This window comes from Dermacentor silvarum, chromosome 5, assembly GCF_013339745.2.
Source record: "Dermacentor silvarum isolate Dsil-2018 chromosome 5, BIME_Dsil_1.4, whole genome shotgun sequence".
NCBI classification, from domain to species: Eukaryota; Metazoa; Arthropoda; class Arachnida; order Ixodida; family Ixodidae; genus Dermacentor; species Dermacentor silvarum.
Genome location: NC_051158.1, coordinates 98395657 through 98467745, shown reverse-complemented (window position 1 = coordinate 98467745; position 72089 = coordinate 98395657).

Genomic DNA, 72089 nt, shown 5'->3' with positions numbered 1-72089 from the left:
AAGGCTGTACATAGTGCCTTATCACTGTCATTATTTTTCACAAAGGCTGTACACAGTGCGTTAACACTGTCATTATTTTTCACAAAGGCTGTACACAGTGCGCTATGACTCACAAGCTATGATAATAAAGGGGCAGCGTCCGCAACCCCATCAACAGCTGCAGTTTTGGACAATCTTATGAAAAGTTTTGATGGGCGTGGTGAGGAGGTTGACGAGAAGCTAATATACGAAAGGCATGAAAATGTGAACCATGCCCACTTCATACTGTGTTCCTTACCCGCTTGAATATATTTCAACACGCGCTTTTGCTATCATTATATTACTTGAGCTGGAGAGATAAAGTGCACATAGTGACCGACGACCCACACTAACGTGCAGAGTTCGCCCGCATATGGTACAAAAATACAGAGAGGCTACCAAGCATAATTTCTTTTTAAGGTCATACTCTTCATAGTGGGTAAACAAAAGAATGGACATAACGAAGGAGTGGTTAGTCCCGTTGAACTTGATAGAGGGCCATAATGAGGTCTGATGTAACGAAGTAATGACTATAACAAAGCTATTGTAGGATTCGGTTCAACTTGAATGCTTTTGTGTAAAGCAGCCGCTAATTGCTAAGCTTTGAACTTGTCAAGCTGTATACCTGAAATTGAAGACTGGAACCTAACCCTATCTAAGTTTCGGTTCACAAAACGCACATGCCAACATAAACGAACCCGGCAAAACATTTTCAGAAACTTCTCGCGACACCCAGCAGAGCAGAAATGAAAATCGCCAACACTTGAGAGATGGTGATACAAAACATCAGACACTTTCAGGTGATATGCAGTGGCCTCAATAATGGCAAGAAAGTGACATTCAAGTTGTTGTACGTATTCAAAAAGCTGCTTCCGATGGCACAGTTAGATTTCCGAAAAGTTTGCTGGGGACGTGGTATGCTTTGAGCATTGTGAAATACTGATGGGTCCCCTTTAGTGTCTCGCTGTCGTCTATCAATATCTGTGGGCAACTGCAAGTATCACGTGCATTCCGAAGAAAGTATTTGATGAGAAAACCAGCTACATAATATGTAGCGGAGTCATCAATAATATGGGAGTGAATGTTGGTCGCAAGTTCAGAGAGATCGTCTAGAGCGGGAAAGTCGTCAGGCTGTGGCTGTGCACACTCCTCATTATCCACAAGAGACGCACTAGCGAGGGAGAATGGCGAGAGCTCCTGAAGGAGGTCACATTCATCATCCTCGACATTTCCGTATTCTGACAGTTTGAAGAGTTTTCTTATGCAGATGTGCTTCAGGCCACAAATAAATTGTGCTACATTGGGGTTGGTGTTGCAACCTTGCTTTTGCCTTATGTGGCCAAATATGTTCTCCAGAGGATCCTGTTGAAGTCTGCGTGTTAGCAGGTATTCAAAATTGTAATTTTTGGAGAGGTCGTCCCACAGTTGACAAATAGCCTGAATTGTGATTTGCCAACCAACGACGGTTTGTGGTTGACGTCTGCCATCAAACGTCCATGATGCAATCCAGGGAGGCTGGCCTCGAAGGAAGTCAATCAGCTCTGAATCCTCTTTCACGATTGCATGCCGGAGCTTTTGAGAAGTTTTCTTTTTACTCGAGCTGTTCAAGGCATCGAAAATCCTGTCCATACGATCACAAAATTGTGCTGTAGTGATGGCCGAGGCAGGCAGCACTTTCGCATACACCAATGCCGTGATAGCAATCGAAACTGATGCACTGAGGACCTGCGTTGCTCTGCTGACCTTCATATTAGAAAAAGGTTTCTGATGAATGTGCCTTTCAGTCAACTTTGGAGCCAATCGCAACCGCAACTCATGTGAGGATTGGTAAAGGCTTACAATGTGGGACCAGTCAACGATGTCATCCCCAATATATAACTTGTGTGCTTGCACATTATTGCGCGTTGTTTTAATTAAATGTGGAACATCAAAAATGAAATATACCCGCTCACCATTAACTTCAAAAAAAGGCTTTGCTACAGTCACTCTTAGTTGGTTAGCGAGACTTACATTTGAACTGCCCTGGTCACAAATGACTGCTTTCACTGCAATGTTAATGCTCCTAAGCTCCACAATGAGTGACACCAGCAGGTTATGCATAACAGATGATGGTGTTGATGTGTGCCCTATAGTAAAAGCAACCGGTTGAACCCACTTTTTCGAAACACCAACAAGAAGAACTACCATTGCTCGATCAGAAATGGTTGAAGTGCGATCAGTGCCATCATCTGTAAAACCCTGGACAATGTCCCGTGCAGCATCATAACACAAATTCTTTTTGAGTGCTATTTCATCGAAAACTAAAGCACACACTCGGTCCCGTTCATTCCAAGCTTGAGTATTTGTTGCAATGGAAGAAATGATTCCTGGAATTGTGCCTGGAGTCATCTTTACATTGGCTAGCCACCTCCTTAATGAACGCCGGGAGGGCAAAGAAAAATATGGAGCCAGAAATCGGTATGCTCGCGGACCACGGAAGTTTAAGTGAAGAGCAAATTTCTTGAACCACACGGGAAACCGCTTGCCCTTGCCTTTGGGCCTCAAGCGAACATGTGCAGAAAGAAGTTTAAAAACCTCCTCGGTGACGTGCGGTCGGATAATGCCAAGGGCCTTTGAAGTCGATGACGGTGCTCGGTGAGGCTGCCTCAGCAGTCTTTTGATAGTTTTCCGCTGTGCTGCTACTTTGGCTTGCAGACGTCGAATGGTTTGCTTGTATTTCTTTGATGGAGACCTTGCAGCTGGCACACAGGAAAGCACTGCAATGAACAAAAATTGATTTAAAAGCGAACAACAACTAATCCCGTACGAGCGCTTTCTTCGCTTCTTTTTTACCCAAGGTGCCCAACTTTCTGTGGTGCAAAGTTTTCGATTCCACAAATTGAAAAAAAAAACATTAACAATGGCACCCTAATAATGAAAATCACTGAGAGCCCACCATGACATTTTATTGGTGCTAGTTTGCTCAGAATGTCCTAAACGTGAAATTGCACACTGAAAACAGCTGCAATAACAGCATAATCACCATTTGCTGTAGGGCACTCAGGCGTGGAGCTGTTGGAGGACACATCTTCTGGAGAGTCTTGTGAAGCTTGTTCAGTACCTCGGACACTGCTGTCGGAACAATCTTGCGAGCAGCCTGCGGAAGTCTCTATATCAATAGTCTGTTGAAGTGAACATAAGTGTTGAAGCAAACAGTAAACTCACCAGTCACACATGTTCCCTTTGTGACAACTGAGCGACTGCCCAAGGTTTCCTCCAGCAAGACGCAGTCAGCAGGAACTCCTTCACCAGCTACATGGGAGCTGCCACCTGTAGAGGTTTGGTCAACAGTCAACTCAGTTCGAAAAAAAAGACAAGTCGACACTGTACACACCCTGCTCCTCGGGGCACTTCAATGTGTGGGAGCCGCTTTTCGAAGCCTCTGCCGCAGACCCTAAAGAAATGAAACAACAACAATTTGTCAGTAAGAGGATTAAAATAACAAAAACTGAAGCACATCCACACCTTGCAGTGCGGCTTCTGCAGTCATGTCCCAGTCACTACTGGAAGCGATGCTCAGAGAACCTGCATATATGTGTAGTTGGTACAAGTTGCAAAGCTTGTAGCACAGGGAAATTTAAACCGCCCTTTCAAACGCATGAATTGGTAGGTGGAAGAAAAGAGAATGCATCAACAGAGAAACAAGCAATTTGTGGTTTGTGGAATTATCGACAGTGCCAGCTTTCTTTGATACGAGGTATATGTGTACATGTGCATGAATGCTTCAAGTTAACGTTAAATAGCCCTTCAATGTATTTCAAAACACGTTGCACAGGTCAATAGCATAAAAGAATGACAGGAATGTAAAGCTGTTAGGAAGGTAATAGCCCACAATTCACAAAATTTAAGACTTTCGAAGTGTTACTTCTACAGCGAGGTTTCTCCATCGGCTACAAATATCTTCCAGGTTAACTGTCACCACTGATTCAAAAGAAGTGGCTGCTATCGCAGATAATTGAGTTTCTGTCAATCACTTACATGGTGCAATTGGTTGCACACTGGGAACAGCCATTCTTGTAAGCCTTCTGTGCCCAGGGTCCATGAAACTTTCAGCAGTAAAATAGTCGCTGCAAACCCTGTACGTTGCGTACAATAGGCTGGCCGGCTTATTCAGGAGATCATCTCGTCCGGCATACTGCATCCATGCTGTCATCCTGCATCGGCAATGAACTATCAGCTGAAGGCGAAGTGCTCGAACAGTGATTTTGTTATTGTTAGCCTCACTGAGCAAGCACGAAAAGTAACCTTGAAGACATGCAAACCATACAAAAGCTTTAGCGCACCTGCCGTCCCGTGGTATGCGAAAGAAACTCGTCCCTGGCTTCTTCTGGGTTCTGCCATTGTTCAAGCACCACGAAACACAGCAGTAGCTGCCGTAGCTTGGACCGCCAGACGGCATGGCATCAGCGCGGTCTGAAAATGTCAGTAAATGCACACCAGGATTTATTCGTGGTCCGAGGCTTCGGGAAACGCGTCGTGAAGCATGCGAGGCCCAGCGACCGCTCCTCAACAGGGAGTTTTCGAGTTTTCGAATAGCGAAAGCAAAGCTTGCGGGCGTAGCGTTGCGGGCTTCACTTAAGGGGAGCCCGCGAGCGTACGACGCGTTCGCCGCTACGCCGCAAGCTTTTCGTACGCTATTCGAAAACTCCCTAATGTTTCGCACCGAGCTCAGCGCACAGCACGCGTCGCCTCGGCTTGACGCCGTGCCCCAGTTTATAGCTAGGGCGAAATCTTGTACGCGTTCTTGTACGCGTTCCACGATGGGACGGAGGCGTTCCGTTCCATCGAGCCGAACGCGATTCTGCATACGTTGCACAATGTTCACGTCTTGCCGCCGCATACAGCCGCAAACTGTTTTTTTAGCAAACCTCGCCGTCCTCACAAGCTCCAGAAAAAGATTACAACTGCGCGAATAAGACACCACGTAAGAAACACAGAAACGCCCACCCACACGAAGCGCAACGCGTGTGGGCGTGTTTATGTTTCTTACATGGCGTCTTATTCGCGCAGTTGTAACCTTTTTCTGATTCAATGACCCAACTAGCCCAACAACATGTAATTCAACAAGCTTCGCTTGAAAACGTACCTCACCTGCTGTCTCACACACGAAAACACCGAAGCAGCCGACGTTGACGAAACCTTCCCGCTGTCATGCCTATGGTCATGCCTGGGCTTGTCGCATGCTGGTATGGCGAGTACTCGGCGCGAAATCGTAGATGCTGCTTATGGCAGTGCGGCTGAACAAAAATAACCACGTAAGGTGCGTTGAATAAATTGTTTTTATGTATAAATAACATGTCAAATATAGGCGCATAATTATTATTTTGTAAAAAACATTCTGTTTAATTGATGATAACTTTTTGTTTTTCGCACTTGCGTCCTCTGGCGTTTGGTGAGAGCACTAGTTTGTTACGTGGTCGTGACGTACTTCCTGAGGCCAGATTTCGCGGAGTGTCCTCTCTTAACTTTTTTTTCTTTTTTTTTCTTTCTCTATGCTATAACCTTTAGGGCAGTATGCCCACAACTGTACGGAGGTCTAGTTGTCACCGTTCGTCTTTCTCTTTTTTTTGCGACATAGCCATTTCATGAAACCCACGTGTCACTCTCTTAGTAGAAACCGCCTGAAACGATTACGAGCCAGCCGAGAAGAGCCCTCAAGATGAATTTTTGTGCGTTCAATATTCGCTTTTCGTACGCCTGGTGATGCATCGACAAAGAAGTTGTTCGTGGGCTCTCTAGGCGCAATCAAACATCTTCGATGTGGAGCATCGTTATCGTTAGTAAATCGCAGCGCGCGCATTCACTGAGCCGAGAGAAACTCTAATGAGTTTTGAAATATAACAGAACATTTCTTATACGTTCTCCAATCCACACAGATGTTCCATCCTCTGCCGTAATCCTAACTCCCATTTTTCCAAAAAGTGAATCACTGGTGGGCAACTTCCCATGACACTTTCATACAGCATTTGCAGCATGGAATCCCCTTAGAAGGTGAGCCTGCTTCCTTATTTCACAAGGTTCACTAAAGGTGGCGCTATAATTTTTCGAGGTCGGGTGCAGCTTGAGAACCGGTCGCGCTCGTCGATAGCTTGCACAACCGATTGTCACCTAGTTCCAGAAGCACCACTCGAATAATCACTGGACTAGAAGCACTACAAAGCATTATAAGCTGCTTTCTTGTTTTTAACCCCTTCGGACGTTAATAACGATGACATCGATAGATGCGTCGAATTTCGGCAACTTCATTCCAATTCTCTGGACACTCTATTTCAAGAAAGACAAGGTGATAGGATGTTGCTTTGCACGCTTTCTAGCCAGACCACATAATTAGACAGCATCCAAATCCTTATTTATTGTGCAGTCAGTCATGTTGCGCTTTCGCATAAAATTAATTGATTCACCATTTCGAAGTACACGAAAAAGTTAATTACTGGCTGTAAGCGATATGAGAAAGGAGAAATTATTCTTTCGCCGTTGCTGCTGGAAGTATTCTATTTGGTCGCGATGCTATCGGGCTCAATACATGAAATAAAATTCTGGGGTTTTATATGCCAAAGCAACGACATGATCATGAAGCATGCCGTTGTGGAGGACTCCAGATTAATTTAGACCACCTGGGGTTCGTTAACGTGAACCAAATGAACGGTGCACGGGGGATATTGCATTTCGCCTCCATAGAAATACGGGCGCCGTGGGAGGGATCTGATCCCACGCCCTCTGATTTTACAGCACAACACAATGACCACTAGGCCCCCAGGGCGGTTGCCTCAATAAATACATTCACTGTCGCAGACGTCAGGCTTTCCTGGGATGTAGTTCTGAATGTGAAGCAAGAGCCGGCCGGGACCATCGGCTCGTTGCTAGATTCAGTGATGGGTTTCTCGGCGCACGCCATCGTATCGCATCGTGGAGCCCACCTTTGGGCGAGTTATCCCGGGGAGACTTGGGGTGGCCCCGAACCGAAGGCTCGTCAAAGTTGTAGCAGCATCACGTAAGCCGCCATTGTAGTATAAGAAATCTCTCCACTTCAGATGCTATAAAAGATCGCTTTACCAATCAAGATATTGGCTGTTGATGCAGGGTGATGGATTTTCAAACTTTTTCCGTTAGTCTTCTTAAAAAATTTTTTTGCAGTATTGAGTAATTTTGTGAGACATGTCAGCTCCAAAATGAAAATTCTTCGTTCAGTAGGCAGAATACGCAATTTTCAGAAAAGTTCAACACATTTTAACCAAATTGGTTCAGGCATTTCCTTAATGAGAGCATTTTGCTTTCGCGTGTACTTAAATATCGAAATTGGAGTTTGCCGTTTGGTAACACTTTCTTTATGGCCTGCTCAACGTTCTCCCCAGAAAATTTGGAGAAGTGGACATTGGAGTACCAGAGGGGAGGGAGGGGGTCACCGACACACACTGAATATTGACAACACAACAGACGTTCGAGCGCACTCACACAACGCAACAATGCAAGCGACTTATATCTGCAAGTGCAGCTCACGAGTGCTATTCTGAACAGTTGCCGAATCTCAAGGTCGCCTTATCTGATTGGTTGAGAGCGCCGGAGGAGAAAGAAAATACCGGGAGGGGACTTTCTTTCGTCTTTATTTTTGCGATAGCAATTATATGGACACTCCAGGAGTATTTCTGCTGCCGTCGTCGTCATCTCCGAGAGGTTTGTTGCTGCTGCGCTGCCCACAGTGTATCAAATGTATTTTGACAAACATTGCGTTACTCCCTACTAACCTACTTCTTTCGGGCGACATTGAGACAAACCCAGGACCTTCTGAGATGTAGCTGCTATCAGAGCTACTAGACGGCCAAAAGAAGGTCCAAGGAACCACTGAAGGAATTGCCGTTACACAGAATGAAATCAAAGAGCAAATATCGACACTAAGCAATAGAATAGATTATATTGAACAACAGTTATCCAGTTTGGGCTCACTGCCGAAACAAGTGAGTGAAAAAAAAAACATTTACAGAGTTTGACAGTCAATTATGAATTCTTACGAATAAGGTGGATGAATTAGAAAACTGAAGCTGTCGCAGTAACCTCATTGTCTATGGTTTACAAGAGTCGGGAAAGGAGACGTTTGACGAACTCGAGAAGAAGAAGATAAAGGACGACTTAATAACAAAGAAGATAGGTATAACGCCTACAGGTATTGAAAGACTTCATAGGCTTGGCCGTAAATCCACTGGGAAATCTAGGCCGGTTATTATAAAAATTCTTGACTATCGGGAAAAGACGTCCATTTTACATGCATCGCACACACTAAAAGGCTCGTCGTTGTCTTTATCCGAAGACTTTTCAAAGCGCGTTCGTGAGGTGCGTAAACTTTTGTGGGACAGTGCAGCGGAAGAAAAAGCAAACGGCGCTAAAGTAAAGCTGGTCTTCGATAAAGTTAGCATAGATGGTGTTCTGTATGCCTGGGATGCAGAGAAAAGAGAGCGTACCAGATTGACCAAAAGGAAAAATAAGTGACATAAACAACATGAGACTACGTCCTTCATAGTCCTGAACGTTAACTGCAGAAGTGTAATTAATAAGGCAACCGAGCTTGAGGGGCTTCTTCTTTGTAACAATTGTGACATTGCTGTACTGACTGAAACTTGGTTACATGATAGAATTTTCGACAGCGAATTCGTTCCTGCTGGGTACCATGCACTCCGGAAAGATCGCATTGGTAGAGGTGGTGGCGTCTGTATTATCTACAAAAATCATTACGAGTTTTTACGATGCCTGATGTGTCAAATGTGGAGTGCATTTTTAGTAAAGCTTATTGTGGTCGAATCAGGTACATCATAGGCGTGATGTACAGGCCCCCTTCCTCTTCCCTGTCAGTTTTCGATGATTTAAAAGTTTACATGAACACGTATATTAAACCTGGCGATCAGATAATTTTTGCTGGCGATTTCAACTTCCCTAATAGTGACTGCTCCGCAATGTACCTCGTTAACCATTCCGACAAAACAGGCGATGCTTTGTTGGATATAGCATTTGCATCTGATTTATCTCAAGTTGTTGGCGAGTACACTAGGATACACGACAGTTCTAAATCTATACTAGACCCTTTCTTCGTGAGTGGATCTATTAGTAATAAATCAATATGCGAAATTGTCACGGGAATCTCCGATCACCAGGCCGTACTCCTTACCTTATATGATACTGCTATCGACAAAAATCGTAAACATTCGTGTTTTCCTAACTTCTCACGTGCCGATGACACATCAATAATAGATGTCTTATCCTTTCATTTCGATAGTTTTTCAATGTCAACAGCAAATGTACACGATTTGTGGACATCATTCAAGGATCTCGTATTGATGTGCATTGACCGTTTTGTGCCAACCATTATTAAAAAGGTAAAATGTGAGAATCCCTGGATTTCTCGTACTTCAATACAAATGCGCAGAAAATCAAAACGATTGAAAAAGAAAAAGCAAACAGTTAGCCGTCCTAGGTGTCTGCAAGAAAACATTTCTGTTCTTACCGTTCAATTAAAAACTCAAATATCACTCGATAAAGAAAAACAATATTTTGGCAACTTGTTGCCTAACTTCATTTCAACTTCACCAGAGAAATTCTGGCGCACAATCTCTCCGGTATCCAGAGATAGCCATGCGTTTGAAGTCAACGGCACTCTAACCCATGACGAAAAAGAAATATCATCTGCTTTTAAGGAATACTTCAAATGTGTTTTGACTAATGATAATGGCACACTGCCAGCTCTCGAAACATGTTTACCTCCGATGCCTGATCTTGTCATCAGCGAGCAAGGTATCATTAAAATGCTTTTGAATCTAGATACCGAGAAGTCCCCCGGACCCGATAGAATACCAAATGCATTCCTAACTAGGTATGCCGAGTAGGTATCCAAGTACTTGTTTATATTATTTTCAAGATCTCTAAACGAAGGACAGGTTCCGAACGACTGGAGGACGGCCAGAGTTCAACCAGTTCATAAAAACCGTAAGAAACAGTGCATCGGTAATTACAGGCCAATCTCACTAACATCGACAGCTTGCAAAATTATGGACGACATAATACATACCCACATCTCTGATTTTCTTGTAAAACATGATTTTATTACAAATCTTCAGCACGGATTCCGGAAAGGTTATTCTACTTGCACTCAATTAGTCCAAACTGTACATGACTTTGCTAACTTTATTATTAACGGAAACCAAATAGATGCCATTTTTATGGATTTCGCAAAAGCATTTGATAAGGTTTCTCACAAAAAGCTGCTTTCCTAAGTTAATAGCATAATAAAAAATGACAAGATTACTAATTGGATTTCAACATACTTGAATAACCGTCAACAATATGTCACTTTTCGTAATCATTTATCTCAGTCTCTTTCTGTTGACTCTGGAGTCCCTCAGGGTTCTGTGCTTGGGCCACTTCTCTTCATCATTTATGTAAACGACATCGTAAAAGACATTCCAGTTCATATTAAATTATACGCGGATGACTGCGTGCTCTACTCCGCAATTAAAACTATATCCGATCAAAAAACACTGAACGAGGCCTTCCAAAAGATTATTGAATGGTGTGATGCCTGGCAGATACCGATAAATTTTCAAAAAACCGTTTACATGAGAATAACTTGCAAGAAAAATCCCCTGATATTCCAATATTCATTTGGTGACAATATCCTCTCCGAAGTTGCACAATACAAATATCTAGGATTATGGATTACTAACGACCTGGACTGGACTAAGCACATTGATCAGGTGATAATCAATGCTAACCGTAAACTTTCTTTTTCTTAGGCGAGCACTAAAACTCTCCACACACAGAGTCCGACTTCTAGCTTACAAATCGGTTGTTCTTCCAATATTAGATTATGCGGCGATAATTTGGGATCCATTTACTACAACGAGCATTAATAAAATTGAAAACATACAAAAGAAAGCAGTTCGTTTTGTTTACAATAACTATGGACGCACATCAGTAACTGATCTGTTAAATAGGGCTGGTTTGACAGCTGTATCCAAAAGAAATCGCGTTTCCCGACTTAGGTTCTTATACCAATAATTAAAGGTCATTTCCAGATTAATATTGACGGACTAATATCTTTTTCCTCAGGTTACACTACAAGACAATGTCATAATCTTACAATCACCCCTTTTCGTCAGCGTAATAACTGCTTTAATATTCATTTTTTCCAAGAACAGTAATGGAATGGAATCGGCTTACTAACGATCAAGTACTACAGAAATCTCTGACGTCATTCACCAGCAGCCTTAGTGTCCATTAACATTTATTTTCTGATGTATTGATTCCCTGCTGCCCACATAGTAGCTAATTTCTTATTATTGCGATAGCAATTATATGAAAACTTCAACCGGATTTCTACCGTCGGCGTCGCCGTCGCCGTGAGGTTCCGTATAGATAAAATCTTCGCCGCGCATCGTATGCCCGAGCGGAAGCGTGCGGGGACGCGCGCTATCACCGAGAGCGAACGCACTCTATCTCCCGCGCGCAAGCAAGGAAGCGGGAAGCCAGCGCCGGAGGGAGCGGAAGGGGGGGGGGGGCGCACTTCTACTCTGCCAACAACCGCGCTCGTCGCTCGCCCGCACCGTCTCTTATCTCCACGCGGCTCTGACCTTTGTATGCGCTGTGCTTTGGCCGCTCAGTTTCCGTTGAAGCGATAGACCGCACGTACCTTCGCCCGCTGCGGCGTATGCGCTTGCTGCCAGCGTTTTGAAAGTCGTTGTCTGCAGTCATTCAGTGTGATCTATTCATGTTCGTTAGTGCGCTCTCACACCACGCCTGTTCATTCAGTTAGTAATAGTCGGGCCACATTTTCCAACGCACGCTACACATGCAATGCTGCCCGGATCGGCAGTGCAGCGCTACAGGTGTGTCCCTTCGCACGCGCTGCCCGCGGTAAGCACTTCTCATCAACACCACCGTTTCACACGAGCGTTCTCGCGCTCATCGAGTCTCTCTTCATGTCGGTCTACTTACGCCGCAGCACACCTGCTTACTTAATCAGCTCATGTTTACTACAATTCATGTTGCTACTAAAGCCGCTCACCTTACTTCGTATGACATTGCTGTGTCGCTATCGCATTCATTGCTTCGCCCTTAGGGCGAAACTGTGCCATTTTTGTTGTCAACTTTATGCCACTTACATTTTGTAATAATATATTCACTCACTATTTATATGTTCCTGAATAATTAAGATATGCCATGAACCTTGCTGTACTCCTACGTTGCGCTGCCATCATTGAACTTTTTTTTTGTCTTCGATGCTGATCCATTTTGTTTATTTAATAATCATTTGCGGCCTTTGTTGTTTCTGGCTTTGTAAATATTTGCTCCGTGCTTGTATCTGTACGCCTACCCTGCGAAAATCCCTTCCTGGGATTGCAGTATCAATAAATAATAAAATCCACGTCCGATACAACCCTCGCGATGCGCCGTAGGCTCTATGTGAGAGTGAATGCGTGCGAGGGTGAACCGGCGAAGGCGGCTGAATCATCGCGCGCGCGCAAGGGCGGGAAGCGGTAAGGAAACAAACGCTCCGTCTTCCAGCAGCGCGCAACGTTCCCGAGGCAGAGTGGGGATTCTCCACGCCGCCCGAGCGACCGTGCGCTCCCGCCCGGGCGGCTGTATCTTGAAAGTCATCTGCGGCGAGGGCAATGTCCTTCCTCTCTGCGCTGCGTTCTCGCGGCTTGATTCGCGCTGACGGGTGCACCGGCACGAAGCTCAATTCGCTCGCTGCTGCTGCTGCGCTGACTCACTCCAGCGTTTTGACAGTCAGTTTCCGCGGTCATCGAGTGAAATACGTCCGTGTTTGCTTGCGTGCGCGTGACACCATGCTCGTTAATTGAGTTCGTATGGCTTTGTTTACACGTTTATGCGGCCGAGAAAACTACTATCCTTACTTCGTATAGCTGTCCGCTAGTTTGCTATCGCAATCGATGCTTCGCCTTTCGGGCGGCTTTTCTCGCTTATATGTTCAAAATGCTATTGCGGCGGCGACGACGCATCGGGTTTTGCTCTTCTTTCTGCGCACGCCCCCTCTTTCTTTCGCGCTTCTTTCCGCGGCCGTACCATAGAGAAAGGAATTCAACAAGAGGGGACACTCCCATAGGGCCCAGCGGCCGAATTGACTGCAGCGTGCCAAGCGGTCGGTGTCAATCACTTACATCACTTCCGGTTTCGGTTTTGGGCGCGCGTATTTTGAACGCACGCTACCACGCCGCCCCCCCCCCCCCCCTCCTCTTATTTTTTTTGCTCTTCGTGCAGAATCGGTTTATTATTTAGTAAAAATGATTGCGAACGATCTCGTAAAGTCCCATAGAATCTGTGCCACGTGCAATTTCACAAAGTAGACGCAAGACCTTTTGTGCAATGAGGAAATATTTATTTTGCTCTATATAAAAGCTCGTTCCGCGCTTTTTGTGCGTTCATCCAACGTCGTGACACCAGCAGGTAAGGCAATAGCTCCTGTATGAAGCTCCACCGGACGGCACCAGCTGAAAAAAAGTAAATTACAAGCATATTACATTTGCAAGCACGTAACAACATGTTACAAGCATGAGTCATTTTGGTATTTAGACATAGGAATACTGCGTGCATGTAGAGGCGAAACGTGCGAAAGCGGTGAATGGGCGGCATTACAAACAAAAGCAATTCGCTTTTACATACATGGCGTAGAAAATACCCGACTCATCCCAAACATATATGAAAACATCTGATTTCCATGCGTTCCCCCATTTCCGGGCATTATTTCCTGCACTTTGGCAGCACAAATACACGAGCGACTTCGCGTTTCCAAAACTTGGCCTCGGGCGACGCGACGGTACGCTACATACATAGAGACGGACGCAACAGGCACTCAAGACGAATGCGTGGGTGCAATGCCTTTTTTCAGTCCTTTAGAAGACGTAATTTTCGAATTACAAGTTCCTGATATGTTCGTCGTTCGCGCGTTCTGCCGGCGCCAGCAGCACACCCCATGTTATCACTCTTGGCAATCGCCCATCGCGTTTTCAACAGGCGTGAGTACCGAAAGAAGGTATATGTTGTTGCGGAGCCACAAAAAACGTCACAGACTTGTCCCTCTAAGATTCATTACACGCCAAACTAACTTTATCACCACGGCCGAGCTGCTTATCGCTAACTGCGTCACAGCGCGCTGTGCGGCCAGCGTGCCTCAAAAGTACCCCACAAAGTAACGAAATTACTTTTCAGTAATGTCTGGCGTCAGAGAAAGCGGCACAAACTTCTCCTAGCAAGATGCACTAGACTACACACCACGGCTAAGTTCTCGCTAACTGCGACACGGCGCCCTGTGCGGCCAGTGTTGCTCAAAAACCGAAATAAGTTACAATAGTCCCCTAGGAAGCGTCGGAAACATGTCTCAGCACGATTCATTAACATTTAACTGCGCTAGGATGGCCGAGCTGTTTTTCGCTAACTGCGTCTTAAGTCTCGGTCCCGTGCCGTAAGCCCAATTGCGTCGTAGACTGTGAAACAAGATTTCTCACCTTGCCGTAGTCCAATAGTGCAGTGATGTCTTGTCCCAGTGCAGAAGGAACGCAAGAATACGCCGAGAGCCCAATAAACCAGGTTACATTTACAAAAGAAAAAAAAGAAGGAGACAGACGGGTCGCCGCGCGCGAGCGCTCAAACGCGCGCGCAGCCATCCTCGCTGGCTTCGGGGGAGTGTCTGGCGGATGACGCATGTATCTGGCGCGTCATTGGCCTGTGGTTAGGTAAGGCAAGGAAAATAAGTCGCAAAGCTTAAGTTCATTTATACGCAAAACGTTTTAGTTTTCGCGGCAAAGAATTAAAAAAATAAATAAATGCCTGTTAACTTAAGTTCACTTTCTTTTTTTTTTTTCCATGCTCGCGGCAGCTAACGTTCGGTGTCAAAAGTATAGCGTGACGTATGGTGACGTGTTTCCTGTTGCCAGTTTTTGCCGAGTGTCCCCGCTTGTTGAATTTCTTTCTCTATGGCCGTACCAGCTACGCACGCGGAGAAATGCGACTTTCATGCTCTCGGGGATGCCACACGGTCGCACTTTCTGAAGTCTAGTGCCGCGATCGTTGGGGTTTACCGCCAGCTTCCCGGCCCTTCTTTCTGGGTGGTGAGCGCGTGCGGCTACTTCCCGCCGGCGGCCATGCTTGCCCGTAGCAGCGCGCTTGTGAAAGCCGGCCCCTCACGCTGGCAGCTTCCACTGCATAGGCACAGAAAGTTGTCCCCGCGAGTACAGAAACCTTGAAGCCCGAGAGGTGGGTGGTGGTGGGCGGGTGGGCGGCGGGAGGGGTGGGTGGCAAAACCACCGCTGCCCACCGTCGGGAGAACCCTGGACCATACTGTCGCGGTACAACTCCAAGAGAGGACAGGGAGACGTTCTTCAAGAACAGCAGGACAACCTGTTCAAGCTTGCTTGCTTGCTTGCCTGCTTCCTATGCCATGGCGCATACCCACCACGGGGGATTGGCCAAGAAGCCGGCGGTTAAACAGGTGGGTTGAAATTATTCAATGAAACTAACTGATGTGAGAACTGATTTGTGAGTTAACTGATGTTCAAGCAAAACAGAACAGAGACACGTCTTCTTCGTCGTCAGCCAAATCCCACTGACCCACTAGACGGAGTCCGTTAATGCCCCCATCGTCGTTGTCGTCTGCCTAGAGCACACGCGTCATTTGTCCCTCTCTAAAAGAGCATCGTCCCGATGCTATACCAGAAATGTCACTTGTGGAAGTGAGGATCTCTCGCATAGTCATTCGCTCACATACGGCTTCATGCGTACAACATGCACAAGTTCAGGACGTTGCGGGCGGCGCCTCGTACAGTTGGGGCTATCGGGGACGACCTCGTAGGTGACATCACTGAGTCGCCGCAATGTTCGATATGGGCCGAAGTATCGCCTTAACAGCTTTTCGGAGAGGCCTCGTTTCCGTATGGGTGTCCAAACCCACACTCTGTCGCCGACTTCATAGCTTACGGTTCTACGGTGAGCATCATAGCGGCCTGCGTCGTAGTCTTGCTTCAGGCAGATCCGCACGCGCGCGAGCTGCCGAGCCTCTTCGGCGCGTTGCGTAAACACAGTGGCGTCCGTGTCAGTGTCGTCAAATTCGTGTGGAAGCATTGCATCCAACATCGTTCGTACATCCCGACCGCGAACGAGGGTGAACGGAGTCATGCGCGTCGTCTCTTGTTTCGCCGTGTTGTACGCAATCGTGGTATAAGGGAGGATGTCATCCCAATTTTTATGTTCGACATCCACGTACATTGAAAGCATGTCTTCAATTGTTTTGTTTACGCGCTCTGTCAGTCCGTTGGTTTGTGCACGGTAGGCGGTCAATTTCCGATGAGCCGTTCCACTTAGCAGCAAGACGAGCAGCAAAAGTGCAGTCGTGAATGCAGCAAAAGTGCAGCCGTGAATGCTGTTCCTCTGTCGGTAATTACGACGCTTGGGGCTCCGTGTCGCAACACACCATTTTCAATGAAAAAGCGCGCCACCTCGGCTGCTGTGCCTTTCTGGATGGCCTTTGTTTCGGCGTAACGTGTCAGATAGTCGGTTGCGACGACAACGAAGCGATTCCCTGCAGTGGAAGTAGGAAGTGGGCCCAAGATATCCATTCCAATTTGATTAAATGGTGTTCGAGGAACCTGGACAGGTTGTATGAGGCCGGCTGGTTTCGTCGGAGGTGACTTGCGCCTCTGGCAGTCAAGACAAGTGCGAACGTGATGTTTCACGGCCGTGGTAAGTCTCGGTTAGTAGTAGCCTGTGCGTGTGCTCCTAGGCAGATTTCATAACTTCATCTCCCAATCTAGTTTTCTGCCACCCTCGACTGCGCTTCCGTTCCTTGGCACCAATTGTGTAATTCTATTGGTCCACTAATACGTATATTTACTCTTTCATGATACAAGCTGTTACAGTTTACCCATAGCGATTGTTTGACTTTGACTTTTCAATGAGGTGTGCCAAAAGTTAATTTTGCACGTCATTTCTATCTAAAACATTCTCATCGCATCTACAAGTTCAGCAGAAATTGTTCATTTTATGGAATACTTACCTTTCTCAATCTGCTGCAGTTTTCAGGTCGATAGGTTGTTTGAATCCTTTAAAAGGGCTCCTTAAAGCTTCTTGAAGCTCAATCAGCGACGGGTTGACAGAAAGAAGTGAATGACTAGAAATTCATCACCAGCCTATATTTATGTCTGCTTCAGGACAAAGGCCCCTCCCTGCGATCTCCAATTACCCCTGTCTTGCGCTAGCTGATTCCAATTTGGGCCTGCAAATTTCATAACTTCACCACCCCACCTAGTTTTCTGCCATCCTCGACTGCGCTTCAATTCTCTTGGCACCCATTCTGTAACTCTAATGGTCCACCAATCTCTAATCTAAATCTCTAATCTGCCCTACGCATTACATGGCCTGCCCGGCTCCATTTCTTTCTCTTAATGTCAGCAAGAATATCGGCTATCTGCGTTTGCTCTCTGATCCACACCGCTCTCTTCCTGTCTGCAAAATTATGAAATTATGAAAGTCCAAAAGACGTTGTAAAAGCCACTTGCGTCAATATTTCGGGATCTATATGCCAGGCGTTCTATTCGGTGCTGTAATGCGTCGACAAGAAAATAGATTAACGCACGAACGGCATCGTTACACTTTAGTGAGCACAATATAGCACATTCTTCGGAAAAGAGTTCTTAAGACCAGCCACCCAGCTGAGCATTTCTTAGAAAGAACATCAACAGTTGTAGCCTGCTTAATGATTCATGTCAGTTGCAATACACGGTTGCGTGCATCTGTCACAGCGTGCGAACTCCCATTTACGAACGAAACAAAAAACACACAGCACAATGTCTTCGGTGATGAAACACGGACATGCCATCATCTAAGTGCGAAAAAATGTGCGTAAGCGCTTTCCAAGATCGCTCCTGTTTTTTGCTTAGGTTATCCAAGGCCCGCTTGTACTGCCAGTAGCACTCTACGCAGACTGCATTTTTAAATCGCGTATGCGACACATCGCATAGCCGAACAGGCGAAAGGAACACCACGGGCGGTGCGTGAGGGGTTAAGAGAAAGATAAAAATATGCCGCTACAGAAATTAGGTGTTTTGCTAATTATTTCTATAATTACAGTTTCCGGCCAAGTTAGTGATTTGGCACTCGACATGCTCCAAGTCCTCGCGAGTCCGTCATCAACCGTTGCCGTGATTACCTCTCCGGAACACTCTGCGTCGTTCTTCAAACACAGTGAATCCTATTCATTTTCAGTGACTACGTGGGATATCCTTGCAAGGAACAGTTCTTTCAAACATTTCACTAGGTACGTAACGCAGAGTGACACCAGTTTTTCCAGGCCGGGAGTAGTATTTTTGTCCGTGCGCGAGGCGCACTCGTTGCAAGGTTTGAGAGCAATTGTTGCCTCGTTCGAGAGATACCACTCGAATATTCAGTGGATTTTTGCTGTCCGTGAGCACGAGGAAGTTTTAAACACGTTCTCTGGACACTTGTGTCAAGTGATGAGTGTGACTGCGAGCGAAATCAATGCACCTTTGGACGGCTACAGGTCTTGCGAGGAACGTCGTGTGTTCACAGCTGCCGAAGACGCGACCACCGCAGAACGCACACCACGTGCTGGCAGGTACCCCAAAGGCGAGCGTATAATTTTCGCGGCTCTCGACCAAGGCACTAGCCTTTGCTTTAGGGAAGAACATTTCATGCCACTCGTAAAACTGGCTTACGCCGCCACCAACACTACTTTGATCGAACAGTGCAACAGGGGCGAAACTGACTCACTGCTCCTGGACCGACGCGTTGATTTTGTAATAGCCACTTCGAACCACGTTCACTTGAGTTCGTATTACGGACACGTCATGCTGCCGCCCGCGTCGCTTTGCTTCATGTCTCGTCGAGCTATGCCATTGCGTCCATCGTTCTCTTCAATGTGGCTGACGTTCTTCCAGGTCTCTCTGGCACTGTTTCCCTTTGCTCTCGTGTTTCTCCTGTTAGTCACTGTACAGGCTGGCCGACACTCCACATGTACTATCGATTCTTCTGCGCTGATCATGTTCTTCTTGGCAACCTATCTGGACCAGAGTCCGGTGGCAGTCAATCAGTCAAAGTCGGCCCTTGTGAGAGTATCTCTTGTTGCCTGGATGTTCGCAATGTTCATTTTAGTGCAGTTCAGCAGAACGGAGATCACCGCGTCTCTAAGCATTCCGGCCCTTTCTTCCGAAATGAGGCATGTAGCAGAGTTCAAATCACGCCTCGACGCCGGCAAGACATTGCCGTGCATGCATTTCTTTGTGACCGGCGTTATTGATAAGTTCAGTGGAAACGTGCCGCACTTAGTGTCGCTCCGTCAAGCGCTGAAAAACTGCGACAAGACATGCCTCACCAACAACATCGGTGGTTTCTGCTTTCCACTTGCTGAAAGAGGATCGCACGCTATCGTGGCGATGTGCCGGTTTTTCCAGAAAGACAACGGCTGTTCGGCCGGTCTTGTGGTCAGCGATGAAGCACTCGTCTCATATTTGAAGTGGCTGCCGACACACATCCGATTTCCCATGAGGTAAGGGAATATAGATGCACGCTTTCGTTGTTGAGGCTCAAGTGTACACAACTTCCAACAGAACGTTTGTGTAATGATGCTTTTCACTGAGAAATTGTTTATCCAATCCATTTTTTATAAGTACGTCGCATAAAGAGGGATGTGTTGCATCGTCATTCACAGTTTTTGATTAAAATGTCAATTTGCGCCGACACTTGGCGGTACGCGAAGGTGGCAGCATGACAACCGCAGTGGTTCTGGGTACAAAGGCCAGTGTTTTATTGCCCCAGGTGGATGATCAGCCTCTTTTTCACTGCTACTTGGCACTAAGACTATTTGTCTTTAACTGATCATTTCTGCGACTCAAATCGTCATGTTTACACGGAGGGAGCGTGATTCTGCTAAAATGACTGCGTCGCGCTCATCTTTTAGTAAGAGAGGCTGGAGAAAACGCATTCGTGTCCCCAAGACGAGACAAAATATTGTTAGTACAGCCTGTAAGATCACTGTACCATGTTACTGGCGAGAATAGACAGGATCTCGTACAAATGCCGTTTCCGATATGGATCTTAAATCCATACGAAAAACAACGGATGATCCGAGTGTATTTTTGAACAGCACATGTGAACTCGTGGAACCTTCATTCTTGTGACACCCGCGTGATCCCCAGCGCTTGAGGTACTACCTTATTATAATAAAAATGACGTTACAGAACCTGTCCGTCCTGACAAATTAGTTAAATACAATTCGACATGTTGTTTCTAAAATTCGGCAGATGCCGTGAGCCGTAATGCCAATTTATCACCGTTTCATTTAAGATGAATGTATACGCTGCCCTATGTGACCTTATTATTGTTTTAAGGCACACCCGGTGAACACGTTTAATGACCGTCTTAGCTGTGTGGTTAGAGTGCATAGTGCAAGCGGTCACCAGTGAGTCGACGTCTGATGAAACATTTCCTGCCTTGCAAATAGTAAGAAAATAAATTCTTTCGAATGACAAACTGATAAATACATAGAAGTGGAACATAACAGAAATCTAACCGTGGGTTTGATCGCATAAGCCAAATGATCGTCATGAAAAGCAATTTATCGACACCTTTGACGTCAGAACGTCTCTAAAACCAGCTTCCACAATACCAGCACTATACCCTACAGCGCCGAACCTTGGAATATAACAGACAAGCTTCAAAGCAAGCTACGGTCTGCGCAATGATCTAAGGAGTAGAGAACAAAGACAGTGACGTTAACGAAGAAAACGAGGCAGCAAAAAAGAAAAAAAAAGGAAAAAGAGAAAGGATCTTTTGTTTAAGACACCAACTTAGATAGGTCATAATGTATGGAAGAATATACCTGTATTTCAGCGTAACCAATGCGGTGCGAAAAAAAAAGAAAAAAAGAAAGGGATTTGAATGTAGTGGAAACATAGAAAAGGTGCGGCAGGCGTTGGCAGGATTGACATGGAGCTACCAGAGCCCCTACTTTAAGTGTACACTTTCACGCTTCCACTCGCTGATATTCAGTGATCTTATTGCAGGCACCAGCATCGAAGGTTGATACTGGCGCTGGAAGAGTCCGGGCTAGCTTGGGAAGTCATAAGGAGTAAATACAGTCCTTGCAGCGACCGTATGACCGTCGCCACATTTGACATTCCATTCATCGACTACGCGGCCGTTTTCTTCGCTGGATGTGGCATATCCCTGATAGCACTTGGAGCCGAGGTTCTTTGTCAGCGCTACAGCCACTCACGGCACCACCATGCTCGCCGTTTGTAATTGCTGCAACAACCTACCTAACCAAGCTTGTGAGGCAAAACGTGAAGCGCCGACAATAAATTATTTAGAGAGAAAGACTGACGGTCGGTCATCGGTTTGCTCTGTATAGCCCAGCGCGTTGTTGTCGTTTTTGTTCTCGCTGATGTTCTTGTTATCGTTGTTTTGGTGTTTGTTGTTAGTAACTTACACATGTGTGAAAATATCAAAGCTCAACGCTGTGTTCTGCGGTGGACGTCCGTATAATGCTTCATTTACTTCGTTAGTTAGACGAACATAAGACGATTGGTCATTTTACTGTGTAATGGAAAAGAACGAGCCGCATGCACGGATTCGAGAAAGACGATGACGACGAGTTGGTCGAAGCCTTGTGCCTGTTTTGTCTGAGCTGTGTAAGCTCTCGCTGCGGTGCTCTACTCCGCGAGGGCTTCATTAATTAAACCAGAACGCCTCTGTATAACTGGTACATTTCCTTTTAACAATGTTATTGTATATGTTCTTATGAAAATTAAGCTATGTACAGCGTACCCCGGTTTCTACGAAGCCTTTGTATTCAAACATACGTTCGGTATAGATAAATTATGGCCACAACATCGAATACATGAGCGAGAAATGCAGTATCTCCACACATACAATTAAAGAAGTCCCAAGACTTTGGACACATTTAACATGTGCGTGTGACTTAAGCAACAGAAGAAACGTTCAATCGTAGAAACGTTCGTGCTAAAATTAAATTTACTGAGCCGATGACAAATCTTTGGACGCCTTCATGACAAGTGAAAAAATGACAGACAGTTTAGTCCGGGTGTAGACCGACTGGCTATACTGGGATTGTAAAATGGTATAAGGAAGTAAAAATGGTGGGAGAAGACCCGGAAATGAGTTCAATAATGCCCAATGCACGTTTGAATAAAACCGTAGCATTTTCATTTGTAAAAAAATTAAAGAAGAAACATAATGTTTTCTTACGTATGCAATTTTCCAAAGAAGTAGGTTGCCAAGGCGATCACATTGTATATTTTTGCTCTGCTACATCATGTGTACGTGTTGAAAATTGGTGAAGCGGTAAAAATAGCAAGTACTGCTATGCGTGGAGCTCATTTATATTTAACCATGATTAGTATTTGCGTCTCGAAACTTATGTTTGTGTGCAAGCTTTATAACAGAACGCTGCAAATGACAAAGGAAAGACATTCCATATGCAATGCATCATTATAGCGTCGAAGAAACATGAATGCAGTTGAACTTTATAAGGTACGCTATATTGTCCCCACTACTGCAGGTGCATGCTTGAAGCGTTTGCTTGTTGTGAAAGCACGTGCGATGGTCTTTTCCCTGTATTTTGGCATAATATTTTATGCTGGTTACGAAACGTTTACAGACACTCACTGGCACAAATAAACTATAAAGATCGCATCAATTGTGTGTATTTTTTCGGTCGGATCCTTGTTGTCACCTACCAAAATGACCTAACAATGCCATTCGGTGGATAGCTCAAACCAGGTAAATCACCGTTAGATTTGTCATCGTACCGCCCCATCGCTCTGGCCAGCTGCATCGGAAAAATAATGGAAAGAATGGTTTTGACGCGCCTGGAATGGTACCTGGAGAAATACAATGTGTACCCAGATGCTATGGCTGGCTTCCGGCGGGGGCGCTCATCCATAGATAATGTCATCGATTTAGTCACATTTGTTCAACATCAAAAACGTCTGAAACGACTCACTGCGGCGTTGTTCCTTGACATAAAAGGCGCCTACGATAACGTAGCACATTATGCCATTATAGAGGCTCTGATTGAAGCCGGAATTGGTGGCCGCACTTTTCAGTGGCTATGCAGCTATCTGACCGAAAGACATTTCTTCGTGATGACCGAGGATGGCGCCACGACTCACTACCAAACGTTCCGTGGAGTACCACAAGGTGGGGTGTTGAGCCCGACACTATTCAACTTAGTGCTCGTTGGCCTAGTCAGATGCTTGCCCAACACCGTTGGAATATCAATCTATGCTGACGATATCTGCATCTGGGCGTCTGCTGTAACACGACTGCAGGTACGAGCAAGGCTACAAAAGGCAGCTACGTTAACATCACTGTACTTACGAAAACAGAACTTGGAGCTGTCTTCAGAGAAATGCTGCCTTGTTACATTCACTCGGAAGGCAATGAGGCCTTACTCTGTAAGTGTCAATGGGCAAACAATTGCAAACGCACGGAAACACCGCTTTTTAGGGGTAATTATCGACCGCGACCTTTCATGGAGCCCGCACGTTTCATACCTAAAGAAGCGGTTAACGACCATAACACACCTCCTTAAATTCTTCGGTGGAAAATCATGGGGCACATCGGTGCGGTCAATGCTGCAGCTTTATTGTGCCTTATTCCTCGGTTTCGCAAGATACAGCCTCCCGGTGCTAGGCAACACCTGCAAACAAACCTGCGTGTACTCCAGGGACTACAAGCTCAAGCCATAAGGACGTGTCTCGGTCTTCCGAAGTGTGCGTCTACGGCGGCAACGATTGTCATTGCGCGAGACCACCCAATATCAACGTACTTAGCCACCGACGCCCTCAGGGCGCATATCCGGCACGTTGCCCGACTACCTTCCCACCATCTTGCATCTTTACTTACAGAAAGGCCACACACAACTTTCAGTCGTATAATTGCAGCCAATCATACCTCGTTGCCAACGAACTACATGCCTGCAGCAAGACCATCCTCACCGTTATGGTGCCTGCACAAACCTGACATACGCCTCACCATCCCAGGAATCACAAAGAAAGCTCACATGCCGTCATCTGCCCTGAAACAGGCCACGTTAGGACTTTTACATGAGGTTCACAGTGCCCGCGTACATGTTTATGTCGATGGCTCAGTCACACCTACAAGTTCAGCTGCCGCAGTGGTGATTCCAGCAAGATCCGTCAAGATGCAGCTAAAGACGTCGCATGTCTCATCAACAACAGCTGCTGAATTGGTAGCCCTCCGTGCGGCTCTTCATTTCATTCTGGAGGAACCACCCCATCCATGGTCAATCTTCTGTGACTCCAAGGCAGCCCTACAGAGTTTACTCTCAGTACTGCGCCATGGATCACATGAGCAGCTCGTCGCAGAGATAAGACAAGTACACCATCGCATAATTGATGAAGGGCACAATATATTATATCAGTGGTTGCCTAGTCACTGTGGCATACATGGCAATGATCGAGCGGACGCAGCGGCCCGATCTGCTCATGACGGTGTCAACTGCGTTGCCATTCCTCTTTCGAGAGCCGACACAGCGAAAAAACTTTCCGCGCTTGCGCGTGAGCTAACATTGATGCAATGGAATTCCTCCGATTTCACAAGTGCACGCCTTCATGCCCTGGACCCTAATTTACAGCTTCGTATTCCATTCGACCTTCCACGACGGGACTGCACACTTCTAATCCGTCTATGGCTTGGAGTAGCATATTCAAATGCGTACTCCTTTCGTATCGGAATGGCCAATAGCCCACTTTGTGAATCCTGCGGGTGCAACGAAACAATCGCACACCTTCTTTGTGAGTGCCCTCGTTTCAACCCGCAGAGAGCAGCTCTCTCAGCGACAATAGATCAACTGGACAAACGCCCAATAACAGAAAAGAACATCCTTGGAAACTGGCCTACACAAACAACGGCGCGAGCCGCCCTGAAGGCACTGCTGCGTTACTTGAAAGACACCGGACTCAGTGACAAATTGTGACTCTGCATTGTGTTACTTAGGACGGAACGTTCAGACTATGCAACACGAGAACGCCTTCGCGGACTTCATGACAGTGCCCACAGAAACAGTTCTGTTTTGTGTGCCTGTGTGATTTTCTTGTTTCCTTCCTTTTTGTTTATTCTTTATTTTCACTTATTTTTCTCTCTCCTTTCACATCCCTTTACCCCTCCCCCGGTACAGGGTAGCCATCCGGAGATAACCTCTGGTTAACCTCCCTGTCTTTCCTTTACCTTTCTCTCTCTCTCTCTCTCTCTCTCTCTCTCTCAGTGGATAGCGAAATCTGTTACAGTAAATTTAGATACATAAAAGAAGTGGGAGAAACCATCTCACGATGAATAAAGACGGTAATACGTTAGCGTTGAATCGATATGGCGACGCAGCGTACTGCCACCATCGAAACGAGTTACGTATTGAGGCGTGTACTGCCGCGGGGCTCCCCTTTCGGGCTTCTATAACAACAGTCGGGGCCATCCGGTGCCGCCGCTGCGAAGCCTGGTGTTGCATCCAAAATGGATGCCGAATCGGTGCGTGCGAACCCCGAGAAACGCGTCACCAGGCGGCAACCGGGCTGCTCTCTCGCTCTTCCTTCTGGACACGGTGAGGCACCTAGTGGCGCTGTCGAGAAGTCCACGCGTGGCCCCCGAGAAGAGGAGCGGGGCGCACCGGTGCGTGCGAGTGCTGAGAATTGTTTCCTCGCTTGCCCCACACTCTGTGGAACATACCCAGTCGCCGAGACGTTCATTGTAGAGCGGCACTTACATAGTGAATTCATGGCGCAGCTCGCTAAAGCATTGGCGTGAAAGGCGCGCTCATTGAAAAGCCGCATCTACTCAGGGCATTTGTGGCGCAGCTTGCTTGCGCTTGGGATTGATGTCCTTGAGGAACCCCTGTGAAGTGGAATCAATTCTGCCCAGCACGGGAGAAATTTCACAGGTTTTCTAATGGTGCATTCGGCTAATCAAAATCGCCAATCACAAAATCGGCTGCTCGAAATTACCCAGCTACCCTGATTGGCGCCAAAGACGTTCATTGAACAGCGGCACACAAGCTTGCTTGCACGCAACTTAGTCCCGCATCTACAGTGGCCCATGTCGGCGTGAACGTCAAATCAAATCAAGTGAAATTTTGTCGGAAACGTCTGGTGAAGTCAATGACAGTGGACTGGTCAGACAAGAAATCAAATCCAAGGATTACGTCATGAGGACAGAGGGGAAGAACGTGAAACAAAACATAAGTGCGGTGGCAAGAGACACTAGTTGGACACTAGCGACACCCATGCGGTGCACATACAAAGCATGGCCGGGGTTCCACCGTCAGGTACACACACAATTAACGCGGGACTCTGAAGGTGAAAGCACTTTGTTTAACCGTTCATGGAGATCAGAGCTCTTGATACAAATATGTGCACCGGTGTCGATAAGCGCAGTAGCGGATAGGTCGTGCCCTTCTGCGGCAAGTAGGTTCTCGTGGGTCGGCATGGTTGAAAGAAGATTTGCAGGTCGGGGGTCGAATGCAGTGTCACTTCCGGGAGCTGCATTATTCAGTTTTCCTGGGAAGAGCGTCCATAGGGGTGTGGCGATGAATAGCGGCTGCTCAGAGGTCATCGGGAACGACAATCGTGCGGGGAAGGTGAACGTCTGGAGCGCCTCGGAGCGGTGAGGTGTTACGAGCAGAAAACTGCAGGGGCCGGTTGTCGGCGGCGAATGTAAAAAAATGAGCGAGGGATAGTAGGTGGGCGATATTGGCAGTGACGGGAATTATGTCCAACGCCATGCAATGAAAACAGATGGGCTTGTCGTGCGGGGTTCTCCACTGGGCCGGATCACGATAGCAGCGAAACGTTGCTGTATTTTTATAATGCGGAACAACAGAACGGACCTGAGGGTGAGGAAAGGAGCCAACATTCTGGAGTGCTACGTTAGCGAGCTCTTCCCTAACGACCGCTTGAATTAAAGAGACTGTCGGTCGGGAATCGTCGGAAGAGAGTGCGAAATATTAAGGTGGCGACGCCGCCCTAACTTCACGACGCACGAGACGGGCAATGTTATCGGTGGTGGGTTGCTGATTGGGCGGCTGAACGTTTGCGCAGGGCGACTCTTCAGTTCTTCAAAACGACTGCATTCCTTGTTAACATCTTCAATGGTTGAACAGTCCTTAAACACCAGTAATTTGAAAGCATCATGAGCCATGCCTTCCGGGATGTGACTTACTTAGTCCGCCCCCTTCATGTTGGCATCCATTCGGCGACAAATGGCAATAACGTACGTCAAGGATGTATGACATGTACGACTCCATGAGAGATTGAGCGCGACAGGAGAGATCTTTGGAAGGGGCACGCTGGCGGCCAATTGGTTTGCCAAATATGTCACAAAGCTTCTACTTGCATAGATCCCAGCTGGTCAGCTCCGTTTTGTGAATTTAAAACCAGACGCGCTGTCCCGCTGAGGTAAAAACCGACATTGGCGAGTGTCACTGTCGGGTCCCACCATTTGTTCGTTGCGACGCGCTCGTAATTCCCAAGCCAGTCACCGACGGCAACGTTGTCGGTGCCGCAAAAAGAGCCATGGTCGCGGGGTAGCATCAACGTCACATGCTGGGGTGCCGGTGCTGCGGTTGACGCAGTATGTCAACAGGGGGCCTGTTGACATGGTGGAACTTGCCAAGACACGTCCTCTGCGGAGTTCCGTCTTGCGTACTACCCAGAACCTTCACCAAAATGCCACGGGAAACGATATCAATGGAAATGTATTTACAAACTATTACTGCCACGATGGCGGAACGACAATCTTTTCAATCGTCGTTTTCTTCGCCCCAGCGGCCAACGACTTCTTTGCCGCATTGCTCGCAGTCTCATGACAATGTTTTCTCACACTTGCAGGTAATAACTAATCGGCCCACACTGTCAGCTATCACTCAGGTGCACTCATTTATGCACCTAACACTTACAGGCATTCAGCTGCACTTTCCTCCATTCACACTCGCTTAAACTAACTCAGTGATTTCCCACTCATGAGAAATCAGCACAATTGAGTGAGAGGGCTCTCGAATGTGTGTCTACCTGCGATGATACTACAGTGCAAGTACGTGCTTTAACGTCATCCACATGCGAGCAATATTGTAAACACTTGTCTCTTTCTGAGCCCCGCCTCACTTATGTGCTGTCAAAATATCAGAGTTTTCTTGATTGCTTCATCATCTTTGCACACTGCAATGAACAGCCTTTCCTACCTTGATTTTCGCTTGCCGGTGTTGTGGCACACTCTGTAGTTGCACTGGGCAGCTGGGGGCTCTGATTTCTTCGGAGGCATTGTTATTAGTGTCGACTTTTCTCGCATTATTCCTGTATAGAAAAACATTCAGTTAGGTGAGAATAAAAAGATTGCAACGATTTGATAATTTGAGAAAAACCAGCTATTAAGAAAGGTATCAAGGCCTAATTTTGGGCTAGTTAGTACCGAATAGCCGAAAATCAACACTACATACTTCAATAAAAGAAAAAAAATGTCGGTCTGGTTGATATTTTCTTTTGGTTCTTATATGTTTTTTAACTATGTAGCTCTGCTATTCGACAACATTACGAAGCGACACAAATACTGAAAACCACACATTTTTCAGTCTGCAATAACACTCGAAACTGCTTGTCACAAAAGAGCGCACAATCAAAGCGCGCGCCGCGTGTTACGCAAGCCAGCGAAAGAAACACGCCGGTACGCCTGCCCCGCGGCAGCTTCAACAGAGGGGGAGAGCGCATACGCCTAAAACAGCCGACGCGACCAATGGCGTTTAGACGTCTAGACGAACATCGACGAAGCGACAGTAACCAGAGAGAGTGCGCGGGCGCCGAGACACGTTCTCACCCGGCGAGTCGAGAGAGAGAAAGAGATTACTACAGCGTGAGCGTGCGCCAACGGGATGACTCACCACCCCCTCGACGACGCTCCGACGGCGGCGGTCGAAGGTGTGAGAAAAGACAGTGATCGTAAGAAGGGACTTAGTCAAAGACGAAGCGCTCACGTGCGAAGCCAGTTTGGTCAACCTGGTCGATGGTACGGCTAGGAGGCTTGCCGAAGCCAAGATTGAGGTCGAGACCCCCTATTACAGTGGGAATATCACTGCGCTTTGCATGGACAGCCCACTGTATGACCTAATTCCAGGGAACATCGAGGGAGTTCGTGCCCCAGACGATCCGAAACCTTTGGAGGAAGAGTCGAAGATGGAACCATCGATGATCGAAGGAGCACGCGGAAAACCATCAACTGCTGACGAGGACAACGCGGCAGCTGTCTTTCGAGCTCGAGCGAAGGCTCAGACAAGGCCTTTCCAACCCCTTTCCACGCCCGATTCCGAAAATAAACCGACCGGGACTCATTACCACGCAAAACACTACCATCGAAAAACTAAGGACAGGAAATTCAAATTTAAAAACGTTGACGATTAGTGTGTGGTGCAAAGGGTTTTGTTTGAGTGCACCAAATGTTTATTCATGTATGATCGGAGTGATGTTTTCTTTATAAACTACACTGTCACAGTTTTGTATACTTGTTGCACATGTTATATTTCATATGTTTGCCTTGCTACGCGAGATATGTGCTATTCTGTAGTGCAAGTGTACTTGTTAGGCGAGAGATGCGTTATTGTGTAATATAAGTGAACTAGTTACGCGAGAGATGTGTTATTGTGTAGTCCAAGTGTACCTGTGTGAATTGTGTTTGTATTCGATGTATCGCGAGTGATGTGTGATTTGTGGTGGACTGATTTATGGACTTACGGACTCGTTCGTAGTGAACTTTTGTGCGCTCTTCTTTTGTGTTTTCTTGAATATTATTGCATAATATTCTTAAAGTGGAGGGCAGGGTCACAAAAGAGCGCGTAATCAAAGCGCGCGCCGCGTGTCACGCAAGCCAGCGAAAGAAACACGCCGGGCCCGCGGCAGCTTCAACAGAGGGGGACAGCGCATACGCCTCAAACATCCGACGCGACCAACGGCGTCTAGATGTCTAGAAGAACATCGACGAAGTGACGGTAACCAGAGAGAGAGAACGCGGGCGCCGAGACACCTTCTCACCCGGCGAGTCGAGAGAGAGAAAGAGATTACTACAGCGTGAGCGTGCGCCAACAGGATGACTCATAAACCCTCGACGACGCTCCGACGGCGGCGGTCGAAGGTGCGAGAAAAGACTAGATTTCCAGGCTTTGGCCATGCTACGGGATCACGACTCCAATAGGAAGGTTCTAGAACGGCCGTAAAAGCTATAAATACGCCGTGCGGGAATCGGAAGGAGGATGAGACCGCTCCGGTAATGGTGCATCCAGACGAAGGACCGAATCCGGATTTACTGGGCCAGACGGCGCGTCACGTGACCTCAGATCAGCGATTTGCCTCGTCCGTGCCTCTCCCGTGAGCCGCGCGGATGGATAACGCCAAGCCGTTTTAAATGCGAAGCATTTCTTGGTGAACATTTGCTACTTTGACAGTATCTATCTATCTATCTATCTATCTATCTATCTATCTATCTATCTATCTATCTATCTATCTATCTATCTATCTATCTATCTATCTATCTATCTATCTATCTATCTATCTAGCAGCCTACGACTTTGTGTTCTCATGGTCGTTTCGTTAACTTGGTATATGTACCAAAATTGGCCTACTATAACAAGAGTATATGACGAACATAAATGAAAATATAGGGGCAACGCGCGGAGGTTAGAGGAAGAAAAAGAGGTGGTGTGGAGCGCGCGCTTGAACTGGGTGGTTGATCGTACCGGACTGGTTTTCGCCGTCGGCTGCTCCCTTCGTGTGCTCTCGTCTATCATCACCTGTAAATAAACCCACACCTTCGTAACAATTTGGTGGAGGTGCTGGGTACATCGCCCTGGACGACCACGCAGCTCTACCGACTTCGCGACGGAGCAGACGCTTGGCTGGCTTGCGACCACAGGCAGCGGACATGGAAAATTCGAGAGAAGGCGCCATCGGCCGTGAACCACAAGACCATCGCACAGGCCAGGCTGGCTACGGGACACCGGAGCGACATCCAAGCACCTTTTCGGGGAAGCCGGATGAAGACGTGGAAGACTGGTTGAAGCACTACCAAAAAGCGAGTCGCCACAACCACTGGAGTACTACGAAGCAGCTCGAGAACGTGGTATTCTTTCTTGCCGGGACCGCACTTCTCTGGTTTGATAACCATGAGAGCGTGTTGGCAGCCTGGGACGATTTCATCGACGAAGTTATGAAGTGCTTTGGTGACTCGATGTCTAAAAAGAAGAAAGCTGAGCAGTCGCTTTCACGCAGGGCTCAATTACCTGGCGAGACATGCACAACTTACATTGAGGCTGTTTTAAAATTATGCGGAATAGTGAGTGCGACACTGTCTGATGAGGATAAAGTGGGGCATGTCCTGAAAGGAATGGCAGAAGATGTTTATAATTTTCTGATAACGAAAGAAGACCTCAGAACCCCCCTTCCGACCTAAGGCAGCACTGTCGGATGTTTGAAGCCCTTAAAATGTGGAGAATTTAACCAAAATTTGGGCGCTTATGCAATATCACCACCGTTGCAAGTTTGACAGTCCCATCTGATGACGACATCTCCTCGGTAATACGGCAAGTAGTCAAAGAAGAGCTTGCTCTGCTTCGAGTTGTCGACCCAGCTCATGAGTGTCATCAATGCGCCTTTGATCAGCACTCTCATGCACCACAGCCATCTTCGCCTCGGCAGAGTTATCCGGAACCTCGTGTGACCTATACTGAGCGGTTTCAAAGCAGGAACATGCGCCCTCTCGGAAATCAGGGACGTAGACCACTTCCACCCCAAACATTTCCTACTCGGGCTCCTTCTCCCGTCTACAACCAACCAGCCAGCCCGTTCTCACCGGGTACGACAAATCGCGACTCCCGCACTTGCTACCACTGGACACATCGCTAGGTACTGCCCTCCCCGCCAGCAGCGAGCTCCGAGATTAAATGCCTACACCCCTCCTACGTCCGCAGTCGAGCCGTGCTCGTTCCCCAGTTCCTTTCAACGACGGCAACAGGAACGCGCGACACGAGCTGACTCCCCGATGTCCGACCGCAGCCTTTCCCCGCCACCGCCACGACAACGGCGATGCGACAACGGCCAAGAGACCTCCGGGATGTCGCCAGCGCGTCCGTTGTCGCATAGTGGAGGGCTACACCAGAGCAGAACCTGGAGAACGAAAAGGCGTCGCAGGTAAGCGGCTGTTGTCATGGCTGCCGTGCCACCGAGCCCATCTCGCCGAATGCCTTTTCCAGATCCAGGATGGCCCAGGTGCCGCTAGTTGGGTCGTTGATGATCTGGTGGTGGAGCTGGAGCATAATGTCTTGAGTGGAGTGGGGTGACCGGAAGCCCACCATAGTGGGTGGGTAGGCTCCAGTGTCCTCGAGGTGGCGTTTGATACGCGTGAGGAACGCATGCTCCATCGCCTTGCCAACGTAGGATGTGAGTGAAATGGGCCACAAGTGATTCAGGCTGGACGGCTTCCCTGGCTTCGGTATCAGGACTGCCTTAGAGCGTTTCCACGCCTCTGGGATGCGACCCGCTCGCCAGCATTTGTTGACCTATGTCGCAAGAGCGGTGATCGAGACATCATCGAGGTTTCGTAGAGTTTTGTTCGTAACCTTGTCGGGACCAGGGGCTGATTTGCCATTAAGGTCGTGGAGAGCTGCGCGGATCTCTGACTCGTGAAATTCTTCATCGAGCGGCGCATTTGGCTCGCCGGTGTAATCTCTTTGTTGGACATCACGTCGTTGAGGGAAGTACTTGTCTAGCAGGCGTGTCACAATATGTTGATCAGTCGTGGTAGCCCGTTCCTTGCGCAAAAGGCGCTGCAGGTTGGCATGTTGAGCAGACTTGCCCTGCGTTTCCCCCAACAGGTGACGGAGGAGACGCCATGTGCTGCCATTGTGCAGCTGCCCGTCGACTGCGTTGCAGATGTCGTACCACTGCTGGCGGCTTAACGTCCGGCAATGTTCTTCTAGCTGGCGATTGATCTGTGCGATCTTCTTACGAAGCTATCGGTTGTGCCGTTGCTTCTTCGATCTTGCGTATAGGGATGTTTTGGCTTCCCAGAGGTGGGCTAGTCGACTGTAGATCTTGCAGCGCTCTGACGGCCGCACCGAGTTCTACCTCCGACACCTTGCGTACCCAGTCAATAAACACCTTTACAGTATATATATATATATATATATATATATATATATATATACATATATTGTAAAGGGGTGTACTGAACAATTCAGATGGTAGCGTCTGTTCGTAACCAAGAAGGCAGGTGCCGCAGAGCCGGGAACAGCTGGTTGCCCGAACGGCTCACACTCATGCTAAGCACTGGCGATCCGGCTGGTCCACTGGTTGCACTGCAGACATTGAACAGACGATCTGGCTGGCCTTGCCCTTGTGCTCTTCTTCTTCCCTACAATATATATATATATATATATATATATATATATATATATATCGTGATGGAACCTTTGGTAGGTCCCGTATGCACTTACTTAAGAAATAAGACGCACATTTACAAGAAATGCATGTTTACCTTTTTATTTATTCATTTATTTCTTTATTTGCATAATAGTGCCAGCCGCCTTCTGGCAGCCAAAGGAGGGAGGGGCACAAAATATGGAAACAAGAACGAAGCGCTTCAACTGACAATGCACGTAAAAATGAACACATAATCTGGTTCAATATACCTAAATAAACTATATAACTAAATAAACGGCATAAGCAAATAAAGGATGGGTCGCAAAACACTGATACGAAACAAGATAAATGGGACAGAAGCAAAAAAGTAACGAGTACAGAATCTGGTTCATTAAAAACAACTAAATAAAACACATCAGCGAATAAAGGATTGGTCACGAAACGCTGATACGAAACGCTGATACGAAACCCGCTGATACGAAACGGGTACGTAATCTGGTCCAATCTACACATCTACCGTATATACTCGCGAAACGAACGCACTTTATTTTTCCAGAAAACGAAGCAAAGTTGGGGGGTGCGTATATTGTGTGGGGTAAATTTTATGGGAACTTTTGTGGAACAGCAAAAAGTGAAAAGTATGATGGCAATGATTGGGAAAGTGCATTCGTTAATTTATGTTTTCAGTAAAAGTGCACGCATACTATTCGCAAACCGAATAACAGCGTTTTTATTGCACTTCATTCCGCGTCGGAACCACCAGACGTGTCTGTCGTCCAGGTCCGCTGGCCGCTTCATCCGCATCGTGTATCCACAACAGCTTGTCCTCGCAGCTGCTTCCGGCCGTCTGCCGTTATTGCGAGCATCAATTTGAACTGCTGATTTTCGGCACCTGTTGTTTTGACCACCATGCTGTGTGCGCCTCCTTCCTCGACCGTCCTGTTCAGCGGCATGTCAAAGTTAATTGGTGTCTGAACAGCGTTTACGTTCTGTGAGCAGATGAACTCTCCGTCCCGCAACTGACGTATAACTTGACTTGGTGCCCATTGCACACAGCAAAGGTAAAAACAAACAGGAGAGGAAGCTATACAGACACGCGAATTCTACACTATGCCCGACTATAGCCTCACAACACCGATCAAGTGCCCGCCGCCCCTTCATTTGGACTCACCCGTGCGGCGAGCCTGGCCTCGCATTGCGCGCGCGCTCTCTGCTATCACGTCACAGTAAAGTCCGTAAACTGCGTAAAGTAACTTGCAGAGAGCCAGTTGCGGTTTTAGTTTCGTAGGCATTTCTACGCTTACCCAACGAGAAAACTGTCCCTCCGTCCCTCAGTCGCTCGCGTAAAACGATCGCTTTCAAAATAGAGCCCGCAGCACCGAGAGATTTTACGTTCGTGCTACCTGGCGATTCAACGCAAACGAAGCGGCGAAAACACAGCGCGCAGAGTTGTCAGCAGTCGGCACTCTCTGTCCGCTTCGCAGATCGCTTTCAAGATACGGTCGGCGCGGCCGTATAAGAAAACAAAGGGTGGGGCGCAAAACGCTGATGCAAAACAAGATAAATAGGAACGAAGCAAAAAAATTGCGAGCCCGTAATCTGGTTCATTATGCACAAATAAATAACACACATAAGCAAAAAAAAAAAAAAAAAAGGATGGATCCGAAAAAGCTGATACAAAACAAGATAAGTATAGGAACGAAGCGAAAAAGTAACGAGTACGCAATCTGGTTGATTATACACAACTAAATAAAACGCCTAAGCAAATAAAGGATAAATTTAGCGCAAGTGAAACCGAGGAAAGTAGTGCAAAGAAAGGATGTACAAAGGTAAGCACTTAACAATGCAACGCACCGACTGACATGCGTTCTCGTTCTGTTTGCTGCGGTATACTGCTATGGAAAAGACAAAAAAATGTCACAGTTTCGCCCTAAGGGCGAAGCAATGAATGCGATAGCAACACAGCAATGTCATACGAAGTAAGGTGAGCGGCTTTGGTAGCAACAACACGCAGAACTGTTGTCGACGCCATTGGCGTTTTGCCCGCGTTAGCTCAAAATGCGTGCGGCGTTGGTGACTGTTGCTGGAGCCTCTGATATAAATAGGCACTTGGTGCCGCAGCTAAACGTCGGCTCCCTTCCCTCCCCCTCCCCCACGGACTCTCGCGCGTCTGAAGAAGGCGCGTTTGCTCTACATATATGGTCATTGTAAAGGAGAAAAGAGACGCCTACTTCTGCAGCCCTTAAGCGAGCACGGCGCAGAACGCGCGTTTGTTCTCCGCCGTGCGTTCACTCCCCGTGAAAGACGCGCCCCTCGCGCCTTTTCACTCGCACATACAGCGTTCGGCGCGCGGCGACGATTTCATCTCCAAATGACGTCATGCGGAACCTCACGGCGACGGCGACGGCGACGCCGACGGCAGAAATCTGCTTTTGAGTGTCCATATAATTGCTATCGCAATAAAAAGAGAACATTGACAAATAAGTGCGAAATCTATAGCGCAGTAAACAGAACGATGTCATATCAACTAGCCCCAGTCGAAGCCTTATTGAACGTTATTTCGAGTACATCGCGCGTGAACGTTTGTGGTGGTCCCCCACTTCACCGATTGCGCAAATGTGAATCAGTATGTTCTTTACAGCGAAGCTGTTTATGGCTAGGCTTCCGTGCATTTTTGTTCTGCGCTTGCAAAAACCCACACCACCCTCTCTTTGTCGCCGTTCCAACCACTTGCGTGCCTAGTTTCCTGCCGCTCTCCCGGGGCTGCGGCACCGTCGAGACGTCACGCGTTTCTCCGGTCCGCCGGTGGGCGATCCCGTCACGCGTGTATATGAATAAAAGCGCAAAGACGGACTGCCGTTCTCCATTTTTAATTTCACTTGTCTCGTCGTAATGGGGAGGCCGCGTGTAGTGCGCACTTCCGACGAGCAACGCGCCTACGAAGAGCGACGGCGAGAACAAAGACGAGAATGTGATCGGCAGCGACGATCGAGAATAAATGTGTGTGTGTGTGTGTGTGTGTGTGCGCGTGTGTGTGGGTATGTCTGTGAACCGACAATCAAGACCCACCGATCAATAATAAATGTGTGTGTGTGCGTAAACCGCCGATGATCAAGACCACCGATCAAGAATAAATGTGTGTGTGTGCGCGCGTGTGTTTTTGTGCCTTTCGTCGCGATGACGGCCACCGCCGCTCAAGACAATAAAAAAGTGTTCGTATCATTGATGCAAATTCCGTGTCACCTCTGTGTCGTGTGTTAAACAGCTTCGCTGATCATCCACCTTGCCAGAGTGGAATGGCTCATGATTTTTTGCTTCTTTGTATAAACAGTTTCGCGCTGTAAGCAGTACGATGACATACCAACTATACCCAGTCGAAGCGTTATTGGATATGCGTTAGTTTAATGACACAGCTGCCACGAAAGACTCAGCTCACAGAAGAGCGGCGACGTCATGTGGCACTTTATTGCAATCTCAGATGGATCTCGGAAAAAAAGAAGACTGGTAGGCGACCGTTCTGCAAAAGGGAGCTACTGTGGCCCTGTAATGTATTCATCGAGTTTGTCTAGCTCTGTTAAATGACATTTAATCGGTGAAGTGAAGTTTCGTTTTATTGTTGACTTGTTTGTCAAGTACTTAGAATCACGCATCTGTCAAGACTGTAGAATCACGCATCTTATGGCGTGATTCTACAGTCTAAAATATTCCACTCTTGACCTCACGCTAAACTGTAAGTGTAGGCCTGGCACGCATGTAAATAAGGCGTGGATGACGTTTCAAGCCCCACGTGACCGAAAATAAGCGTGACATTCTTTCATGTAAGCGTGAGGACAAGACTGCGTGCCATGGTTTGGGCTTGTAGCGAGCCGCGTACCCGTGAGAAACGCAAATCACACGCTTAACATCCCGTGGAGCGCTCGCGCGGGAACTTTCTATCACGCATATAAGAATCCGAATAGGGGAGCCGTGATACCTTCGCGCGATCTGCACAGAGCGTAGGCGAGGTAGGAGAACGCTATGCTTCTTCTCACCGCCCAGCGGGAAATGCGAAACTTTTCTTTGGGAGGCTGATGAAGTCCGTGGTGTTTCGAAGACTGCTCTCGGTCATTTTTGCTGTGGATTCTCCGGTAGACTGTCGCGACGTTCTTTCACTGCAGCATAGAGCTTTTGGTCTAATTGGACAATGGAGGTGGTGCATGCATACAGTGTGCGACTGCGCCGAGTTTATGCGAAAATGTCCACCATGGTCTGACGGCTCAGGAACAACATTTTCATACGGATGGTATATATACGGTGGCCCCTCACCTGCCATTCGTGGACGATTGGAATATATGTAAGAACATTAGTAATGGTTCGCTCTTATTAAATGGCGGCTTACTGTTTACTTGTCATGATTAGCTGTGTGTGCTTGTTTCAAGTGTGGTGCAAAATTTGTCTTAATGGTGCATTTTAATGGAAAGCGAGAACCTCCTACGCCAGCAGTAGCTTTGATCGAAATAAAGAGTTGTCAGCCTCATGCTTTCTTAACAAGTTTTGACGCCAGAGTGTTGAATTCCTCTGAATGATTCTGTTTATAGTGCTCAAGTACCAAATTCCCACAATTATAAGGCGTGGTAACTTTAGAAATATCTGAAGTCGGAACGCGCCTCGCGTTATACTCTGGTTCATTACGCGAATATAACGTGTTTTGTTTTTCACTTTAAATTCGCCAGCTCACCGTTCTCTCCGTGGCCGCTGCCACATCGCCTCGGGCAAGGGTAGCTAGCTGGCAGTCGCCACTGCTCATGTTGCACCGTGTTTCTGCTCATGATTTAGAACGCTGTTGGTGGCGCATCAATGTGGTTACGGCGTATTAATCGCAACCTTCAGCAAGGTGATCGGCGCTGTTGTGCAGGCGCAGCAAGCGAGCGGTCATCGGGGTCGCACGGTGCACCACCACGTAATCTGTGAAAGGCTTTGCCCTGCTCGATTATATCGCGGGCACTTCCGATTGACGTTTATGCAATATAACCTTGGTGGGTCTCGCGGAGGACGACGCCGTTTTCGCTGACAGTGTCAAAGGCCTCAGTTCTCGTCCTTCCATTTCATTTTGCGACGGCAGTTCGCAACAATGATGAATGAAGCCCTGCGGGCATCCGCTTTTAAGCGTCGTTTCCTGTTTCTCTGCTGCATAGTTCGCGTTATAATCGTACTACATCCTCTTACAGCGAAGCTGTTTATGGCTAGGCTTCCGTGCATGTTGCCTGTTCGTGTGCAAAAATGTGGGCCGATCCTGTCGAAAGTGCAGAAAAGACCCAAGCGCAATGGCATATATCCCTGTGGACTCCGGGTGGTGGGCTCCTGGACCAGCAACGGGCCCTTTAACTACCCTTGTCACACCTGGGACCCAAAGAGGTCCCAGGAACAAGGGTAAATACGATCAGATCTTATCCGATAAGGCCGACCCACGTGGGCCATGTCGCACCGCCCTCTCGTCTCGCCGCTCTGCCAGGGCGGCGGCACCCTTCGTGCGCGTGTGTAAGACAAGGCGCCGTTCTTCAATTTTAATTTTAGTTTTCTTCTCTCATCGTAATGGGGAGGCCGTGTGTAGTGCGCACTCCCGGTGACGATTCTTCTCTGTTCCTGCCTCGCTCGTCGTAGGCGGATTGCTCCTCGGGAGTCCGGACGATACGCGACCTCCACATTCTGTGTCACCCCTGTGTCGTGTGCTAAACAGCTTCGCTGGTGATCCACCTTCACAGTGTGGAATGACTCATCATTTTTTTTTGCGGACAGTCCGAAAGTTCCCCATCGGGTTATATTTGTGGCTGCGTTATTTACGTGCACATACAGTATACGCACTTAACCAGAAAAATAACTTTACCGCGGTTTTCCAGCCAGTGATAACGATGAAGATTATTCCACACCTCAGTTCAGAAACGCTCTTACAGCCTATGTTCTCACCGGACATTTAAAATTTCCAAATTGCAATATTTTAAGAGCGGTCAGTAGCAGAAACGTCACAAGTGCAATCCGCGTTAAATCAGTGAAAAAGGAAGCGGTCGTTAGTTACCGTCTTTAGTCTAAGAGAAACGTGTTTTCACCTCTAAATCATTGCACTATAAAATCTAAGACTTCCCGTTTATTTTCAGATAACGCTAAGTGACCTTATAGGACCTTGTATTGTATGGGGGGAAACAAGGAACAAGGCGCCTCATCTGTGGTTTTGAGTAGGAAAGCATTGGGATCAGTGATGACACATCCCGAGAAAAGGCACTAGTGATTTGCATATATGCCTTTATTATATAAAACATATAATATCCGGCAGCATACGACCAATTTTAATGCAATACATTATAAAGCAAGGAACAAGCAAATGAATATAATGGGTGCAAGCAAGATTTAAAAAATTGTTCCCTATTTCGCGCATTTAAATCAAGCTCATATAAAGACTTAGGCTTTCTCAGCGATATGACAAAGTTTTAACTCTGTAAGTTCAGTTTTTAAACGTGAATGCTTTATTGTATCCTATTTTGTGGGAATGACAACTATGAATAAAAGCTTTACAACAGGAAGAAATTTGTGTGTCGTATTTGTATCGCTGCTGATAATATTCGCTTTTCTTATAGAAGCAGGCCAGCGAAAAACAATTCGATCAGGTAGTTTGGGCCAGCAATCGAAAAAATAATGCAATAACATGATGATTTTCACAGGGAAAGGCTGTCCTGACGTCCCTATCCTGCACACCGCTCGCTATCTTCGAACGCACGATGCCGCAGAGCACGGTTGCGAGGGCATTCATGCTTTTGTGCAAGGAGATACCGAGGGGCTTGTTTATATTTTACATTCCTTGGCGTCGTCGAAATGTGCCAGGGCTTACCAAAGCCCCTTCTTAGTGGATTCGCTTCAGTATCACCGGCGGGAGCGCCTTGCGCAATCTCTCTGCAGCATATTCAGCTTCGACTTCACCGACCTGCTACCACTGGCATAGTGTCTTGGTAAGTCACAGTCTGCGCCGGCGAAGCAGAAGTTATAGAAGGACTGCGAAGAGCTTGGTGAGCAAATCTCGCTTCAGAGAAGTGACGCAAGCCGACAAGGGCCCGTGCTTGTTCGTTTTCTCCAGCGATAGCGGAGAAGCGGCGAGAGAGGATGGGGCATGCTTCTCGCCCCGTCCCCCTGCCCTCTCGGGCTCCGTCTGGATAATGGTCATGCCATAATAAGCGTTGGAACAGGAGTCCCTATCACGCCTGCTAAGCATGAAGACGGGTTGCTGGTCACTCCTAGTAGGCGTGATCGGTAACCCTGGAGAAATATCACGCTTAGAGTAAGCGTGTAAAAAATAAACTGCAAACGCACGCTTAGATAACCACATTATTATTATTTGAAGAAAGGCAGAGAGGTCGGCTTGATAACCACATATTTTTTAGTGTAGTGTCGGTAGTCCAGAACAACTACAAAGTTCTGTTATGGATACATGCCTGCTGTAGGCATGATAAGTGGATCTGAGGGCTTTGCTCTGAACTCGTTCAATTTTGTAAATATCGGCTTTTGTATGTCGGTCCGAGACAACATCCGCATATTTCAGCAACGGTCGAACAAGTGAGGTATACGCAATAAGTTCAGTTCTACTTGTTGAGTGCTTTAGTTTGTGTGTAAGCAACGATAAATGCTAAACAGCTACCGACGGTTATATTAGTAATCTGTGTTCTCCAGGACAAATTACTGGTAATAACTATACAAATGTATTAACAAAAACCAAGGTATATATATGGTGTTACGGGGAAATAGAGGCTCAAATTATATTTGCAGAATATTTACAACTGGCATACAAGGCATACAAGATGCAAAACCAGTCCGCGCGACATCAGAGAGCGTCGTCGTCTTCTGTGTTATCCTTAACGTTGTCTCGAGCATTGCTTGGTAACATGACCCCCGTCGGCAAAGGCGCCGTCCTGGTGCTTGCTAGGTTGTCCGAGTGGTATCGCTTAAGGCATGTGACGTGGACGACATCGGTGGATGAGCGAGACGTGGTGGAATCGAGGGGCTTGATTTCATATGTGACGTCGCTCACTTGGCGCAAGACCCGGTACGAGCCAGAGTAAGGCGAAATCAACTTTTCGCAAAGGCCCACTCGCCGTGACGGTGTACAAAGAAGGACCATATCACCAGGGTTGAAGTGGGCATCGCGGTGGCAGGCATCATAGAAGCGTCGTTGCTTTTCCTGCGAAGCGGTAAGGTGCAGGCGTGCAATCTGGCGGCCTCGACAGCTCGGAAGATCGATTCACGGGCGTATTCTGACGATGACTCAACAACGCCGGGAAGCAATATGTCAAATGGCAGCGTAGGATCTCTTCCTTACAGGAGATATAAAACGCATCTCGGATTATCATCACCGATTCGCAGAGTGCGTGTCAAAATCTTACCAAAGGTCGCATAACTATTCGCACCGCTCGTATCCTCAAGCGCTGTGAATATTTAGACCGCCCAAACCCACGTGTCGTCGTCTGGACACCGGCTTACGCAGGGCTAGGTGGTAACGAGGCTGTCGATGCCTCAGCCCGAGCGCTTAATTCCCTGGACCTGCCTCGCCCTCCATCGCCTGACGTTCCAGAATATAATCCTGCAACTTACTTTCGGGACATCACGGATATGTGCAAAACGAACAGGCTCCGATTTCCGCCACTGGCACCGGGCCTGACTAAGACGAAAGAGCGCTGGCTCTTACGTCTATACGCTAACACAATATTGTGCCCGGCGATACTTAAGCATTTCAAACCGGCCTTCTCCGAGGAATGCCCGCACTTTGATCATCCGTTCGCGGATCCTTTCCACATGGTGTGGGCATGTCCCTCAAACCCGGGGGTCCCGCCAATCCCCTCCCCCCCCCCCCCCCCCTACCTGAGAGAGCTGGGAGGCTGCCCTGCTCGGCTGCTCGACCTTGGAGGGCCAGAGAGCCCTCGTGGCCAGGGCACGCGCCGCAGCGGAAGCCACAGGGGTCCCGGACTAGGGACTCCTCCTAGAGTTTGCAAAGGGCCGGCCCTTCAGGCCGTCCCTATCTCTCACTTGTAAATACGGCAAATACATGTTTTTCATCACCACCACCGTTTACGGGGTTATGAGCCATTGCTACGAGCCCATTGCTACGAGCCAGGCAGTACGAGCCCATTTGCGGTGCATCACTATATCCTTTGCACCTCTCCAGGTTTCACATCAGTGGAGCTGGATTTCACTCATTGGGTCATTTGACACTTACGCATAAAATTTAATTTTAGTTTTTATTTGTTTTTCCTTTCTCACACCACTTCTTGAGCATCGAGTCGATGCACTTTCCGAGGAAGGGGGAAAATGTCACCTGTAGTAGTGGGGAAAGTGCAAGAGCAGAGGCACAAGAAGAAAACAGTGCGCGTGCTAAATAGGCTTCAGAGTTGATAGCTCAATATGGGGCGCCCATGCTGATTTAGAAAGCCGAATACAACTGGCCCGAAAAAGGAGACAATATTCAGCTTTGCGGACATTAGATATAGCTAAAGCATATGACAACGTTGAACATTCAATCTTACTAAGACATAATTTCCCAAAATATAATACTGCGTGGTGGGCAAAATGTTTGAGCTCAAGGGAATTTTATTGCTTTAAGGATGGCTGCTTCTCGTCTAAATACAAACATACTCGCGGGATTCCCCAAGGAGAAGTCCTGTCTCGAATATTAATATATTGCCACGGGGATGAGAGTAGCCAAAAGGGATGGGGAATTGTATTTACAAGATATATACAAAGAGAGACGGCTGCAGGCAAGATGGCAGAACAGCAACATGAGCGCTACTCCGATCGTCATCTTCACCCTCTTTCTGGCGCAGTCTTCCATGCACGGCAGGATTCGTACTTCAGTGCGAGGGAATAACTCGTAACATAGAACCCCCGCCGTCGAGAGCATCGTCTCAGCGCTTAAGGAGCCGAGGCGGCACCCGAGATGATCGACTGTCCAATGGGCTGATCTCGCACGTGACGTCAGTGATCTGGCGTAGGACCTTGTAAGGCCCGGAGTAGCGGAAAAGAAGCTTTGATAACAAGCCAACGTGGCGGCAAGGCGTCCAGAGGAAGACCAAAGAGCCCGCAGAGTAATTAACGACCCTGTGATGGCTATCGTAGTGGGCCTTCTGGGACAGCTGGGAGGCAAAAAGACGATCCCTTGCAATCTGGCCAGCCGTTGCAGCCCGAGAAGCTGCATCGTGGGCGCAGTCGGTAACAGGGTGCACAGGTGATGGTAAAGGAGTCTCGAAGGGCAATGTGAGATGGCGGTCAAACAAGAGATAAAAGGGGAGAAGCCAGCGGTGTCGCGACGGGACGAGTTGCAGGCAAATGTCCCATAAGACAAGCTGCTGCCCAATCACGGTGGTCTGAGGAAACGTACATGGAGAGCATTGTGGTCAGCGTGCGGTTGAGGCGCTGGGTAAGCCCATTGGTTTGCGGATGCTAGGCCGTGGTTAGCTTGTGACGGATGGAAGACGAAAGAAGAATGTCGTCGACGACTTTGGACAGAAAGCAGCGACCACGGTCGGTCAGCAGCTGCCAAGGAGCGCCGTGGTGAAGAATAACGTCGTAAAGTAGTAATTCCGCAACGTCAGTCGCACAGCATGTCGGTAGTGCCCGCGTGATAGCGTATCGTGTCGCGTAGTCCGTAGCTACGGCAATCCACTTGTTCCCAGTGAGAGATGTTGTGAATGGCCCGATGAGATCAAGGCCGACGCGGTATAACGGGACACCTTTAATGTCGATGGGCTGAAGAGGACCGGCTGGCGACAAGGATGGATGCTTGTGGCGCTGGCAGGACTCACAAGCAGCAACGTATCGGAGCACAGAGCGTTGGAGGCCTGGCCAGAATAACCGACGCCGAACGCGATCGTACGTGCAAGTTGCTCCGAGGTGTCCAGCGGTTGGGGCGTCATGAAGCTTTTCGAGGACAGCGGAACGGAGTCTTTCGGAAACAACCAGTAGAAGCTCTGGGCCATCGGAGCTGGTGTTGCATGGGTATAAGATGCCGTCACGAAGCACGGATAATTGTAGAGACGGGGCAGAGTGATGAGAGCGTAGACGGTGGATAATTGAGTGCAACTTGGCATCGCTGCGTATGTCGGATAAATCGGATATCGCAAAGACACAGGTGTCTGAATCGTGCACTAACAAGTCGGGAGGATCCACTGGATGACGGGATAGGCAGTCCGCATGCTGGTGCAGTCTGCTAGGCTTGTAAGTGACGTCAAAGCTGTATTCTTGCAGTTTCAGAGCCCAGCGACCAAGTCGTCCAGTCGGATCTTTGAGGGAAGACAACCAGCAAAGCACATGGTGGTCTGTGATGACCGAAAAGGTGCGGCCAAACAAGTATGGTTGAAAGTTTCCGACAGCCCAAACTAATGCGAGGCACTCGCGCTCAGTGATCGAAAATTTGCACTTTGAAGAGGAAAGAAGGCTGGCATAGGCGATGACGCGGTCGGATGTTTGTTGCTGCTGGGCGAGAACAGCGCCGATGCCATGTCCACTGGCATCGGTGCGAAGTACAGGTGGGGCTGACGGATCAAAATGAGCTAAGATGGGTGGTGACGTAAGTAAAGTCATGAGCGTGTGAAACGCAGTGGCCTGTTCAGGACCCCAAGAAATTGATGCTTCCTTCTTCAAGAGTTGCGTGAGTGGACGGGCACACGTCGGCCAAGTTGTTGACAAAACGTTGAAAATAGGAGCAAAAGCCGACAAAGCTCCGTACATCTTCAGTGGAACGTGGCATAGGGAAGTCTTTGACAACGCGATATTTTTCTGGGTCAGGTTGCACGCCTTCAGGAAGTCGCCATCGCGGTAGCCGTCGCGGATCCAGCTTCCCGAGTCATCATTACCGACTCTAGGGGAGCCTGTCGCAACCTGGAGCAGCGACGCATTCCGTATCGTGTCTTTAAAATTCTTCACCGATGTGAGTACCAGGGTTACCCGACCCGGCGCACCGTCATCTGGGCCCCAGCACGTGCGGGGATCGAGGGGAATGAGGTAGCAGAAGCTACCGCCCGCGGGCTTAACTACCGGGCATCGCATCCGTCGCATATATCCGACCAAGATTTCAATCCGGCTAATGATTTCCGAGAAATTTCTATTTTTTACCAAACTTCTCACGGCCAGTATCGTCCCGCGTGTAAATGCCTCACGAAGGTAGAGGAGCGCTTGCTCCTGCGCCTCTATACCAACACAGTACTGTGCCCGGCAGTACTTAGGCATTTTAATTCAGCTTTTTCAGGCGAGTGCCCGCGGACACCTACCACATGGTGTGGGCATGCCCCAACAACGCGACCAACCCCACCTCCCCAGCACCACCATCCTTACTGAGAGAGCTGGGATCGAGGCTGCCCTGCTCGGCTGCTCGACCATACAGGGCCAACGTGCCATGGTGGACCGAGCCTGGGCTGCCGCAAAAGCCACAGGGGTCCCGGAATAGGAACCCCTCCTAGAATTTGTACGGGGCGGGGCCTTCTGGCTCGTCCCCAATTCGCTCTTTTGTTTCACTCACTCAACACTCACAAGGTGGCCAAGCACAGTGATTTCGCGGCGGCCATAACGGCACTTGGCAGAGTTGAGCTGAAGGCGTGCTCGCCTGAAAACTTTAAGAACTGCCGACAAGCGGTTAAGGTGGCTGTCAAATGTCGGTGAGAACACGATGACAGGGGCTTAGCCAGAAATTTTTTTCGGGGGGGGGGGGTTCACCGGCCCGACCGGGAAGGGGGGGAGGGCAAGCTTCTGCGTTCCTCTACGTCACGTGATCGATAATAAATATCGGTAGTTTAAGCAGACTTTCTACATGTATATCACAGACATGGGACCGCCCCCCCCCCCCCCCTCGCGTGTGCGTGTGCTTGTGAAAAAATTATGTAAAAAGTAAACTAAGCTCAGTAAATACAGTAAGTACGACAGGTACAGTGGGCGTTTGGAGCAACGGTCTCTCATCGCGCCACTGAATGGACTAGTCTTCGAAAACGCATCTTTGAGACGACCCGTGCGATCGACCTGTGCGAGACGACCCGTAGATGGCGTCGTCCTCGTCGGGGCGAAGTGCGTTTCACAAGTCAAGGCCGGCTATACATGTGAAAATGCATGCGTGACCAGGCTATATATACCTACTCCCATAGCAATAGCTTGTTCGCTGCGTCTTGTGCGCTAGAAAACTCAAGTACGCGCAAAAACGGGGAAGGCTTTTTTTTTCGAAGCCTTCGTCGCCCTGCTCCCTCATACGAGAGGGTTGCATTTCCTGCGGCAAGTGCATGGGCCGCTGTGTCTTCCACTGTGTGCGAGCGTGCAGCCGTCATTTGCCTTTACGTCAACAGATTCATAATTGTACAGAATATTTCACCGCACAGCATAGATATGGCATGTGTACGCATTTTAAGTAGTGCGTACGTGCAACTCATTTCTGCTTCACTTACGCTGGTGCAAACAGGAAGCGGCCTCGTACCTCACAGAATCTCGACTGATTGGTGTACTAGTGATGCAGGAATGAACTCCGGTCTTGTTCAGTGCATAGTGCACATAATCAATTTCTCAGGACGCGTGAACTCCGACGAGAACTGTCAGCGCCTGCAACAAGAGTGTACTTACGCTGTACTGCGCACAGCACTAATTCATGCTTGTCGGCTGTCTGTTTCGTGCATTCTGTTGCGAGTCGGTGGAATTTCACTGCTGTCATCAGCCCCTTCGTGTGTACATTGCTGGTTTGGGATTCCACAACAAAACAGCAACTACCAGCCTTCCGTAATTGCTGGTTTGGGATTCAACAACACAACAGTAATTACCAGCCTTCCGTAGGGGCGCACTCGCAAACCAGAGACGTTTCTCGCGCAGACTAAGCCTACGTTCACGCTTGGGAAGCGGCGAGCGGGCAGAAAGGCCAAAGCGGCAGGAAAATTTTTTCCACGCCTGTCCAAGTTGTTCACATTTGTTTTGCTACCGCCGCGGCCGCCGCTGCCGTTTTCGTCCAGATCCATCTCGTCTGCGTACGTTTGTCGGCGTGGTGGCGCTCATTATCGCATTATTTCGAGCGGTATGTTCATTCTTTTACCCACGTACTGTCATCAAAAGCAATCATTTTACGCAGCTTCGCGTGTCATCTGCGACCTTCGGTAAATTCCTTGTTGGCGTTCCGTAATTCTCCTCACATGGGCGCGGTAGCGCTGACTCACAGGTTGGTGCCTAGGCGGGACAATATTTCTTTAATAGCTTTTATTTACAAGTTGTAATAACATTTCATCATTTCGTATTGTCGGCGTCTCCAGGACACCAAAGGGGCAGCTAAAACCCAGGCTGGACCTTGTGTTGGGGCTCGCCAAAGCCTGCGCGTCCTACGTGAGACCTACGCTCCCAATCTATCGTCGCGACGAGAAAAGCACCCCGCGACTTTTGCAACACACCGTACACGTGCGAGGAGAATTATGGAGCGCCAACGAGGAATCTGCCTAACTATTGTCGGCCGTGGAAGTGGAACAAGAAAGGGCTTTTATACTTCTACCTACTTGTTATCTAGAAATGGACAATGAATAAACGGAAGGCGCGGACACCTCGGAAACGGCGGTGGTGGGTTCGCCTGGGTTTGCAAAAGCGCGAGAAGTTGGGTCACGCGACTCCGTTGGCTTCGTTGCCGCACCTCCGGTCGCGCGACGTTGAATACTATCGCGAGTGTTGCTGACAGTACGTTTTAGTACCCCTCTTGTCGTAGAGCAAGGGCTGGTTCCTGATCGCGTCAATCAGCATTACAGCCTACACTTTTGGTGCCATGTTCAATTTTACGACCGGTTGTTTACATTGCTAGTGTAGCTTCCAGTGAAGCAGAACGACTTTCCGCCGCGTTTCCGCTTCGCCATGGCGAAAAAATCGGCCTCGCAGCCTGTCTTTCTTCCTGTTTTGACGCCTAAAATTGATTAAACTTAAATTATGGGGCTTTACGTGCCAAAACCACGATATGATTATGAGGCACGCCGTAGTGGGGGACTCCGGAAATTTAGACCACCTGGGGTTCTTTAACGTGCGCCTAAATCTAAGTACACGGGTGTTTTCGCATTTCGCCCCCTTCGAAATGCGGCCGCCGTGGCCGGGATTCGATCCCGCGACCTCGTGCTCAGCAGCCCAACACCATAGGTTTTGACGTCTAGGCGGGCGGATTTTTTGCAAGATTTTGCCGCTTCCGACAGCTTCGAGACCAAGTGTGAACGTAGCCTGCGCGAGCGCGGCCTAACCGGCATCTGAAGGGAAGCGGCGGAAATGTATACCGGAGATTTCGACCACCTGGGGTCTTCAACGTGCACCTAAATCTAAGTAAACGAGCCTCGAGCGTTTTCGCCATCATCTAAAATGCGGCTGCCGCATTTATTGCTTCATTTGTTGTGCATTTGTTGCTTCAGAATGCGGCCGCCACATTCTCGCCCAAAACTTCACAGAGTGTCAAAGCCTTGACAAACACCGTGACAGTTTTTTCCATATATGCAGACATGATTCGCTGTAAATTACCAACCCAAACGGAAGCGCCCAGTAATGAAATTGTGATAGTAGCACCGGTTTCATGAATTATGTCAGCGCGAAGCGACGAGAACAAATTGTGGGTAAGTGGGGGGGGGGGGGGGCGGAAAAAATTTCGGGGGGGGGGGGGGTTGAACCCCCCCACCCCCCCCCCCCCCCCCCCCCCCTGGCTACGCCCCTGCACGATGACATCGTCACGGTAACAGAGGCAAGTCGACGATTTGTATCCATGGAGGAGGGAGTCCATCATCCTTTCAAATGTGGCTGGGGCATTGCACAGTCCGAAGGGCATTACCTTAAGCTGGTAAAGTCCATCGGGCGTAACAAATGCGGTCTTTTCACGATCTTGATCATCGACGGATATCTGCCAGTAGCCTGACCTCAGGTCGATAGAAGAGACGTAGGCAGAGCCGTGTAGACACTCGAGAGCATCATCGATCTGGGGCAAAGGGTAGACGTCCTTGCGCGTTACTTAGTTTAAGTGGCGGTAGTCGACGCAGAAGCGCCAGCTGCCATCTTTCTTCTTGACTAGGACGACCGGTGATGCCCATGGACTGCATGAAGGTTCAATGACGTCTTTGGTGAGCATTTTGTCGACTTCACCCTGTATCACTTCTCGCTCGGCATGGCACACGCGATAAGGACGTCGTCTGATTGGGCTGGCGTCCCTAGTATTGATCTTACGAGTGACCACGGATTAGAGCACTGCACGGGCTCGGGCCTACCCAAAAGCTCAGGCCTGGCCTGAGCCAGGCCAGGCACGTGCCGGGCCGGGTAGGGCAGTTCTTTCATGGGCTCGGGCCGGGCTCGGACACGGCATGTGGTTTTTGACCCGGGCCAATTTTTTTCTCTTCTTTTTCCGTATATTTTTTTAATTGCATATGTAAACCTTCTAAATATTACTTAAAAGTTCAGGCAAAGATATCTTGTCCAATCCCCCAGTATGGGTACGAGACAAAATGTTAGGCCATCATCATCATCATCATCATCATCATCATCATCATCATCATCATCATCATCATCATCATCAACCGCCCCCAGTCGATAGTTAGCTCTCGCCGCGTTTTCTCCAGGAAAAAGCTGCTCTCAATAAACTTCGTCAGCCCCCTTTGAAGACACGTGACAATATAGTATTATACAATGTGCAATAAATACCGTGCAAAAAAAAGTTGTGGTCTAATCGTTAGAGCATTGGGTCGCTACACTGGAGGGCCTAGATTCGAATCCCATCGCCCGACGCGCTTCATTAAAAAAAAAGTGAATGCGAATCTGCTAGGCGTGAGCCCGACCAGAAAATAACCGACCCACCGATCGATCCAGGCAACACAATGGAGTGGCAAGCAAGGAAAGCTTCGCTTTAAGAAGGATACAACGAGTGCGTCCCAGGAGTGTGACTGTATGGTAATTTATTAGACAGCTCTAAATCTAACACCTATTTGAGAAGGTGCTTCGTAAGGAGGAACGGATTCTGAACTAACGACTACGTGGAGTATAGAAACAGTATTTAACGACTGCCGCCGTTAAACAGGACGGAGGCAAGTAAGAGGCGGAAACAACGCTAGAGCGTCGACGTTTTCTCCCACCAAGTACTTGCACTGTGACACTTCGAAGATTTCTCAACAGGGTGTGTGTGTTACGAGTAGGCGAGCGTGGTCCGTAGAGACGCCGTGACTGTAGTGCCTGCGGAGTATCAGGCTTGATTCACACACACGTCTCACGCTCCATCCCGTCCCCATATCGTGGCACCAGGGTCCGTCATGAGACAGCGCTTCACTCGCCGGTATCTTCTGAAAAATGGGGCGACGGTGACGTGAAGAGAGTCGGCCAACGCCAACGGCGTCCCGTTTTTTTTAGGAGAAGGCGACAAGGAAACACTTTGTCATGATCAAAGCCGGTGACCTGACGGTGACAGGATGGGACATTTGACGGCATATGCGAATCAAGCCTTACACCGACGTTAGCCGCAACCCCCCCCCCCCCCCCCCCCTCTCCCCGAGAACAGCTGAACATTGCAAGAAAACCCAGCACGCTCTGCTCGGAGGATCCATTCATGAAGATATTTGCGGTGAGCAAATTAATGAAATTCGAAATAGAACTCAGTTGCGAGACCGAACGTTGGTTTAGTGAGGAGTGTCAAGTGATCAATGAGTTTGAAATTAGGTAATGTGTATTACATATCTAGAAAGGGCTCATTTAGGGTGAGTTACGTGACCATACGATAATTTGGGCGTCCTGGGTCATCTGCGCACGAAGGCCACATCACCCGCGGCTAAGTCCGAAGCTCCGCCCCCTTCAGGCGCTAGAGGCGCAGCTGGCGCGTACCTCGTGCGGAGAGGCACGCTCATGTGTGCAATGATTGGACAATAGGAGAGGAGGAGGTCAGCGGAGGGCTATATCTAGATGGGCACCGCTCGGCGCTCTCCACAGCTGCTCCTGCCTCTCGGACTGCAAACTTATCTCGTCCCAATGAAGGTGAGCGTAGCTTCGATGTCATGCGCCAGAACAGCCAGGGATAGGCTACACTAATCTAACGGAAGAAAAACCAATTGCGGTTAGCTTGCGTACGCGCAAATAAAAAGCCGCTATATAATGCTTCGCAGCAGCGATAATTGCTCTTAAGGTGGCGGTCCCATTCCAGCGGCACGCGCTCCAAATTTAATTTTTGTTTGCGGCGCACTGTGCTATATTGCACTAAGAAAACTTTCTGCGCTTTCGAATGACACTTAGTATTATCGCTTAGGCTGAACCGTTACCTGACGGCAATCAAAACAGTATGAGTAAAGAACCGCGTTATTGCTGTAGTAGCCCCCGTTGTGCTGCGTTTTCGGCGAAACTGCTCAACATAACAAAATGAAATTTGCTGTGCCTTTAGGTGAAATATTATACAAGGTTTCCGTGAAGAGATATTGCGTGTAATGGAATTAACAATTTATATAGGTCCCAATATAAATGGGCAAACCAATAAAAGCTTATGAATGAATATCTTTTTTTTCTTTTTAACGCAGAACAATATTTAGTGGATCATGTAGGCTACAGTGTACTTATGTATGTGAAGTTGTTTTTTTTGTTCTGATGAACAATTAAAGAATTATTATTACCTCTAATTGGCAATTTATGGCTATACTTGATCACGCATTACCGAAGAAGGGACAGAACTATTCTAGCTGAAACTGAAGTTTTGAATAATCAAGTAACAAACCCTTCTCTCGGATTCTATGACGAGAAAATTGCCTTACGTTTATTAGGTAATATAGAGGGGAGCAGTGAATTTAGTTAATTTTTCCGCTGGCAAGGTCCGTGCAAATTGACATTCTTTTTCATGTAAGCGCTAATTTGGGACTTTGAGAGTGACTCCAACCAAATGAGGGAATTTATTATCCCGACGTTTGGGAGCCCATTTGGTTCCTTCAGGGGCTATTCTTCGGAGGTTGCGGTGTGCTGCTTTAAAAAAAAATCACATCATCTCATCCTACGGGCAACCATGGTGGGATGCGAAAGCATCGCGTGGGGTGCGCATCGAGTTTCCGTTTCATTTCACTTGGTAACACAACCCAATGAAAGTTAGAGTGAGAGAATGTATTGAGAAGAGAGGAGACGTTTGTACGGGGTGTTGAAGCTGGGGGTCGTGGTCTATCCGAGTTCGACGTCAAACTGCGGGTCTAGCCTACGCAGCCGCTGCTACCAGTTGTTGGAGTTGGGGTCGTGGCCTCGCCAGCAGTTGTAAGAGTTGGAGTCGGGCATATCCAAAGTGGTAGCTGGCCCATGCGGTCGTACGACTCATCCACGCTGACGCTGAAGACGTTGTTGAAGGGAGGAACAGGTTCTCATCCAGAACGAAGAGTACTGGGTTTATTTACACTATTTATATCAGAAGTATGAGAACGATACGTCTCCTCAGTCTAACATGACTGGATCGAAGCATACTAGATCGAAGCACTGGCTACATCTCAGGGCAGATGGGAGAGCACTCTCGATGGCCCGCCAAAGTCTCGCTTAAAACCCCCCTGTCCACGCTGCGGTCCCACCATCCTCCAATCGGAGCGTCGAGAGTCACCGATGGTCTGCCTTGAGGGCGAGAAAGCGCATAATCCCCGGCGCCGTCATTTTCCGACCACATTCGGAGAAGTGCCCTCGGGCCCACACTGCTCACTCCCCCACAAAAAGGAGGGGGCACTCGTAGACAGGTGGCTTCGCGCCTGACTTGTCTGTTATTCCTGGAATGGGCCAGCCATCGACGGATCTGTTTGAAGAGCGGCCTTGGCGGCCAACTGGTCTGTCGAGCGGCCGTGAGAACGCGTCTACTTTTCCAAGAGTCTCCTCTTCCTATAGTGTCGAGACACGTACTCTTTGAAAGGTGTAGAGACATGATGTCGCCGCTGATCTTTCCCTGGCGGGACGGCTTTTCAGCCTCTCGAAGCGATTTGTCGCAGGTAATCAGGAGATACTTCCAAGATCGCTGCCCCCGCTGGTCGCCGAACGTAACAGGGGTTGTTGCGTCTTTATTTAGAGATCGTACGTGATTCCTAGCGTCGGTGCGCGCGGTATCTTGAAGACGATGGCTTTGTGGTCGTACGCACATTGTCCCTGAGGATGAGCAAAGACCGGAGTTCGGGGTCGGCTTGATAACGCTGACGTTCCACTTCGGCGTGCCGAGCCCGTGTTGCTTCCGTAGAAGCTTCCTGCCGACGTTGACGTTTACGTTCGGCTTCCCTGGCCCGAAGTTCGTGGTCCGCTTGCCGACGCTGACGTTTACGTTCGGCTTCCCGAGCCTTCCTCTGCTCCGCGGCGGTGGCGCTGCCGCTGCAACTAGCGCCGACGTTGACGCTGTTCATGGCGTTTCGCACATCGTTGCACAGAGAGAGAATGACGGAAGCACAGCGAACGCGCGCTTTATACTGCGCCGCGGCACTTGCGCTGCCTACCGGCGTACCCTTAGAGAGAGAGGGAGAGAGTGAGAGAGAGAGAGAGAGTTATGTGCAATGATTTGCTGCGCTGCACCTGTTGCGGAGAGGGGGAGAGGAGAGGAGGAGAGCGCACACCTGCGTAGGCGAGGAGAATGATACGCAGTATAGGTGCCGACGCCGCAGAACGGGCACTGCCCCAAGCATAAGATGCTCTCGCATCTAAAAAGGTCCTTCGTAAAACAGGAGGGGGGCGGGTGAGAGCGGAAGGTGGGGAGGCACTTGACAGACGGAAAAGGAGAAAGGGTAAGGTGGCTGCGGCGGTGCTGGTCGGCTGGGATGACCGATGCTGGGGGCGCACGACCAGCGAGAATTCCGGAAATTGCGGTGAAACGCCATTGCCCTGAAACGCCATTTCAGGGCAATGGCGAGGTGGTCTCTGAGGAGAGAAAGAAAATAAACAGGAACCACACGGAAAAGGAGTTGGTGCTGAGTAATTTCAAGTGAAAAAAGCTGAAGAGAAAATTACAAAACGCACAGCCACAGCTTTCGACGAGGCTCCCGTTAAGCTGTATAATGAGCTAGGAACAAAACGTAAGGAAGCTCTGCTGAAAGCAGTAGAAAAATGCTTACATGATAGGCGAATATCAGCCAGTTGGCGACAAAGTATAATGAATTTAATTTATAAAGGTAAGAGGGAAAAATGTATAATTCACTCGTATAGACCGCTGACCATTACATCGGTAATATACAAGTTAACAACTGCAAGCGATTAAATTGAAGCTGCAAGCATGGGCAGAGAATAATGGCATATTGGGAGAACTTCAGTATGGTTTCAGAATCGGTAGGCGTCTGGATGAGAACTTATTTGTCCTTACTCAGTGTATTGAAATATAAAGAAAAGAAAGGAGACCGCTATATGCGACTTTTCTAGACATTACCGAAGCGTATGACAATGTAGATCGCAGCATTTTGTGGAATATTCTAGAAGGGAAGGTATAGGCAACGACTATATACAGCTGTTGAGGGAGATTTACCGAGAAAATACTGTTTGCGTTGAATGGGAAGGGATGACGAGCTAGGATAAAGTTGATATCAACAAGGGACTGAGACAGGGTTGCCCTTTATCCCCGCTGCTCTTTATGATGTACGTGGTAGGGATGGAAAGGGCGCTAGAAAGAATCAATATCGGGTTTAACCTCTCATACAAACAAGCCGGCACAGCAGTTGAGCAGCAGCTTCCAGGTTTATTTTACGCGGACGACATTGTGTTGCTTGCTAACAAGCAAAGTGATATGCAACGTCTGGTTGATATCTGTGGAGAAGAATGTGAGAATTTAGGATTAAAATTTAGCGTTACAAAATCAAGTTTTACGATATTCAATGAAATCAGTGAACAGACAGTGCTTTTCTGTATTAACTTTACATTTCCATACCTTAGTGTGTGCCCTGTTGTACTACGCTGTCTGTTAAGTATCAATTTTTTTTAATTTTATGGTAGTGCTGTTACCGCTCTGAAATTTTTCTATGGGGCTGTGATCTAGTCAAGCTATTCTGACAAACAGCTTTTTGTCACAGTCCTTCTTTCTGAATCTTTGACAGAATGAAAATAAACTTGATTAATTGATTGATACCGGGCCAGGAAATACCTCGGCTAAAGGAATACAAATGCCTATGCGTATAGATAAACGAAGGCGATATATATCTGGAGACACAGGAAAAAACACAAACAGCAAAACGGAAGCGAAATGCGGCCATGATGAAGCACAGAGCGCTATGGGGATACAATAGGTACGAGGTGCTCCGGGGTATGTGGAAAGGTGTAATGATTCCAGGGCTAACATTTGGAAATGCGGTTGTTTGCTTGAAGTGAGGGGTGCAATCAGGACTCATTGACAACCAAAGGCCAGAGGGGCAGCCTCGCATTGGGCACTCAGGGGAAGACAACTAATGAAGCTGTGCAGGGTAATATGGGCTGCACAAATTTTGAAGTAAGGGAGGCTCAGAGTAAATATTGATTTTGAAGAACGACTGAGGAGTCTGGAAGAAAGGAAATGGTGTGCGAGAGTGTTGAGATATTTGTACAGGAATGACGTTGACTCACAGTGGAGGAAGAGAACTAGGAAGCTTACCAGCAAGTATGCCATCGTTATAGTCAGCAACACGGCAACAAAGAACGCCAAAGGAAAGTGAGAGAAGCTGAGACAATGTCATGGGTGGCGGCAATGTAAAAGAAACCTGCTACGACTAACTACCTCAAAGGAAAAAATGAATTCAGGAAAGAAACAATTTATGATAACTGAAAGGGAAGCTCCTTACTTTTCGAAGCGAGATCAGGTTGCCTTAGAATGCGTAGTTATAAAGCGAGGTACACCAAGGATGAAGACACATGTACTTGATGTGGTAAAGCTAGGGAAACGATGGAACATGTTTTATTGGAGTGTGGAGAAATCTATCCAGCTGCCAATCTAGGCTCCTCCGACCTCTTGACGCTCTAGGGTTCAGGGATAGCAGGGGGAAAGTAAGCATGTCCGCTATAGAGATTAGTAAGAGGCGGTTGGAGGTTTGGCGGCAGAAAAGTAGGGCGACCACAAACAGCAGAGACGTACAGAAACAGAGTTCCCAGTAATGGTTCCAAAAGTTTGATTCTTGGAATCCTTTGTAATTGTGTGTTTCTCAAAAATAAAGGTAGGGTATTAGGCAAAATAATAACAAGAGCTCGGTGGCGCAACCCACCACCTCGTTTCAAAGGGTACGCTCGTAGCATTCATACATCCATCCATTCATGCCGTTGAAGTGGGGAGGTGAGGGGGAGAGCAGATGTTTTGGTGTTGGTGACATAGGGCGGGGATCTACCCAACAGCACCTAGAAGCCAGCGGCTTGGGAAGTACGGTGACGTCACATGGAGCGTGGATGGGCTTTGACAGTCCATATAAAAATAACGAAAAAAAAAACACAAGAAGCACACTTTAGAATTTGCCCCGGTGTTCATTAAAGTATTTCTCAATTATTGGTTACGTCTTTGTGTTTCTTAATGAGGTTACACGCAATGTTCGGCTGCGATGGAGAGAACGACGTCACGGCGGACTGTGGTATGCCGTTGTCGCTTGCGTTCGATGTCTCGAGTTCGCTCGGCGGCGTGGTTAGCAGCACTTGCCTGTCATTGCCGCTTGCGATTCTTCGAAATTAAATTGCTTCAAAATTAAACATGTCCGTTACGTAAGACAATAAATGGCTCAGACCCCCTTAATACGCGGCCTCCCCATTAAGACGACAGAAGAGAAGTGAAATTTTACGCTGGAATAATGAACGGCAACGCAGCCAGCTCTGAAAGGGGACGACGAAAGTGGGAGCAGTAGCACGAGCGCAACCAGAGGAGCGCCAACGAGCCAGCTGCGGAAGACGACGATGACGCTCGAGCCAGTGCTGATGATGATAGTTTTCGATGGACAGGCGACTAACAGACGCTTTTTTGTTTTGACTATATAGCCATATAAAGCTTCGCTTTCAAACATTACAAGAACAACAAATGGGTATACCGAAGGGGGGTACCAGATCCCTTGTTAATACTGAGGGGGATTGTGAGACCTCCCTGACTTTAAGCACTACATGTACAAGCTCAGATCAACACTGCTTAGATTCTGCGATTGTAAGAGCCCCCACTCTTGCACCAAGACATGGCCGTTGGCCTAGGAACGTTTGTTCGCCGCCCTAATCGCCATTCATGTTCATGCAGTTTGCAAACAGCGCGGAAATAAAAAGAAAAAAAAAACGCGGCGCCCTTTATATAACGGCATCTGTTTTCTGATGCATGAGGATAATAGTGCTTTCGTTGGCTACACGCAAAGCCTTGGCGTCGCGCGAAAAACACCCTTTTTGGAGCTCTGCAAGGTTCACAAAAGGGGCTCTGCGTATTGCTAGCACAGAAGTAATGGAAACGGGAGTGCTGGGGGGATTCTGAACGTAGGGAAATATGCATCAGGTCACGTGGCACGTGCGGTCGAAACAAAACTGGTGTCAGCGGTGCACACAACTATAATTTCTATGCGCGTGGTCCGGGGTATAGCTTACAAAAGCACTGCTGCTTCTTCGAGCAGTCGGGCCTCGCCACCCGGCTATTCCACGCAACCTAACAGTGCCGGTGTGCGGGGTCGGTGACAAACGTTCTCGAAGAAGTCTCTCCACAATCTAACTGTCTCCTTTTCTTCTTACTTAGTCGCTCCGTTGTAAAGAGAGAGAGAGAAGTTCAATGATGGGAAATGCAGAGAGGTCGGCCTGAGGTAAATTCCTCTAGCTAGCTACTCGGCATACTTCGTTTCTACTCTACGCTCTCTACTAACCTTTACCCCTACTCTATTACCGCCACCCCTCCTCCACTGCTGACCGCTGTTAAGGTGTCAGCAGACTACGCTAGACAGTTACTGCGATCAGTAGTTCTTTCCTTTTCCTATATTTATCTATCTGTTCATGGGAACAACGCGATATTTACAATTTCAAGCCAAGAACTTTCATTTAGCGGGTCCGTACTTTGCAGAATGATAAAAAAAAAGAGAAAGAAAATTAAGAGCCCTTCTCTTGTCGAGAAAATGGGGGTAAGCGAAGCTTGTAGCAAGACGACACTGCCACAGGTGAACCGCTTCGTTTGCCCGAAACTCCGGGTCGGCGGCTCTTCGTTGACGTTTGGCCTCAACATCGCGCTCCCGCAACTCGGGGTCAGGGGCTCTTCGCTGGCGTTTCGCCTGGGCTTCGGAAGCCCTCACGGTGGAATCGGACAACAAGCTTCGCTTGCCGCCATTCTCTCGACAGAAAGGATGGTGATTTTGTCGCTTTGGGTCCCACATGTGACAAGGGTAGTTCAAGGGCGCGTTGCAGGACCCCGAGCCCACAGGGGTATGTGCAATTGAGCTTGGACCCATTCTGCATTGTCACCAGGATCGGCCCACTTTTCAGCGTGACACTGCCACCACCACCACCACCACCACCACCACCACCGAAACTTGTGAGCACATAAAGCTTTGCTTAAAAAGTAGACACTAGGATGAAAAAGAAACAAAACTATAACAAAACTTAAAGTTCACGATCAACGTCACTCAAGGTTCTGCAGTGAGCACTGCAGTCTGCACGGACATCTACCGAGACGGCTTTCGAAGGAGCGGCCCGCAATCACATTACAGCCAAGTCATAAGCGGCAGTGACGAACCACTTACCCAGTCTATAGCCGGATCAGCAGCACTGACCATTTTACATAAAGAAAGGTTCGACCGAGCCATTGTTGATTAAGTATCAGCGGGGAGAAGGCCACCACGTGCAGCAACAAAACAATAATGGTGCCAGGCACAACTTGCCCTCCAGAGATTTGGGAGAGGACATTTTATTCAAATAAAGCGGATCACCTGTCACATCGTCTCAACAGGAACAGACCGGAGCATGCTGCGACGGCGAAGACCACATTGTCGCAGCGGAGCTGTTAAAGTCTCGCTAGGTTGGGCTCGTTGTCGTGCGCAACAGCGCCGGGCTGGGAGAGCATGAAAGCAGAGCATAGGAGGAGAGGAGGTGCAAAGAGAGAAAGAAAGAGAGACAAACAGAGAGCAAGAGAAATAAAGAAAACAAAATGAACTTTCTTGGCCAGGCGGGATTCGAGTCCGGGTACCCAGGGTCCGAAGGCGAGCGTCATAACCAGCCTCATGATCAGAAATGCCTTCTACCACTTCACAAGCGTAATCATTCGCGGCAAGGTTCGAGCTAAAAAAGACCAAGTCCAAAAGAGTCTTCTGTTAGGTAGGCTCGCAAACGATCTGAGTAAGCCCCAAACTCAGGCTAAAATTTATAAGTTCTTTATCGAAAGTGGCATCGTGACCACACGCCAATAGAGAGAGCCAATGATTCCCCGGTGTGTTCAAATCACCAAGACAGATAAAGTTGGAAGGACCTCGTTGTGCTTGTGCATGAACGTTTCGATTGCTTGACGTAAGTCTACCGTTGTTCCCGGGGGGCGATAGGAAGCGCCGATTACAAAATGCATTTTTTTCCATGTAAAGTTTGCACCAGGCTGCTTCTGTATCTAGAGGAGCTGAAAAAATGAAGAACCTAAGATCTGTACTCTGCAAAAGGGCGACGCCGCCCCCTTTGCTGTTTTGTCTGTCCGTCCGAATTGTGAAATAGTCTGGTGGAGCGAATACCGAGTCGAAAATCCCATTGTGTAGCCACGCTTTCGTGTTGACAACTACGTGAGGAAAGTACAAGTAAATAAGAGATAAGGCAGGAAATTTATTGGTGATACTCCGTGCATTAATATTGAGTAAACGAAGGTAATTAAGCGATGTGGAAGCTGGCCAAAGATGCGATGATGGTGAGACAGTATGACTGCTGACATCGGCACGGTTGATAACTGAAGGCACAGATGAGCGAAACAATTGACTGGAAGATTTCACCATTGAGTTAGACGCATGATCCCAGTGATAGCGAATCTTATCAATAAAGACATGATCATAGCGCAGTTTCACAACAGAACCTTTGTCGCGAAACGAACTGGAGGCCTCCCAGAGCTTTTTGCGAACAATCTCACATATGAAGACAGGTAATCGGTGAAGCGCATATTGGAATTTTCTAGTTTGGAGGAATTTTTGAAGATCTGAAGCTTATCCCAGAAATTTAAGCTCTTCATGATGACCGCGCGCCCGTGGCCTTCCCGAGGCCGACCAAGCCTCTGACACCACTCAGTGGACGGACATTGCATCGTCAGTGTCTCAGAAAATAGCCGTGAAACATTAGCTGATAATGTTTCGTGAGTTTCGCCAATCAGTTCATCAAAACCATGTAGAATTATATAGTTTCGACGGGACCTGTTTTTTAGTTCATAATTTTCGGAAATTAGCCGTGTCACACTTGTCTTAAGCGAAGTCACTTCTGCCTGTAGTTTGGTGCACAGGTCAGTGAACGCGGCGGCGTCATCCGCAGTGGTAATGCGATTGTCCAAGTCCTCGAGAAGTGAAGAAATAGCCTTGAAGTTGTTTTGACTGAGACAAGCTTCCGATTCACAATTTTGCCTGACAAGCTTGTTCACTGTGGTTGTTAATGCCAGAATTTTATTTTGCACATCATCAGACACGGAGCCAGAGGGCGAGAATGAAGATTCGAGAGTAGCTAGACGGCTTTCAAAGGCCTTGAAGCGGAAATCAACGGACGTCTTAAGATTAGAAATATCTCGCGCAATTCGGTTCTGGCCACCTAGGAGCTGAGCAAGCATTTCACCAACGTTGTGAGGGTCAGCAACCGCTGCTGGCGACCTGTGATCCGGACTGTGAGTTTAGCTCTGTGTTGGCTTGAGGGTTCCTTCTAGGAGGCCCCGGGTTCGTCTCAGCATCACCACTCAACAAAATGTTACTAACAAGGTGCACAAGTTCCGCCGAAATGCATGCAAAAAAGGAACTGCGACATTGTGTGCCAGGCAGCAGCAACAAAAAAGAGTCGTCAGATCGAATGCAGTAAGCATTAATAAAGTGACATACCTTCACAAAGAGCAGAATTTGTCTTAGCATAGTGGCGGCGTTGCAGTCGCCTCGCCCGCTGAAGAAAGCGGACAGCGATGCTGCTCTTATAGTCGCAGGTACTGATGTCACAGCGTTGGATATTAACAGGATTGGACAGTCCGTGATTACGTAGTCGAACGGAGATAAGTTGAAATCGGCGGTGGTCGGGCCAAGGCTATCGTCAGTAAAGAAGACAGGGCAGACCAGGCACGGGCAAGATGAATCTTTTAACCGTTGTTCCGGAATCGACGGCGCATACTGGACCGAGGTAGCATACAGGACCGAGGTCTCAAGTTATCTACCTGAGAGTCTCTTGATTTTGAAAATGGCGCGTATTGATAACTGATCTATTGAAAATGCATACACATGTGATGAGACCTTATAAGCTTTTGCATAGAATGAAGTGATTTTGCATCAAATTCGGTAGCTGAGTTTTTGCACACGCAGATCTGTTGACGGACACGAAAAATGTATAGGACTCTAGCCATAGACAGCGTCGCTGTAAAAAAAAAATTATCGGGTAAATAATGTGGTGGAACACACGTTTACCCGTGTGCATGCGCAAATGCATTGGGCAATCGTCTCCATATGCTCAGCACATACAGACATCTCATGTGCGCCCGATGAAAACCCTCGCATAATCATGTGCCCTGCACGAAGATATCGACTTTTTAGAAAGATTAATGGCCATATGCTGTTTATTTGTCAGCTTATTTGAGATCGAAGTTGCATAGATAACTTGGCGCGTTACAGACAAGGACGACAATAGAAGAGGATACATATACGGTGCGAACTAAAAATTAAATCAGAGCACTTTTTATTTATTCCAAAGTAGAGTTTGGCAAGTAGCGCTAGAGGCAAAAACTTGTCGGGCCTAAATAGCCACCTGCATGCCAATGTAATGAGATAATGAAATCGCTCGGATCTCGTAGGCAGCACGGCGTCATTTCGCTCCGGAAATCAGTTGTAATAGAATTTTCGGCCTCAGAGTTGATGAATACCTAGGCTGGACATTCGTAATGGCCGATCGACCCTGATAAGCAAGAAGCCTTTAAAACAGCATGTGCGTCCTCACCTGCGTCTCTAATTATTGACCTACACAAGAACCTAGCTTAAGAAATGTTGTAAAGAGATTTAAAATTTGAAGGTCACCTCAAGTGACCTGGACGTCACGCCGGGCAGGTATGTGCTGCGACGTTGCCATTTTGAAAGATGGAAGCAGGGAAATTCGCCTGTTTTATACCAGTTCTCGAGACTTGTTAGACTTACTACAACGCAACCTCACATTGATAACATACAAAGAAGACAAGAATAAACATGATGCAGCAAAATTATTTGGACTAAGCACATTAAAATAGTAAAATGTTAAACCGCCTTGCCTCGAACAAAAAAGGATAAGCGTAAGCTTTTTGCAAAAGCACTACGAATAAAAGGTTCCATAAAGCTATATAACCAAACTACATAAATCTAGCCTACCCAGACAGGAGTGTGAGAGGGCTATGTGCCGACGAACGTACTTCGAATTCTACAACATGCATTACTATGTCAAATAGAAAGGAAGTTGCGTACTTTACAAAGTAAGAGCCAGAACTTGTTTATCTAATCCACACAATCTGTCTGTACTGTCCAACAATTGTATTTACCTTTTCAATATTCTAGTAAATATAACTTTTTCATATTCTTAGTTTAAATTAATGTAGTTTCATACGACCACGCCAATACCCGGGAACATATCCGCTGATTTCGTGTCGAGGACACCGTAGTCGTCGAGCGCAGTGATTTGAGGAAAACGCAAGCAAGGGAAAATACTGTGGTGGTCTTCGATGTGGGACAATGGGGCTGCTGTCGCAGTGAGTTCAGAGCCGGAGAAATTGATGAAGTCTGCTGCGTTTTTTTTTCTCTTCGCAGACAACCATGGCGGATGAAGACATCGTTATCACCGGCTTATCGGCCTACTTCCCGCAAGCGGATCACCTGGTTGAATTCAAGGAGAAGCTGTACGCGGGAGTCGATATGATTACCGTGGACGACTCACGCTGGCCTCCAGGTGTGTTTCGTCACGATTCGTCGCGCCACAGCTTTTCAATGCAAAGCGTTCTTCACCTCATTCTATGCACTTTGTGGTAGATAGGTTGGCAGGTAAGTTCCTGTCTCGCATCGTGTTAATAATGAAAAGTCGCAGCTTCGCCCTACAGGCGAAGCATCGATTGCGATAGCAAATTAGTGCACATCTCTACGAAGAAAGGATAATAGCTTGATCGGCCGTATAAACCTTGTAAGCATAGGCATATTAACTTAATGAACAAGCAAGGTGTCAGGCACTAACTAGCAAACGTGAACTCCTCTCACTCGATTACCGCGGAAACTCGCTGTCAGAACGCTGGAGTGAGGAAGCGCGGCGGTACCAGCGAGCGAATTGACCATCGATGCGGCGTATCGCATCAACGCCAACTAAGCCACGAAGCGCACGGCGGACTGTGTCCCGGATGCACATGGCTTTCAAGGTACAGCGGCCCGGACGGGCGTGCGTAGCCACCGGGGCCGCCCGGAGTAGAACGCGGCCCCCGTCTCTACCCTCCCCCCGATCGTTGCGCGCGACAGAACACGGCGCGCTTCCTTCCCGCTTTCCTCCTTTGCGTGCGTGAGAGAGAGCCGCGATCGCCGGCTCACCCTCGCACGCTTTCACTCGCACATACAGCACACGGCGCGCGGCGGCGATTTCATTGCCCTTGGACTTTATACGAAACCTCACGGCGACGGCAACGGCAGAAATGCGCCTGAAGTATATATCCACATAATTGCTATCGCAATAATAAAACGCAATACGGGTTTACTTTGGAACGCCTAACCCTGTAATTAGATTTTTATCAGGACAGACAGAAGCGGTTCATTTTATCTTCGTCTGCATGGACATGGCGTTGTGCGAATCTTACCTGTACATTTTAGCATTAGTTTTTCCCGTTCGTAACATACCGCTTAGTATCTCGAAAATGTTTTGTATCTCTACCACTTTCTAGTGCTTGAAGAGATAATGAAATTGTACAGCTGCCATAAAACTTAACCCGAACAATCAAGACACATCTATAGCAAATTAATTCTTTCAAACACAGGCTGTAAAGTGCAAACATTCAAGGACTTGGAACGAAACCACAATAAACCGGCAAACATCTCCTGCACAATGCTTAGGAAAAAAAAAAAAAAACGTTAAAATCGTGTTCGTGTTAAGTGTGATGGAGGCAGTTGGTTCGTTAGACAGCGAACCTGTAACAAGCCATAGCGCTTTGTCGCAGGTCACCGGGGTGTACCGGAGCGACATGGCAAGATCCGCGACCTGTCACGCTTCGACGCACAGTTCTTTAGCACGCACCCGAAGCAGGCTCAGTTACTTGATCCTCAAATTCGACTCCTGCTGGAGACGTCGTACGAGGCCATCGTGGATGCGGGCTACGATCCTGACAGCCTCCGTGGACACAACATCGGCGTATTCGTGGGTGTTACCACCTGCGAAACGGGCGACGTCTTGAGAGCAAATGCAGACAACGAAGACGAGACGGACGCCTACGGGCTGCTGGCGTGCTGCCCATCAATGTTCGCGAACCGGGTATCGTACGGCCTGGACTTACACGGTAAAACACGTGCTTTCAATTACTGTTTGGCGCCTTTAAAAAAACATTAAAGAAACGGAACCTAATCAATTTAGAGTCATCGTGGTGCAATGGGCGCCAAACAAAAGACTCACGGATGGACACATGGATGAGAACGCCGTTGTTCGTCCCCTTCTCCTGCGCATTCTTTTTGAAGCCCATGACACCACGATGAATCTGAACCGAATAGGCCAAAATGTTTATTTTATGAATATGGCCAAGTGGTGAATAATTTGTTGAATGAATTAATAATTATTTTTATTCGGAAAGGATGGCTCGTGGCCTAACGATAAAGTATTGTTTGGGAACTATATTTTGTTAATCTGACTTTAATAATTAAGTTAAATATATCAGATAATATGAAACAAGTTTTTCTTTTCTACCTTCTATTTTTAACGTTTTGGAGGAAGTCGCAGCGCGTGATCGCTAGTTTGACAATTGGTTTCCATATTTGGGCTGCTGTGAGTCAGTGAAAGTTTATGGCACCCTATACACTGTTAGTGAATACCGGTTTAAAACAACGCATATAACGCGGAGCGTAGATCAGCATTTCGACGCTTATAAATGGCTCATTGCAATTGGCCCACTGCGTATGCGAAATATTTTATACGGATATTCCCTATACGGCCCGATTTTTATGCGATATTTCATGTCATATCTGTCCAGCTTACTAAGCGGCCCTTAACGTGAGCGTCGACGACAGTTAGAGACGCTGAGTTTCTGTGGACGTAATTATAACGCGAATGTCGGTGAGTGTGTACGTGAGCATAAACGTCAGTGGGGGCTGATTGGGCAGGTTTTATGAAAAAATGATATTTTTTTTGTAGACGGTGCCGCCGAGAGTATACGCGCGATTTTTTACAGAAAGCACGGAACCACATGAAAGGAAATTGACAATACACAACACACAAGCATGGAAACGTACGTTGCACAAACATAGAAACAGTGGGAATCAACCCGTGTACACCGCGTGACAACCAAACACACCAACCACTACACCACATCACTTTTTTTGTTATTTATTGCCGGTATTTGACGTGACAGAGAACAAATTGATGTGCACACATTCCAATATGACATTTGGAAGCAACTGGACAATATGCAAGAAAAAAAAGGAAGGGAAAAACATAAAAGCCGCCCGTCCGTGTTGGACCGCCGTTGTCACATTAAAATTCCTTCATGGCTGTCAAAGGTTCTAGCCTTGACAGCCAATCCGGTACACACTCTTGCATTTTCTGTGCTTCAAAAAATCTTGCAATACATTCTTTGAAATAAATACGTGCGGGTCTAGCGTCAGGACCCCAATGGTACCCTGCCATTCGTGCCCGCCATAAACAGTGGAGCGCATTTAACATGATAAAGTCGTAGGGAACCCCGTCGTGCTCCTTAATTGCCAGAAATCTTATCCCGTGGGGGTCCAGCGGCAACTCCTTCTTGAGTGTTAGCTTTAACACATCCCAGAAGTAAACTCCCTCCCAACAGTGCAAAAAAAAAAAAAAAAAAAAAAACCCATGGTCTGTGGTTTCGGGCTCCTTGCAGATCAAGCAGTGCGATCCACATGGTACGGTACAACCGCGTTCTTTCATGAAAGTCTTGGCGGTGAGCGTTTCGGTATGAAGTTTAAAAAAAAAAAAGGTTTTTACCCCTGGTGGTACCTGCATGCATTTCACCCGTTTAAGCACATCCTGTCCGGGCCCTCCACTGTATATGGCTCTGTATAATGGCACTGGGAAAAGTACATCACAAAGATGTCTATACAGTGTTTCCCTTTTCACTTCACAGAGATAATCATTTGAAAAACGCACAGAGAGGAAGCGTACACTATCGAGCACTTCTTTCAAATAGCCACGAAGTGTTCCGCTCATGCTTTCCGTATTAACAACATGTGCCGGCAATGCGTCGCTCAACCTGAACTGGCACACAGCGCGCAGAAAGGGGCCAGGCACATCGCGAAAAAACAATAGTCGATTTACCAGCTGTCAAACAAAAAGATGAACCAAGCCCACATCCCCGTCCTTCACCCTTCGGAACAAATTTGTTCGGCTACACCTTTCCCATGTCGAACCCCAGATGAAAACCGCAAACACTCTGTGCAGCCTTTGCACGTTTGCTCGAGAACAATGCAACACTTGCATGACGTAATACAACTTAGATATAAAAAACATGTTGCAGACAGTCGCCCTTGCCAAAATGGACAGGTTAGTACCTGTCCATCTGTCTGCTTTTTCTTTTGTTTCTGTGGTCTGGCTCCTTCAATACTCCTCGCTGCTATTGTAGCTGTCGAGGGGAACGCCTAGATACCGTGTCGGAGTTTTCACCCAGTTCACGTTCGCGAAGTGGTGCGGTGCAGACGGCCACTCCCCGTGCCACGGCCCGAGGGATTTGCCCCAATTTACTTTGCTGCCGGTTACATCACAGAATTGTTTCACTGCATTAATTGTTTCGGTTATACTTGATTTGTCTGTACAACACACTGCATTGTCATCTGCATACTTGAGCAGCTTAACTTCGGCCGCTGCCAGTCTAAAACCACGTTTTCTGACATTTTCAGTAATTGCCAGACACATTGGCTCGATAGAAATAGCGAACAGAAGCGGACTGAGGGGGAAGCCTTGGCGCACTGAACGCAAGATGTTAATGGGGGCCCCCAGTGACTTATTAACATATAATCTTGTTGTGCAGTTCTGGTACGCCAAGGCCACGCCCTCAGTGATGATGGAACCGACATTAACATGATCCAAGATGGCAAACAAAATAACGTGAGCGACACAATCGAACGCTTTCTCAAGATCGAGCTGAAGAACTGCAACGCCAAAGCACTCGAGAACACAGCACTCGAGAACACACCGCATCTTGTGGATGTTCGAAAAAATATATCGCCCCCTTGATGCCGCAAGTTTGGTGGCCTGCTACCATTTCCTTGATTACGCCTTGAAGTCTACTTGCTAAGATCTTCATTAATATCTTATAATCGACGTTTATTAATGAGATCGGTCTAAATGATGACACGAACCTCAGTTTATCTGTTTGACCGCTCTTAGGTATTAGTATGGTGTGCGCTTTTCCAAAGGAAGGTGGCGAGGATTTCTGCTCATATCCGTCATTAAAGACGTCTACTAACAAAGGGGCCAGTTCGCTTTTAAAAGCCTTGTAACACGCAGCGCTGATACCATCAGGTCCCGGTGACTTGCCCATGTTCAAATCGTCGATTGCTTTCTCGACTTCCCTCTGGGTTATTTTGCCTTCTAGTCGCCCTTTGGTGTCATCACCCAATCGCGGCTTGCGTTGGGGAAAATCAGCTTTAAAAGCCTCTACATTTGCTTCCTGAAACGCAAAGAGCGACTGGTGGTAGTCGAAAAAGGCGCGGCCTATGCTTTCGTTGTCTTCAACAACAGTACCATTCATTGAAATCTTATCAGCAGTGGCTTCGTCGACCATGCATCTTCTTTTAGTGGGCGCCTCCCCTGCCGCTAGCGTTTCTGCTCGTGCTCGCACAATGGCACCTTGATAACGCTCCTTGTCGAACAGTTTCAAGTTTTTCTTTGACGTTTCGCACGTCGTCTTTGTACGCACCGGGATCCCGACATTCAAGCGTTATCAGCTGCTTAAGCAGTTTCCGCAACCCTTTTTCTTTCATTCTCCTCTCAAATTTTAGGCAGCTCAATCGTTCTAAGGCTTTCATTTTAACCTTTTGTTTAAAACATTCCGACTTATCTGCGATTGTTTCAGCTGTACCTTCGCGTAATTCAATAACCATACTGCGTACTGCCTGTACAAATGGCTCATCGTTTAGTAACAACGCATTCATTTTCCACCTATCCCAATCAAAACCATTCCGCCTTTTCTCTATACCTACATGGCATTTGACCAGGCAGTGGTCGGAAAACGACACTGGTAAAACGCAATAAGTATGGCATGCTGGAATCATATCCAAACAGATGTACATGCGATCCAGTCGTGCATGGCTACTGCCCTGAAAACGCGTAAAGGTTACTTCGTGCCCACCTTCCAGACACTCAAATACATCTTCAAGTTCATTGTCGCATATAAGATTTGATAGCACGTCACTATTTCTATGACGCATATACCGGCATTGTTGACTCAGTCTTTAGCGCTGAACACACAATTGAAATCACCTAACAGGATGACGCCCTTATCACAACGGACATACTGTACAACGTTCGTAAAAAAAGGACACGCTCATCCACTGAATTCGGCGGCATATGCATATCACGTGGAACTCAGCTTCACCCATAACAACATCACAAAAAACGATCCTGCCAGACTGACAAGAATATACACTTTCAATCACTAGACCAGGCAGTTTCTTCACAAAAAGTATGCACCCGCCCAATGTGCCTATCGTATGGCTAACCACCGCGAAATATCTATTCGTGAAACGCCGCACCATGCTCCCGGTCTCCTCATCTCCGTCCACCTTAGTCTCTTGTACGGCTAGTATGTCTATGTCGTGGTTAGTGACCAACCGTAGGAGCTGACTCTGCCTACGACTAGCCGCCAACCCTCTCACATTTATTGTGGCAATACTAACGGACGGAATTTCAGCCATCTTGAACCAGAGAAAAGGTAAGCCCGGAGCATGGTGCTTACCATTGACGACTAGCCCTTGGCTAGCCGTCTCCGGGACCTTGCGGCTTAAATTACTCACGCTGCACTCTCTGTTAGACTTTAGACTGTCCTTGGCCTATCGAAAAGACGTGAAACAAAATCAGTCATACATTACGTCTTTAACGCAGTTAATTAGAAATAGAACAGAATACACCACACGGTCACCTGAACACTGGCATGTACCACGTCCTCGCACTAATTATGCCTTTCGAATGTTACATCATCGCTTACCACGCTTGTTAAACACACTCATGCGCAATAACATTGATGTCATTTCTTGTCCTGTTTCGCGTTTCTATGAGTTTTTCAGTAATATTTGATCATGATCAATTTTTTTTCACCGTTTTTGTTTGCTCATGTATAAAACTGCTTTTTTTTCTGTTTGTAGTGCTTTTTATATTGATTTTTTATGGCATAAGTTTAAGCCAACATTGCATTGTATTCAAATGTATTTTTGTTGTCACTCCTGAATTAGCACCTGTGCCTGCCGCTGCTGCCCTCAGACTGGGTTTTAAGGCCCGTCAAGTTGCTGTGCGCAACTTTTTCCTTAAATCCCCCATAAATTGTACATTTATGGAAATAAAGGCCAATTCAATTCCGTCCGTCCGTCTCTCCATCTGTCTGTCCGTCCGTCCGTCCGTCCGTCCGTCCGTCCGTCCGTCCGTCCGTCCGTCCGTCCGTCCGTCCGTCCGTCCGTCCGTCCGTCCGTCCGTCCGTCCGTCTGTCTGTCTGTCTGTCATCATTGGGATAAAGCGATTTTCTTTTGCCGATGTCGGTGAGAGCGGCTCGATTAGATAAATCGCCACACGGAACGGCGTGTCAATCACCGGCATGTTCCTATAGGGGGACACATCCGATCACGTGTTTTGTAACAGTACGCTGACAGATGTCACAGGAGCGCACAAATCGTGTCACATCGGCCTGCAGACCTGGCTAATAGAATTCTTCTAGTATTTTATCAGTGGTTCGTTTGATACCTTGGTAGCCTGCCAAAACTCCTTCGTGCGCCATCTTAAGGACGAACTGGCGGAGGTTTTAGGGAACAACCACTTGGGTGACTTCCTCATCAGCGATCTTTAGTGTCGGTAAAGTATGCCTTCGATCAAATTCTCCGTTTTCTGATCGCTTCGTCGTTGTCTTCCCGATTGACGAAAAACAGTCCTCCAAGGTATGGTCTGCTCGCCGCAACGATTGCAGAACTTATAGACACATCTAGTGCGCTCGATGCAGGAACAGGTAACTTTGTTTCCTTGGTTCCCCTTGTTGACGCTGCAATCACGGTCGATCTATCATGGGACCCACTGTTGTGTCGAGCAGGCTCCTATGCTGGTGCCGACTCTTTATGCTGTCTTGCAACACCAGACGGGTCACGTGACATGTTAGAACCAGTCGGGTAGAGCACCCCGTTGATGTTCTCAAGAACAACGTCACAGTGTCCCTTTTCCATTCAAAGTGCCCGTGTTGTTCGTCGGAAGAGAGGACAGTCTATGTAGACCTTTGACTCTGGAAGCGGCTTAGATGAGCCGCCCAGAAGGTAAACAGTCCGCATGGTACCGGTGAATTTCTTTTGCTGTACCAACGAACGTCTGACGACCACAGTATTGCATTCGGAATATCTTAGCACCGTCACCGGATGTCCATCGACATATCCAGTTGCCTTCGGCATCTCTTGCATCATAATGCCGAGCCAAATATGTTTTCTACCTGTTCTTGCAGATAGCCCATCTGGTTAAGTGATAGAAACCTGGTTTTCTTCATTCCGGGCGGCCGGCATCCGGTCGCAGTCAGCAGTAGCACTTGACGCTTCCTTGTCACTGATCTTTACGTTCGAACACTCGTCAGCTTTATGGCCATGTTTCCTGCATTTCCAGCAAGACGAGGACTTCGGTCTTTTTGACTGCGTCCAACAATCTTCAGCACGGTGTCCTTGCTTGCCACACAGAAAGCGCTTTCCCGGCCTCTGTATCGCAGTTCTTGCTCTGCAAGGCTGCTTTACTAGTCCCTCTTTCTTATTTTCCTCTGGCGAGGTTAGTAAAGCCTTGCGCCTCCAAATAATGGTTCAGCCGCTTCGGCTAGCTTGTAGATGTTGCGGCATTCTCGCTCTTTCAGGAAGATGGCGAGCCTCTCATCGCAACGTAGCAAAAACTGTTCCGACACAATCTTATCTATTAATGTGTCATATGTTTTCTCTGTTTTCACCATGTGCTCCCAATGATCAAAGTATCCAAGCAGTCAACGAGCAAACTGCCGCCCAGGGGTGCTATGCAGGATGCGCCGAGTTTGGCGAAACTCGGGATCTTCACGAGCTC